Source organism: Solanum dulcamara, chromosome 7 (genome assembly GCF_947179165.1).
Source record: "Solanum dulcamara chromosome 7, daSolDulc1.2, whole genome shotgun sequence".
NCBI classification, from domain to species: domain Eukaryota; kingdom Viridiplantae; phylum Streptophyta; class Magnoliopsida; order Solanales; family Solanaceae; genus Solanum; species Solanum dulcamara.
The window spans coordinates 18,485,752-18,546,699 of NC_077243.1; the positions used below are offsets into that span (position 1 = coordinate 18,485,752).

The following is a 60,948-nucleotide window of genomic DNA, read 5'->3' on the forward strand; positions in this document are numbered from 1 at the left end:
GTGTATGCCGATTATTATCGAGCCAAACTCTTGCTCTGGAAGATGTCAAAATTCTCTCCTCATTATTGCAAAAGAATCTGTGAATACTGCAAAAATTTAAATGCTTTGATGCAGAACATACCTGTTGAACATTTTTAAGCAGAAGTTTCCCAAGACTGCCTACGAAACCTGTAATGAGCAGAAAGGAATATTTCATGTTCGCTTCTCTTGGATATGCAAAACAAACATTACACGCAAATATTCTACGACGACTTGTGGGCTTAGAACTCTATATAAGAGAAAATGATAGTCCTCTTATGTTTTGGGGCGGGTCCAATGTAATGGTACCTTAAATGTACTCCTAGGCAGTGTATGTCGTTTAAGTCTATCAAAAGTGAGCACTTTTGGTATACGTCAAATATTTAACAAAATCTGTTCATTAAATTTAACTGTGAAAAAAAAGAAGAAACGATTACCATGAACTCAAATTTGGAAGTGCCATTTTTGTAGTTTCTCCTATTTTTGGTCTATTTCAGAAGTTTGGTGCCGATTTTCCTGGTGCAGTTTCTGCTTCTTCTTTTTTCTATTTCTGGTGTTTGCTCTAGTTTTTGAGGGTGTTGTTTCTGGGATTTGACAAGACTTGGTGTTTCTGGTTAAATCTTTTCTTTTCACGGTTCCCATTAAATCTAACAGTCAGAGTTACTTAAATATTTGACGGATAGACCAAAGCTGCTTGGGAGTATATTTAACCGACCACTTTGAACCTGCCCCAAAACATAAGGGGCCATTTTTGCTATTTTCTCCTTTATGTAAAGACTGTCTGAAGTTAAACGTCATGGAGATGTGTATGTCACAAAGCTATGCAAAGTCAGTAAGGGGACAGCCTGGTTGTCTCAATAATGACCATTAGAGTTAGTGCGAGGGTTCAATTCCAACCCCCTCTCCTCCTCCAAATTAGTGGTCAAGCTCTTAACGATCTCCCTCCCTCTCCCACCCACCGAGGTAAAAATAAAACAAAGAGAAACTAAAGAGAAAAAGGAAACAAATCTACAAAGGAAATGCCTTTTGCTCATTATGCCATGAATTAGTATTAGTGAGAGCACTAGAGGCTTTCTTCTAGACATAAAGTAGCGAATTTACTGTACATACCATTCAAATTAACCAAACACCAGCTACTAAATAGAAAAAGGAAGAAAAGAGAATCTTACTAACCATTAAAAATACCCATATAACGGAAAAGATTGGTTGTGATAGTTCCAGGATGAAGTGAATTTGCAGTTATTTCGACTCCATCTTCCTGTTTGAAATAAATATCACTAAAAATTTAGAGTTCAATTGAATGGCATGGTACACTCGTCCAAAGCTGTGATAGAGCTACAGAAGTCAGAGACTGCAAACCAAGAACTTCTGAATGTGCAAAAAGGAATATCCAAATATACACCCAAGAAATATATGTGTTTGCTTCAAGGAATGGAGACATATCATGACTACACAAGAACCACTACGGCATCAGAATGAAAATCAGTATGTAAGATTCTTTTTTTCGAGAATCCACCTTTAAGCGTCTTGTAAGCTCATTCGCATGCAGTATGTTGGCCAGCTTTGATTGGCCATATGCACCGTAGCTGTTGTAGCTGCACATAAAATAACAAACAACATAGACACTGAAAAATCAGTTGTCCAGGGGGCAAAACTCCTTTTATCATGGATAGGTATCAGTTATACAGCTTGAAGTGAAAAGACAGCAATGAATCGTCAATCTTGAGCACAAAAAGCTTGTCATCTTTAATTAGTTCAAGAGTAGTAAGGAATAATTATCAAGCTTTAAGGAAACCAATAAGACAAGTGATCAGTTAAATGATGTGATCGCAAATTAGGGATAATCTAAGATGATTCATATTGATGTTTAAATACAGATAGAGTATCACCCAGTAGTCTCCAACAATAAATATTAACATATCGTGATAGAAATCTGAGGTGTTGGTCGAGAATTTAGGACACCATAATTAACAAGAGAGGTTGTCAACCAAGAACTTGTAATGAATTGCAAGCACTCATCTTTGGTTTATGATAACACTGGAAATCTATATTCAATACTCCCTCTGTTCACTTTTACTTGTACGGTATTCCAAAAATAGATTTTCACTTTTACTTGTCATTTTTAACATATCAAGAAAAGACAATTATTTTTTTGTGTTTTACCCTTTAACATTAAAATGTTAATTCCCCAAATCATTTTCCAAGACCTAAGACTATACATCAATTGGATATTGTGGTAAAATACTCATATTAATCATTGTTTCTCAAAGGGCGTACAAAGTCCAAAGTGGACAAGTAAAAGTGAATGAAGGGAGTATATTACACACTCTCATGGAACTATTAGACAGTAACTCTTAAGGGGCGTACAAAGTACGAAGTGAACAAGTAAAAGTGATTGAAGGGAGTATATTATATACTCTCATGGAATTATTAGACAGTAATTCCGAAAATTCCAGGCTGATCACTGAAGTCATCGAGCAAGTGATGGATTTGAGCAAGGTTTCTCTTACAATCAAGAAAATTTAGTTCGGCACCAAAATCTAACAAGATTACCTTTTGGGGTCATTAATTTTGTCAAACCGAATTCCTTCTCTATATGCAAATCGATGAGCCTCTGATGAAACATTCACAATCCGTCCTTCTCTCTTTGTTTTACGTGCTGTCTCCTTCATCTTCTCCAACAACAAATTTGTCAAAAGAAAATGACCTGCGAACACAAGAAAGAAGAAGAATTGAATAAGATATATTAACAGGAAGTATGAATGTCCCTCTTGAAAGTTTACTTTTGAAAATATTGCCCACCTATCATCTATCTACAACTTCCTACCAGTCTTATTAGATTTGTCAAGTGTGCGCTGTATTAATGAAGAGTAAGGATGACAAAGTATGGACAAAGGGGACATGAATTGTCCTCTAACCAGGTCTCAGATGGTCTTTTACATGTGCATTTTATAATTGAAGCTTAAGAGGAAAAGAGTATGGAAAATCAACTATTGGTCTCCTTTAATCGAGAACTGAATCTTCATTTCAGTAAAATTAGGAAGAGCAATAAATTTGGATTACATGCTTTATAAAATGAACTGTTGCTTGAATAAAAAAAAAGAAAAAAAAGAGAGAAAATAGCCAAATGCCCACCCAACCAATTACCAGATTCCTAACTACACAATTCAATTTCACGGGGGTCCTATCACCCCTGAACTATTTAAAACTGAAATTACTACACCCTATAAAAAGCCACAACCACATCTATGTTGACCGGTGAAACTCACGCATTTGACACGTGGATTTTTTTGAAAATGTATTTTTCTTTACCCTTTTCGTCCTATATTTTCACCTTTCCTTCAAACACCAAAAGTCTTTCACCAGTTTTTCCCTTTACTACAAACACCAAAACTCCACCAATCAACCCAGCACCACCCACTTCCTATCACCAACACTATCAAGTCCTAAACCTTTGACATTATGACATATCAGAAAATCTGAGTTTAGAAGAAGCCGATGGTGTGTTTCACATTATCATCAACGATGGTAGCAACGACAGTTATGAAGAGAAAAAGGCTGGCGAAAATTTTGAGTTTTATCTGTTTCATCCATCATTTGATTGGTACTCGGATCATTTTTGTGGATGTATTTGTCAAGTTGCTCAAATCGAGGCAATGTATACATAACAATGGATAATACTATCTAAAGCAGACATTGATCTTTCTATTTCATTCTCAAAATCACATTTGGGTTTCGTCGAAAACCCAAAATTCTTTCTGGTTATGGAATAAATCGCCAAATTGAGGCACCAAAAAATCAAGATAAGATCTTTCCAACCCAATCGGCCTTGTGGGTTGGCATGTAAAGTGATGATTGACAACTCCTATAACATCAATAAAGAATTCATTTTCAAAATTTTCTAATTCCATGCACAAATTAAAGAATCAAGAGGAATACTGAAATTCCATGGTGGTGATGGCTGTGATTTATGGGTGGTGAGTGGTGGTCGTATGAGCACACCACATAAATGTCCCTTTTATACATATGGCAAGCAATTTTATTAACGGGATTCAATATACAAAGAAGTATGAAACTTAGTCTATGTTGTAAGGAAGAAGAAAAAAAACAAATAAGAAAAAAATAATTAAACATACAAGTATTTCTGAAAAGAAATATTAAAAATAAAGTTTGACTATTTATTTTTTGAAATTGGTAACATAAAGTTTGACTATTTGTTTTTGGTGCTCACTCTCTCAAATAGAATGAAATACGCTCAGTTTTCCACGGAAGCACTCAGGGAGTTAATAATTTCAATTCTAAACAGTCCTGGGGTGATAGGATCCCATGAAGTTGAAGTGTATAGTTGGAAATCTGGTAATAGGTTGAGGGGCATTTGGCTATTTTCTCATAAAAAAGATGATGGAACTATTTCAGGCTCTCTTCTACTGCAAAAATCAACATTATATTCTGCGCAGAAACATACATTAACAAACAGTTCTTACCTAGATGATTTGTGGCAAATTGCAGCTCTATGTTGTCTTTTGAGAGCATAAAGGGAGTTGCCATGATTCCTGCATTATTACTTTCAAAGAAAAAGATGATATTAATAGACGTGCTTGGATATATATGAAGAGGGAAGAGATTCATGCAGAAGATCAAAGCTATTTGAAAGAGACATAGGGAGTAAAAATACAGTCTTCAGGTATGCGATTACAACTCTAATTCATCACTTACATTAAAAGGTTCAATGAGCGACCTGATGATTTAAAATCGGAAGCAAATTTCTTCACTGATGCCAATGAACTAAGATCTAACTCCATGGTATCAACTTTAGCAGCAGGGATTTCCTTAACTATTGCATCTTTAACATCTTTTCCAGCAGTCATATTCCGGACAGCCATGATGACATGAACTCCACGCAAAGCAAGAACACGGCTAGTTTCAGAACCAATACCACTTGATGCCCCTGCAAATAGATGTTCATGAGCAAACCAAATACTGCTAGATGCTTAACATTTCATGCCTCTAAATAAAGATAATGCACACACTTTACCTAAGAGATTTCAAGTATAAACTCAATTATATACACGTACTTACAGTAGTAGTGTCAATCCAGCTGTTTACCATAAACCACAAGCAGCCATAGTACGGAAAATGAAGAAGAGTTAACTTAAGAATGTATATCAAGGATCAATTAACCAATACAGGATTTTTTTTTTTTCTCAACAAGTGATCTACAAGGAGACTGAGAATGTCTTTATAGTATAATATACCAATAGCTTCAATTGCATATGATTATATCCGGCCTCTTCAATAGTCCAATCTATGCATTGATCGGATTTTGCATTAGCTGGGCCAAATAAGCATTGGTAACCAGGTCTTTGGCAGTAAATTGCCTGATAACTACATCAAGGAATTCAATATTTCATTATTTTTCAGTGTTCATCAGGAGATTCTGAATGAAATTGAATTACCAATTCTGTCTCCCTGTTACAAATTGAAGACTATCGAAACCCATAAAATAACTACTAAGATTCCAAATTGAAGCTGTACATAGTAGTTTTGAATGGATTTTTCATATAATTCCGATAGCTCCGTAAATACATGAGGTTGAAAAGGATTACCACCCCCTCTCTTCATACTTTTTTTTTATATGTAGTGCCTGGGAGTAACTCTGCCCACCGAGACTTAGTCAAATATGAGTAAATCAATTAGCGGTTTTTGTCTCCATTGGAAATTGAACTTAAGTCTCCTATCGTTGATGGCTAGGGCACACCCACACCCACACTCTACCTAGTGAAATTGAATACTGTCGAGCAATCAATTTTTCTTTAGGCTCTCTCTAGGCATGTCTAGGTAGGGCCAATTTCTTCCATTGATTAGGACAAAAATCATATGCAAGCAAAGCAGCCACAGATTTTCTACGTGAAATTGCTTGGTTCATACCCAGGGGCAGAGCTAGTGAGACTCTAGGAGTTCATCCGAACCCACTTAGGTGGAAAATTAGACCGTTTATATTTGTTAAATTATTAGTTATATATATCTATATAACCCTTCGATTTCTGTGTTTTTATTTTTCATATTTTAAAACCCTTCTATGAAAATCCTGACTCTGCTGCTGTTCATACCTAGCTTACTCGATAAACACGCCACCTTTTATTGTTTTAAGGAAAAAGAGGAATAGATACACCCATTGCATGTCACCACCAACAATAATTAAATACTAATCGATACCCAATTGAACAATTCTCTCTCTATATATATATATAGTAATTTTGAATTATGTGAAAAGGAGATCGAGTGGAACCTGTAACAATGGCGGTAAGACCAGAGCCATCAATTCCATGAGTAACTTCCTCAGCGGTGGAAGAAGACGAAAACCCAGATGGCCCTTTTCTCTTGAAAAGCCACATTTTTGTTTTATGGGTTTGTTTCTGCTTGTAGAAATATGAGGAGGATGCCAACAACAAGTTATTAATATTACTACTATTCTAAGCAAAAATTAAATGACATGCCTTTTTGCATGATCCATAACTTTCCAGAATTAATTATGATTAAGAATGTTGTATGAAACATGGAGTAGGAGAGACTGACTGGAGCCTATCTTGCCAAGTGGAACGACTAGCCTACACATTTATCCAATCTACACCCCCTTCATGTTTTCCAACTTAAAAACTAAGGGGTCGATTGAAAGTTGGATAAAAAAGAATTATTAGTTTTCGTATACCTTATATAACCTTTGGTGAATAAATAAGAAATAAGTTATTTATATATAAAATTATTACAATATCTAGTTAATAATTTAAAAAATTGCATAATTAATATATATATAAATTTTGAGAAAATCTATACATATGCGACATATATAAGATGTGGAATAACTAATATGTCACACATAAATAACTAATACATCCATAAAATAATACATTGATTCACTCATAATTAATTTCTACATTACTAATACTTTGATAACTCTAACTTAATACCAAACAACCTCTAGATTGTTTGGTAAGTGCTAGAGTAGTGCAGATATTAATATATGAATTAGCTATAAGAAAATTTATGCATTATTTAATGCAAATATTAGTTATTCCATCTTTTAATCTTCATTTTACATATATAATCTCTCCTAACTTATACATATTTTAGTTATATAGGTTTCTAAATTGCAAAATTAAATACCATATTAATTTTATATATAATTCTGATCAACTAGCAAACATAGTATTACTTTTATATATATTTATATATATGATCTAATACATGTATGATATTTCTCTTGACCAACTCCCAAACGACCCCTAACTATATCATTTTTCACATAGTAATATTATTATTTTATATTGCCACCTAATGAATTGAATAGCTTCTTTCAGTTAATAATAAGCAAAAGTATAGAATATAATCCATCTATAAAAATTATCGTGGAAAATTCTCTGTTTGAGGAAATAAAAAATCACGATTTATCTCTATAAGATTTGGATCAAATCTTTATTAAATCTTCAAGCAATTTTAAATTACAATTTTATAATTAAAGGAATTAACTCTTTAAGTGCCAGTTATTGTATTTGAATTTTAGTTTAAACTAAATAATACTATATATTTGAGTTTTAGTTTAACCAAAAAAATAATATATATATATATATATATAGACAAGTCTGAGCTCATTGCCAACAATAATAAGGGTCGTTTGGTTGCTGATTGGAGTTATGCATGTATTAGTTATACAGGTATTAGTAATGCAGGATTTAGTAATGAATGATTTAGTTATACAGGGTTTATTTATGCGGGATTAAGTTATGCAGGATTTAACAATTTCTTTGGGTGTTGGTAATGTTAGTAAACTGTATTGTAAAATATTAAAACAGTAACAATAATTTTTGAAATTAAAAGACGGAAACTGGACAGAAACTAATAAATAAGAACAGTGTCTGAAAAATTATATAAGAACAAAAGTCGAGCCCACTGAATGCACAGTATGTCCTTAAGGAAATTATTCCCCTCAACGTACTCGAAGTTTTGAAATCTTTCCTCCCAGGATAGAACGATTTACTCACCAGAATAACGGTACAACAAATTATGGTGACTGCGAACCACTCGAAGACAGTATACCACACGAGTTTTTAGGAAGTGCAGAAAAGAAGAAGAAGAAGAAGATTGTTTATCAGAAATTTTCGTAAGGAACAATTTTTAGGATCAACAGAAATATATAGCCTGTTTGCAACTTTTCAGAAAAGGTGTCTATTGGGAAAAGGTCACAACTTTAAGGTTTGCAACTTTTCAGAAAAAGTTACAACCTTTCAAAAAAGATCCATTGGAAAAAAATGGTAGGAAATTATTTTAAATTAATTTGGTCCAAAAAGATTATCAATCAATCAGATCATTTGACCAAATCCAACGACGACGGTGCGAGGGGAGACCCTCTTCTTGACCATTTAGCAACATGAAGTAGTGCTTCTACTTTTAAGTAGGAGACTTTTTCTTTCCACCACCTATGTGGGATAAATGCTTAGTTCATAAAGCAAGAGGGAACAACTCAATTTTTCCTCCACTTCTTTTCCCTCCATTTCTCATTCAACCTATCAATTAAACCCAACAATCCCCCACATGAATAGAGAATGGCTATAAGATAAAGGAATGCACGGATACGTGTGCTATATACAAGTGAAGATTAATTGCATCTGGATAAGTAGGTTTCCCTTTGAACTTTCCATAGTGAACTTATATAGGATATACTCGATCAATCGGTAGATGTGATATCTTTGAACCGTTGAACTTTGTTGTATAACTAGACAACATAAGTCACACAATTAACCCTCAACCATCTATGGTTCTCACGATTATGTTTGTTTTAGCCATGAACACCGCCTGATTTCTTGAATGCATAGAAAATGGGCCTTTACCGTTATTCTTCTTGAAGCGGCTTATACTTCACCTTCACATAGGTGATTTCTAAATGTGTATACTTATAGACATACTATCTAGTCATTTTCTGCCAGACTTAGATAATCATTAAAAAACTTTAATGCTTTATTAACTCATTAAAAAGTCTTAAGGTTTTATCCTTGTTTCTGAACATTGTCATCATCACGAGAATGGGTTGAGTTATTTGACAATGTTGAACCGCCATTCATAACTTTGTTTGATCTCTTTAAACCTAGTTCTTGGGATCTCCAGTCTACTAGGTAGAGTTACCACCATGATGACTTGTCCTTGGCCTTAACCCCATTCCCCTTGATGATCTTTCAACAACCTCTCTAGATAGGCCTTTTGTTAGTGGATCCAATACGCTATCTCTTGACTTTACGTAGTCAATAGTGATAACCCCACTAGAGAGTAGTTGTCTAACAATATTGTGTCGTCATCGAATGTGACGCAATTTTTCGTTATACATAACGCTCCCTGACCTACCTATTGCCACTTGACTATCACAATATATACATATAGGTGTCAAAGGTTTGGGCCAAAATGGAATATCTTTCAAGAAATTTTGAAGCCATTCAGCTTCTTCACCGGCCTTGTCTAAAACTATAAATTCAGATTCCATTGTAGAGCGGGCGATGCATGTCTGTTTTGATGATTTCCAAGATACTGCTCCTCCACCAACGGTAAAAACATATCCACTTATGGATTTAACTTTAGATGATCTAGTGATCCAGTTTGTATCACTATATCCCTCAATTACTTGGGATATTTATTATAATGCAAAGTATAATTTTAGGTGTGTTTCAAATACCCTAAGACTCGTTTCATTGCCATCCAATGAGTTTGATTGAGATTACTCGTGAATCGACTCAGCTTGCTAATAGCACATCCTATATCTGGTCATGTACAATTCATAATATACATCAAACTTTCCAAAACTCGTGCATATTCCAATTGTGAATCATTTTCACCTTCATTCTTTTGAAGTGCAAAACTTACATCAATTATAGCTTTTGCAATATTGAAATTTAAATACTTGAACTTATCAAGTATCTTTTCAATATAATGTGACTGTGATAATACTAGACTTTGTGGAGTTTTATGGATCCTAATTCCTAAGATCAAATCAACAATCCCTAAACCTTTCATGTCAAATTTGCTAGCAAGTATACGCTTCGTTGCATTCACATCGGCAATATCTCTACTCATTATCAACATGTCATCAACATATAAACAAACAATGACTTCATGATTTGGAGTAGTTTTAATGTAAACACATTTGTCACACTCATTAATCTTAAATCCATTTGCCAATATTATTTGGTCAAATTTCGCATGACATTGTTTAGGTGCTTGTTTAAGTCCATAAAGTGACTTAACAAGTTTGCACACTTTCCTTTCTTTACCAGGAACTACGAAACCCTCAGGTTTTTCCATGTAAATTTCTTCCTCCAATTCTCCATTTAAGAAAGCCGTCCTGACATCCATTTGATGGATTTCAAGATCATATACGGCTTCCAGTGCCACTAACACACGAATAGATGTTATCCTTGTTACCGGCGAATATGAGTCAAAGTAATCAAGGCCTTCTTTCTGTCTATATCCTTTGACCACAAGTTTTGCCTTATATTTGTCAATAGTGCCATAAACTTTCATTTTCCTTTTAAAAATCCATTTTGATCCTTAAGATTTATTTCCAAGAGAAAGATCAACCAACTCTCATGTATCAAAATTGATTGAATCTCACTATTGATTGTCTCTTTCCAAAATACTGAATCAGAAGAAGACATTGTTGCTTTAAATGTTTGAGGCTCATTTTCAAGCAAGAATGTCACAAAATCTGATCCAAAGAAAGTAGACATCCTTCGACGTTTGCTACGCCTTGGATCCTCTTCGGTTGGTTTACTTTCCTTTGGTTCTTCTTATGATCGTTTAGATCTTTCACTTGAGGACTCACATTCTGTTTTATATGGATAAATATTTTCAAAGAATTCAGCATTATCTGATTCAATTACTGTATTAATATGAATTTCGAGATTGTCCAATTTGTGAACCAAAAATCGACAAACTTTGTTGTTTGTAACATAGCCAATAAAAATACAATCCACGGTCTTTGGTCTAATTTTTACCCTTTTGGGAAAATGTCACGACCCAAGCCTAGGGCCTAGATGCGACACGGCGAATGAGACACCCGAAGGTACCTCACTCGAGTCTCTTAGCATTCATTAAGCATTTTATTAGTAATGATACATAATAATAAGCGGAAATAAGAACATTTATCCATTTATGTCCAAACATACCTCTACTAATAGACTTGGCGGGGGCTAAGACATGTCCCTAGCTCACCCTCAATATAAGTGTCACGAAATGCTTTAAATAAAGTCTTACTATTCTACATAACCAAAGCTTAGAATAAAAGGGATGTTGTTCCCAAAATATGGGAACTCACCACTAGCAAATCTTCAACTAATACGAGTTAGCCACGTGGAGGAGATCGAGGAGCGACGTCGGTTCCTACATGGTGATATCATGTAGGCAAAAGTATGCGTTAGTACTTTGAATGTACTAAGTATGTGAGTATGCTATGAAATGAAGAACATAAGAGGGACAAGAGAAATCAATATGCATGAGTGAATGCATATATTGAACATCATCATAGGAACCTTAAAATATTCATTTTTGTGTGGAAGTGACCATAACCGACATTTAAGACCATGCGAGCTATTACATGGAATACAACATAACCCCCTACGTTGGCATGGGGAGTCTACTTGCCGGGTAGAACTCCATTCAATTTACATTCATTTATTTAACATTTGGTGGTTACAAGGGCCTAGCCGACAAGGGCTCCTATGGTGGCACATAGTTAATGCAACATGAGACTTTACTTAAGGACCCCTTAGGTCGAGTCCCCATCTACATGCTACATTCGGTGCTAGGTCAAATCCCACGGAATAACATTTATATATATATATATATATATCATAATAACATAAGCATTGTATAACTTTAGACATCAAATCATTTCCGGTGGAATAGCTCATTAAACATTTCATTTGATTCAACTATGTGAGAATTATCCCTTCACGTTGAATCCCTTCTTTGGCTAAAAGCCCTTTCATCATCATTCAATCATTTCTCAAGACTCCCTTAATCATGGGCATTTGCTTCATAAACTTCCAATTCAACTCCATTTCACTTTACTTTAATCATGAGGAAAACTAGGTGGAATTTCTTCATAAAACCTTTAAATGTATTTTGAAGAATTATTGCAAGCAAGAGAATGATGAAATGCATCAATTTAAAACATCTCAAAATAATCCACCATTCATATTTAAAACCCTCCTTCAAGCCTTCATAGAGGCACATTAGCAAATCATTCAATTCATGCAATTGAGAGTCAAAATACATCAATATACGTAAATAAACTTAAAATACGCCATAATCTATGCATTTAAAGTCATCATATAAAAACCCATGAAGATTCACCCTTAAGATTTCAATATAAATTTTGAAAAGAACTTTTGGACTCCATGGGTGGAAGGACCCATGGATGGAAGCTCACATACCTTGAGGAGTCAACTCTTGAATGAAAAACTTGAAAAGGAATGGTGGCTTGATCTTCTTGGAGATGGAGGAAGAAGGCTTGAGAGCACTTGGGAGGTTAGGGCTTTTTGTTCTTAGAGTGTGAGTGAGAGTGAATGAGGAAAGGAGGCTTAGGAGTCTCTTACTAGGTGAATTTTCCTCTCAAAACGACCTCACTTTGGGTAACACACAAGGAAAGGCCGAAATGCCCCTTAAAAATCTGGAAAATGGGCTAAGACCCCGCTGGCGCTATAGTGGCTCGTCGCGCCACTGCAGCGCAAGCAAAAATGGGCTTAAAAATCCTGCAACCTAATAGTGGTGCGTCGCGCCAGAGACCAAACTTCTGAGGCTGTTTTCTGGCGCTATAGTGGCGCGTCGCGCCACTGGAGCGTCAGGCCTAAAAATCCTGCAATGGTCGCCCAGGCCTGAAATCCCTGCAGTACTAGTATGTAGTAAAATGGTCATAACTTTTGACTCCGAACTCCAAAAATTGTAATCTTGGTGGCGTTGGAAAGAAGACTCAAAGACCTTTAATTTGGTAGGTCGTGGTCTACACAGATCATTATATTTCAGGAGATATAGTTGTTTGAAGTTGACCCTTACACGAACTCATTCCGAAAACTTAGTCGATGGGAATTCTTTGGACTTGGCTTGGTGTTAGAGATCCCTTATGACCCCTAAACACATCCAACACACTTCAATTACTTAGAAATTGATCCTAACTCATATATGAAATTAGAAGTCGTCGGGTTCAAGCCTATACGCCTATGAAGGATGGTTCGGGTCTTGACATGGAAGTTTTCAAGGTGTTACAGAAAAGGAACTTGGATTTTTGCTAAACACCCCCACACTTTGAAATACTTCAAGTTGAGTTTTCTTCCTTTCCATAGTTCATATGGAATAGATTGTGTTTTGCTGTGGGATACCCTGTTGAGTACTCGATTAGCTGTAAGGATAGCTTCCCCCCCCAAAAGTTCTGCAGTACACCGGTACTTATTAATAAAGCATTCACATTTCTTTTAATATTCGGTTTTTCTTTTCTGCAATTTCATTTGATTGTGGTGTGTAAGGGGCAGTAGTTTGATGAATAATTCCATATTCTAAACATATCTCTGCAAAAGGAGATTCGTATTCTCCACCCCTATCACTTCTAATCATTTTTATCTTTTTGTTCAATTGATTTTCCACTTCGTTCTTGTATTACTTAAATGCATTAATTGCTTCATCCTTAATATTAAATAAATACACATAACAATATTGAGTGCAATCATCAATAAAAGTTATAAAGTATTTTTTCCCACCACGAGTTGGTGTTGATATCATATCATAAGTGTCTGTGTGAATCAATTCTAAAGGACTGGAATTCCTTTCAATAGATTTATAAGGATGCTTAGCATACTTAGATTCAACACATACTTGACATTTTAATTTATTGCAATCAAAGTTAGGCAATACATTTAAGTTAATCAATTTTCGCAAGGTTTTATGATTGACATGTCCTAAACGTGAATGTCATAAATTATTTGACTCAAGTAAGTAAGAAGAAGCTTGAACTTTATTATCTTCAACAACCATTACATTTAGTTTGAAAAGACCCTCAGTGAGATAGCCTTTTTCTAAATACATTTCATTCTTACTGACAACTACTTTGTCTAAAACTAGAACACACTTGAATCCATTTTTGATAAGAAGACCGACAGAAACCAAGTTTTTTCTCATTTCTGGTACATGATAAACTTTGTTCAGCATCACCACCTTATCGGATGTCTTTTTCAGAAATACTCTACCATATCCTTCAACCTTAGACGTGACAAAATTTTCCATATAGATAGTCGCATCAGGTGCGGCTGGGAAATAAGTAGCGAAGGCTTCTTAGATCGCACAAACATGCGACGTAGCTCCTGAATCAAGCCACCATTTTTTAGAATTTCCTACCAGGTTACATTCCGATAGCATTGCACACAGATCATTCATGCCTTTTTTATTTGCCACCATATTGGCTTGTCCCCTTCCCTTGTCCTTTTTCAGGAGACGACAATTTGGGGCTTTGTGGCTAGCTTTCTCACAATTATAACAATTGCCCTTGAATTTTTTCTTGTTCTGCTCCTTATTCTTTTCAAAAGGTTTCTTCCTTTTTTTATTCTTTGGAGCAACATCTTCAACGATGTTCGCTCCCATAATCGTTGAATTTCTACGCGACTTCTTTTCGACTGTTTTATTATCTTCCTCAATCTTGAGACAAATCATAAGATCTTCCAATTTCATTTCCTTGCGCTTGTGCTTTAGATAATTTTTAAAATTTCTCCACGAAGGAGACAACTTTTCTATCATTGCAGCCACTTGAAATGCCTTATTAACTACCATACCTTCAGCAATAAGGTCATGAAAAATAAGTTGTAGTTCTTGAACTTGGATTCCAACAGTTCTGCTATCTATCATTTTATAGTCTAGAAACTTGGCAACCACAATTTTTTTTAAGAATGTGTCTTCAGTCCTATACTTCTTCTCAAGTGCATCCCACATTTTTTTAGAAGTTTTCATAGCATTGTAAATATTGTATAAATCATCATCCAAACCAATTAGAATGTAGCCCTTGCATAGAAAATCCGCCTGTGTCCATGTCTCAGAAATCATAAATTTTTCATTGGCCGGCATATCAGCAGCAGGCACAAGAGGGTCTTCGTTGGTGAATTTCTGCATACCAAGAGTGGTAAGCCAAAAGAACACCTTTTGCTGTCATTCTTTGAAGTTGACTCCAGAAAATTTCCCTATTTTTTTTGCCGGTGGCACAGCAGTGTGGCTTGCTGCAGCAACAGTCGCAAAAGTACTTGCCATTTCTTTTCACTGTCAAAATAGACAAACTGTCTTAATACTTCAGAATATCAGACTTTTTACAACAACAACGATGGAGATTTTATATTCTTCAAATTGTTGTACAAATATGAACTTTAATATTCCAACGAAGTTTTTATACTCTTCAAGTCAGAATACCAAATTTCATACGGAGTAGAAAATCACACAGATTTTAGTCTCCAAAACAGAATACAGTTTAATCAGAAAAATAAAATAACAATAATTTCCTTAAGAATGTTAGTAAACTGTATAGTAAAATATTAAAACAGTAATAATAATTTCTGGAATTAAAAGACGAAAACTGGACAGAAACTAATAAATAAGAACAATGTCTGAAAAATTATATAAGAAAAAAAATCGGGCCCACTGAATGCACAGTATGTCCTTAAGGAAATTATTCCCCTCAATGTACCTGAGGTTTTGAAATCTTTCCTCCCAGGATAGAACGATTTACTCACCAGAATAACGGTATAGCAAATTATGGTGACTGCGAACCACTCGAAGGCAGTATATCACACGAGTTTTTAGGAAGTGCAGAAAAGAAGAAGAAGAAGATTGTTTATTAGAAATTTTCGTAAGGAACAATTCTTAGGATCAACAGAAATATATATTCTGTTTGCAACTTTTCAGAAAAGGTGCTTATTGGGAAAAGGTCGCAACTTTAAGGTTTGCAATTTTTTCTAAAAAGTTGCAACCTTTCAAAAAAAATCCGTTGAAAAAAATGGTAGGAAATGTTTTAAATTAATCCAGAAAAGAAAGAAATGGGTCGAGTCACGGGTCAGGATTTTTCAATTAATTAATTAATTAAAAATAATAATTAATTAAAAAATTAAAGGAAATTTGGTCAAAAAATATTATCAATCAGATCATTTTAATTAATTAAAAAATTAAAGGAAATTTGGTTCAAAAAGATTATCAATCAAATTATTTGACCAAATCCAAATCCAAATCCAAATCCGACGAATAGAGCAAGCGACGACGACGGCGCAAGGGGAGACCCTCTTCTTGACCCTTTAGCAACATGAATTCTTAAAAATAAATTATTTGTTGCGATTATATACTTGAATCAATAGTTTGGATGACAAAGTTTGACAAGGTCCAAATATTTGATTATTCGTCTCTCAACAGATTAACAAGAGGAAAAAACATGAGAAGGAGAAGAGCTTTAGTTTCTTTACGTTCGAAATTTAGTGGAAAAAAAGGAAAGAACTCCTGTTATTTGGAGTTCCCAGTGATGCCGAAGGAGACATTTCCCTTTGCTGTTTTTCCTGTTTCTCCCCTTTGCAGTTCAAAACGTCTTTATTTTAAAGCAAAGCTATGACTGAAATAAGATGAATGAGAAGAGTTTGTCAAGGTTATCAAAATATAGTTTAATTTGTGTAGTCACAAGCTTTCAGAAATGATAAGAATGCTATAAGAAAGGAATAATTAATAACAAACATGTAAAATTCGACGAGAGATTGAGAGTGAAAGGTAAAATTATCAATTTGTATTTTTATTTAGGTATTAGTTATTCATGTATAATTTATTCCATCTTCTACTCCGCATAAAATAATAATGGCTTGACTCATAACTTATTATACATATATTAGTTATGTGATTTTCTAATTTTCTAACCAAACATAGTATTAAGTGTGTTGAATTTTATACCTTATACAAAAATGCTATCAAACATGATAAAATTTATCTAATATTTTATATATGAATAACTCAAACCCTTATTCAATAACCAAACGGCCGCTAAGGGCTTGCGACAATAAGATTTGCTAAAGTAATGAAAAGATTTGAAAATTAAAATTAAAATTGAATTGAGATAATATGCTCTTTCTCCTCGATTGATGATGTGATTTAGTGCACTTTTTGTAAGTATGAACGAATACTCCAATGAATGTATTAGTGCATGTATTGATATTAGATACATGTATTTATGCAGGGGCATATGAAAGGGGTCAGCGAATTTTTTTTCGAGATCACATATAGTAATGTTATATATATATAAGAATTAATTTTGGACTTATAAATTTAAAATTTTAATGATTTTCAGTGATAAGAACCTAAATGTCAAACTCGATCAAATTTATATCTTAGATCGATCTTTTTGTAATAATGCACCCATCATCTCGAAATCCTGAATACGCCTCTATATTTATGATATCAAATATACGTATCTTGCACAAAAATAATAAATATTTAATATAAAATATACTAATGAAATTGATATCTGATATACAAAATGAAACTAATATTAAATATATTAGATGAAAATGATTTTGGATATAATTTTTTTTAAATTTTATATATATTATAAAATACAAATACATAAAAAAAGAAATGAGAGAGTGAGCGAGAAAAGAAACAACAGAGGAGAAAAACAAAGAAGAAAATAAAAAAATATTTCAAATACATATGAATCATATAAAGTAAAATAAAATAAAATAAAAATAAAATAGTAGGCCGAGGCTCTTCTCCTTCCTAAATTCAGCTGTGACCGCTCTACTACTGAGCTACTGAGGAACAACAAAGAGATTCGATCTCGTAGAGTTTAATTCTCGAATATATGTTAATATAATAGGCTAAGGCTTTTCTCATTCCTAAACCCAGCTACGACCGATCTACCACTAAGCTACTTAGGAACAACACGAGATTCCAATCTCATAAAATTTAATTTTCGAATACATGTGAATCATATAAAACAAAGTAAAACAAAAGAAAAATAAAATAAAATAAAAATAGTAGGCCGAGCTCTTCTCCTTCCTAAACCCAGCAGCCACCATTGTCGTTGAGAGACAGAGCCCTAATCGTGCAATCTGCTAAGCCCCTATTATCAGGTAAACAAACCCCAAACAATTACAGAGACTACTCTCCTTCTTATCGAGGAAGAAAAACAAAAAGACAAAAAAAAATAAAAACACAAAAAACCAAACGTCGAGCCAAAAGAAAAAAAGGAAAATAAAAATAAAAATCCCTTCTTCCCTTTTCTTGCTAATTTAAAACCCTACCTATTTCTCTGGGTTTTTTTAAATCCTCCAGCTTTTATCTCTGCTGCGGCGTAGGTGACTGCATTGTTTCTTGAGGTATCTTTTCATTTCTGTTTTCACCTTTTGATGTTCTGAATTTGATGACTTCTAAAAAGGATTTATTTACCTCTGTCTATGTTGTTTTACTCTCAAGATTGGTTCTTTATCGGTGGGTTGGTGTTTATTTCGTGTATAAATCGAGTTGGTTTAATTGGGTTTTCTTTTTTTAATTGGTGGGTGTTCATTTATACCACTTCTTGATTCTTGGTATTAACTTGTGTTATTAATTGGGTTTAAATGGAGAAATGTTGATGAGCTTATACACATACATGGGCTAGCAATTGAAGTGAAATTTTGTCACATTTCTGTTAAATTTCCTTTCTGGGGATCATTCTACTTTTAAATTTTCCCCATTTCTTTTGGGGAAGAGATGGGAGATGGTTGGCAGGTTTGGAACTTGATTGATTTTGGAATTTTCTGTTGGAATGAATACTAGGGGAGGCTGTTACAGGGTTTGTGATTTTGGAAATGATATGGAAATGAAGAGCTAAGTAAGGGAAACAAGCAAAGATAGAAGTAAAAACCCTTATAGGCAAAAAATGACCTATTAAGATTCATATGTTGTAAATAATTCGGTGGTTAAATGGATGACCATAACTCCTAGGTTAATTCCCTTCTTTATGAGTAGTAATGTTGTTGATAATGTGGTTAAATGGATGACCATAACTCCTAGGTTAATTTCTCCTTTATGGGTAGTAATGTCCTCATTCTCAAGGTTTAATGTCTTGTTTATGACACCCTTTGGTATTCCTCAATGTAATCCTATAAATAGAGGTATTGAGAATGATGTTGAATACACTTGAAAGAAAGAAAGTCATCTTATATTGTTCCTCTTGTCTTATATTCTTCTTCTTGTCTTCATCTTTATATTTTTTTTTGTTCTTGATTTCACAACACATTATCAACACAATTCTATTTTTTTTTCGAGTTTAATTTCAATTCCTCCCATCCACAAGATAAATAAAATTCCCCAATCTTCTACTAGATCCAAGATGAGTAACGGGGAGATGCGTCTTCTTTATAGTGTTACAACTCACACTGTTCTAAGAGAAAATAGATATTTTTCTAATTTGATTATGAAAAAACTTATGTTAATGCAATATCTGGGAGTGCAAAATTAATTGAGGGCTCTGGAAGAGCGGCCGTAATACTACCTAGGGGAACAATATTAATTATCCACAATGCATTGCATTGTATTGTAGTAAGTCTAAAAAAAACTTCTTAAATTTCAAGGTTATCCGCCAAATTGACTATCATGTTGAGACTGTCAATTAAGGAAATGTTGAATATCTTTATATTACTACAGTAAAAATAGGGAAGAAGTATGTGCATGAAAAATTACTCGCATTTTCTTCTTTGTTGTACCATATAAGTATTGGTATGGTTGGATCACATGCTATAGTAAACAAAGGATTTACTGATCTTAATGATTTTATTATTTGACATAATCGGTTGGGCCATCTTAGTTTTAATATGATGCGCAAAATCATTGAGAATTCACATGGGCATTCTTTGAAGAATCAGAAATTTTTTCAATCAAAGGCATTCTCTTGTGCTACTTGTTCTTAAGGAAAGTTGGTTATTAAACCATCAACAACTAAGGTTGGGATTGAATCCCCTACATTTCTAGAATGTATACAAGGTGATATATATGGGTCAATTTAAATATTATATGGTCTTGATAGATGCATCTACAAGATGGTCACATGTGTGCTTATTATCAACATGCAATATGACTTTTGCGAGGTTGTTGGCTCAAATAATAAGGTTAAAAGTACAATTTCCAAATTATGCAATAAAGACAATTCGTCTTGATAATGCTGGTGAGTTTACATAGCATGCCTTTAATGATTATTGTTTGTCTACTGGGATAACAATTGAACATCTAGCTATTCATGTTCACACTCGAAATGACCTGGCAGAATCATTGATTAAATGTCTCCAATTCATAGCTAGATCATTGCTAATGAGGACAAAGTTACCTGTTTCAACATGGGGCATGCTATTTTGCATGCAACAACACTTGTGGGCATAAGGCCAACTAGTTATCATGAATTCTCTCCATTACAATTGACTTATGGTTATGAGTCAAATATTTTCCTTCTAAGAATTTTTGGGTGCGGTATATGTTCCAATTGCTCCACCGCAATGCACAAAGATGAGTCTCCAAAGAAGGCTGGGGTGTATGTTGGGGTATGAATCTCCTTCTATTGTAAAATATTTAAAACCTATGATAGGAGATTTATTTACGACAAGATTTGCTAATTGTTATTTTGATGAATCGGTATACTTAACATTAGAGGGAGAACACAAGTAGTTGGGAAAAGAGAGATTGGAATTCATTATCCTTGTCTCATTTAGATCCTCGAAAAAATCAATGTGAGCAAGAGGTTAAAAAGATAATTTATTTGCAAAATATTGCAAATCAACTGCCAGATAACATTTACTAATCGTTCAAGGGTTACTAAATCTGATATTCCAGCTGCAAATGCTCTAATTCAAGTTGATGTTCCGATAAGACGAATTGTTAATGCAAATGAGTCTAGGCCACGTTAAAACATGAAAGGCCAATTGGTTTCAAAGATTAAAATTCTCGAAAAAGAAAAGAAACAAATGATCAAGATGATCATATTATGAAGGCAATTGCTAAAGAAGAGCCCCGAGACATAACAAATGATAAGACCATAGAGGTTCCAAATAATTGAAAATAATGAGAATGAAGAAATCTCAATAAATTATGTCTCGACGAGAAAAAGGTGGAATCGAAATAATATTTTGGTTGACAATACTTTTGCTGTTGAAATTATGCAACAAGATGAAGAATTTGAACCAAAATCTATCAATGAATGCAGACAGAGAAATGATTGGCCAAAATGGAAGGACACAGTTCAAGCGGAATTGGCTTCACTTGAAAAAACATGAAGTTTTTAGATCAATAGTTCAAACACTTGAAGGTGTCAAGCCAGTGGAGGGACAAGTGGGTTCTTGTGCGAAAACTAAATGAAAAAAGTGAAGTCGTAAGATATAAGGCACAACTTGTGGCACAAGGATTTTCGCAAAGGCCTGACATTGATTATGTGGAGACATATTCTCCTGTGGTGGATGCAATTACCTTCAGACATCTAATAAATCTGGCAGTTCATGAAAAACTTGAAATGCGCCTAATGGATATTGTCATAGCCTATTTATATGGCTCATTGGACCACAATATTTTTATAAAAATTCCTAAAGCATTCAAAGTGCCTGAAGCATATAAAAGTTTGCAAGAGACTTGCTCGATAAAGCTTCAGAAATCCTTATATGGGTTGAAATAATTAGGGCGGATGTGATACAATTGTCTTAGCCAATTTTTGCTAAAGGAAGGGTACAAAAATGACTCCATTTGTCCTTGTATTTTTATAAAAATGTCTGAATTTGAATTTTTTATAATAGCTGTGTATGTTGATGATTTGAACATTATTGACACTCCTAAAAAGCTTTCAAAAGCTGTTGAGTGTTTAATGAAACAATCTAAAATGAAAGATCTTGGTAAGACAAAATTTTGTATTCATATTTGAGCATTTGACAAATGGAATATTTGTCCATCAATCAACATACACTAAAAAAGTTTTAAAGCAATCTTACATGGATAAATCACATCCGTTGAGTACCCCAATGGTTGTGAGATCGCTTGACATACAGAAAGATTCATTTAGACCTCAAGAAAATGATCCCTCGGATTTTTGAGTTCTTGGCCTCTATTCACACTTAAACATCATATGCTTGTGTGGATAGCTGGAGAGCTTTTTGGTGGTGAAACTCGATATCTTAGTGCCATTGGGGAGCTAATGTATCTTGTCAATAATACTCGATCAGATATCTCTTTTGAAGTAAGTTTATTGGTAAGATTCAGCTCCTCCCCAACAAGTAGACATTGGAATGGGGTCAAACATATATTCAGATATCTTCGAGGAACCATTGACATGAGATTATTTTATTCTAATAAATTCAAGTCAGAAATGGTTGGTTATGCAGATGCAGAATATTTATCTGATCCACATAAAACTCGATTTTAGACAGGCTATTTATTTACATATGGAGGCACATCTATATCTTGGCGTTCAATGAAGCAAACTTTAGCTGCTACTTTGTCAAATCATGCAGAAATAATAGTCATACATGAAGCAAGTCGAGAGTGTGTTTGGTTGAGATCAATGACTCAACATATTCAAGAAATGTGTGGATATTCCGACTACATTGTATGGAGACAACGTTTCATGTATAGCTCAGCTGAAAGGAGGATTCATTAAAGGAGATATGACAAAACACATTTCACCAAAATTCTTTTTTCGCTCATGATCTTGAGAAGAAAGGTGAAATAGATATTCAATAAATTTGCTCAGTTGATAATTTAGCGGATCTGTTTACTAAAGCATTACCAACCTCAACATTTGAAAAGCTGGTATTCAAGATTGGAATGTGTCGTCTACGAGAAATTAAATGATGTTTGCATTAGGAGGAGTAAACTACGTGTTGCACTCTTTTTTTCTTGGCGTAGGTTTTATTCTAATGGATTTTCCTGACAAGAATTTTAACGAGGCAGCAAACACTGCATATTACAAGATATGTATACTCTTTTGTCCTTTAGGATTTTTTCCCACAAGATTTTAACAAGGCATATTATCTATCAATGGTCATCCAAGGGGGAGTGTTGTAAATAATTTAGTGTTTAAATGGATGACCATAACTCCTAGGTTAATTCCCTCCTTTATGGGTAATGTTGTTGATAATGTGGTTAAATGGATGACCATAACTCCTAGGTTAATTCCTCCTTTATGGGTAGTAATGTCCTCATTCTCAAGGTTTAATGTCATGTTTTTGACACCCTTAGGTATTCCTCAATGTAATCTTATAAATAGTGGTATTGAGAATGATGTTGAATACACTTGAAAGAAAGAAAGTTATCTTATATTGTTCCTCTTGTCTTATATTCTGTCTTGTCTGCATCTTTATATTGTTCTTTTGTTCTTGATTTCACAATATCATATGTTTTTTCTAAATTAGTGTTTATTAATTTATGTAATTTGAGTAACCTGCTGTGCTTTTTCTCTGAGAAGAATATACTACTGATGAAACCATCTCCTTGAAGGTGCATGTCTCGTTGGAATTCAGAGAGGCTTACTTATGAGAGTTTGCTGTCTGTTACTGATGCTTGTCTTCTGAAGGAATAAAGCCTCTGTCTTGTTCATTACATCGATTCTTTTAAGATTGAATCTTTATTTGTACCTTAGTTCTGAGAAGGCCCATAAACAGTTTTATCAGCTAATGTCTGGAGGTCCTATGGCTATTGTCAAACCAGAGGTATGAGATAACTTCTTAATGTTCAAATGACAGTTGAATGTATTTATCTAGTAAAAAAGGCTACTTGGGTATGATATATGTGAATTTAGGAGACTCTTTAACTTCTATTCCTTTTATCTTCATCCAATCCCATTCCCTTTTAAGGCTGTCTTATATCAGTTGCTCGGTCAGGTTGTGAGTTGCATTCACTTACACCTTGTTTGGATGAGTATTACCCTGTGTTGTATTGTATTGTTAGTTTAAATACAATATTTTGATTGTTACTTAAATTTTATTATATTATATTGTTTAAATCCATCGTTAGGTAAGAACGAAAAGTCCCATTTTGAGTAACGATCAATTTGGTGTGATCGCGTTGTTATCTTAATATTTTCTTCTCATTTTGTCTTTAGTTATTATTTAATAATCCTATTTTATCCTTCTCCCTACCTTTTCATAGTAGCGTTGCCCTTATCCTTCTTTTCTTGTAGGTTTATCATTCAAATTACTGATGTGTGACGTTATGTAACGACGGAGAATGATACAATCATTCCAAACGTTGTATGCATTAAAACAATACAATACGATACATTATGAAACAATACATAACAACCATCCAAATAGAGTTTTAAGGTGTTATGAGATGCCATGATTTGGGAACAGTAGTTGTTTTGTGTTAAGATAAACTGGCTATGCTATATACTTTAGTTGACTTATCTTAAATTTGAAGTTGGATACTGCATGGAGGAGTTAGGTGTTTCTTAGTTTATTGATGGCATGTTGCGTCACGACACAAAATACATCATATAGATCATAGCCCTGAAATGTTGTAAGCATTATATGAACCTGTTTGAGAACTGATAATGGCAGCTTTAGAACTGGTGGCATGATTATTGTTTCCACTATGTGTTATTATTCATCAGATTACAACTTGTGTGTTTGTTAGCATGAAGGGTAGAGATAAGTGGAACCATCCCTTTCTTCATTTATAGAAACTGTTAGTAATTCTTTTGGATGATGGCGATAATCCTTTCGTGCATGGGAATGTAGTGTGACACCCTGCATCACTGTCCAAGATGTGGGTATAGATTTTTATTGCATTTCCAGTGCTCTCCATATTTTATGTTCCAATCAGCTGACCTTTTCCAAGATCTGCTGCTAAATTTGCGCTGCGGTTAATTCTGTACAGATGAAGTCATACATCTGGCTCGAAACTGCTGATGGTTCAATCCAAGAAGTGGAGGAAGAGGTTGCCATGTTTTGCCCTGTGATATGCAGGGAATTACTTCAAAATGGCAAGGGATCTTCGAAAAATTGTGCAATATCACTTCCTGAACGAGTCAATCCTGCTAACTTAGAGTTAATTCTGGAGTTTTGTCGGTTCCATCAAGTTCCTGGCCGTTCTAATAAGGTCTCTTTCTTGCTTCTTTTTAAACAATGCATCCCGCCTCCCACATACAATGTAGGAAAATCAGGGCTCAGTAGACTATGTAATAGGATGTTCAATCATTTGGCTTCCACTAAGTGTAACAGTTGTCATTTATGTACCTAGGAGCGCAAGAAACATGATGAGAAGTTTGTCCGGTTAGATACCAAGACGTTATGTGATTTGGCTTCTGCTGCTGACAGCCTTCAGCTAAGGCCTGTGGTTGACCTTACGAGCCGTGCACTTGCTCGGGTGATTGAAGGCAAAACTCCCGAGGAAATACGTGAAACTTTCCATTTGCCTGATGATCTAACAGAGGTCTTTCTCAGTAGCAGAGAACTTTGATATCCTTCTACTACCATATTATGATTGTTCTTACATTGAAGTGGTATTTTCGTCAGGAAGAGAAGTTGGAGCCTTTGAGAAATATGACGGATGATCCACGTATCCGCCTTCTAAATCGACTCTATGCAAGAAAAAGGAAAGAATTATATGAGAGAAAGAAACTAAAGGTGCTTTGACATTTCTCTCATGTTGTAATCTCAAGTCATGTTTACTTATATTGATGTAATTATTGTGTGATTGTATATGCATCTCGCGTTCTGCATTATGGTTAACTGATTTTCATTTACATTTTCCAGAATGTAGATGTAGAAGAAGAGCCCCGCGTAGATGAAAGATCAGTTGATGATCTTTTGTCATTCATAAATAGTGGAGATCAAGGTATAGTAGTGGACTTCATAAACATTCTCATTTGTTGCGTAGAGTTGCACTAACTTCTACATGTTATATAAGTAAGATATTTTGAACTATTTACACGCTTTAATTTCCATATATTGCCAATGACTAGATGAAGTTGTACTGCAGCTTCTTGGCTTGCTATGTAACCTTGTTGTTGGACTTCTACCTCTAGTTACCTTCTTTTGGGGTGGATTCTTTTGACTACTTCATTGTTCTCTGGTTAAATATTTTTTTGATGGAAAGGTTAAGAGCACATTCTGGAATGACCTGCTTTGTTGAAGGAGTTGCGCATCATAGCTTCTATTTAGTTTGCCAAAACTATGATCTGGGCCATCCGTTCTTGTGCTTTCGATGAATTAATTGCATAAGGTTTTTTTTCCAATAAATAAGTATCTTTTGCTGCATAATCATCAATCTGTAGTCTGTATGGTTGCTGGACCTTATAATACTGTAATCTAGTTTTGTCTGAAGGACTTGACTTTGTCATTAGTACATGCACATGAGTAGGTTAGCTAATTAATCTATGTAGAGCTGTATACTTCTCGTGTCTACAAGCCCCTATCTGAAATGGAAGAGTTTTTTAGCCAACCTTTATTGTTTTGAGAACCCTGTTCTTGTTTTGCATTTGACAAGTTCCTTCTTTTAACTGTATCATGGCTCTCTTTTTTTGCAGACTCAAAGGGTGTAAGAGTAACAAAAAATAAAAAGAAATCTCGAGGGAGAAAAGAACAAGCTAGAAATTTGTCTTCAAATAATGAAGCTGGAAACTATAATAAGGTTGGTATCTCATGTACTTTAGGTTCTTTTCTGTTTCTTTCTATTATTTTATATGCTCGCATGCGTGTAAGTGAGGAGTGTGTTGCTTGTAGCTATCTTCTTTTTGTTTTGATATGATCCTTGCTGGTACTCAGGAATCTAATTGCCTTACATCTGGCTGCCTGAATGGTGACACCAGTGATGGGTCTTCTCCAAGTAGAAATTCCAAGCTGCAAAACTCGCCATCTGCAATGTTTTCATCTAAGCTCGACTTGGATGACTTTGATATTGATGATGAGTTAGATCCAGCAAGGAAGGAAGAAATTGACAGGTTTGTTTATCTTGTATTAGTGTTCTAGAGATATATTTTGTTATTCTGGCTATATGGCATGACTGCATTTCTGGTGATAAATTATTGAGTTATGTTTATATCTCTCTTTCTCTCTCTTTTGGTAGATTTTGGTAATGTTTATTTGAGTAAAGGGAAGACTAGTTCCCTACGGGTACTGTACCACACTTTCTATTTCTGCAGAGGTTGCATACCTATTCTAAGAAGTTCACTGGAAGTGTCTTTTTCCCTTCGTTTTTTTGATAAGTAACTATGTGTATCCCTTGTTCTCTGGTAAGCCCGAAGGATTGGATACTTCAGGACATACTGCATGGCTTAAAGGTTTACTTAGCCCTGTCATGCATATAACTGACCCCCCTCCACCAATAAAAGAAAAGAAAGACAGAAAAAAGGTTAGAGATAGAATCTTCCCAACATCCCATGCTTTTTGGGGAGCTTGACTTTTTCCCGTGTAATAGATCCCCTGGGAAAAACTTTAGATACTAAAACTGAATCTAATATCGCTCACACTTTTCACGATCTTTCTTTTGTCCATCCAATCCCATGAATTTTCTCTATTTCATTTGTTTGACCTGCTTCCTTTGTACAACCCTTACTGGCATTAACTTCTTACTTGGTTTTGTATTCTGCTAGTTTTTCCTAAACATTGCGCTAACTGCTAGTTTATCAACAGTATAATGCTTGCATTCTTCTACCTGGAATCTGCTTACCTATCATAGAATATATGGATTTATTTAATTGACGTGGAACTGTCTTATCATCCACGTGTTATGGTGCATGGATAAGAATTGATAAATCTTTATTATGTAGCAGTGGTCATTTCCTATATTTTGTCCTTGAAAAATGTAGAAGCGCTATGATTACTATCTATTGCAGAGAGATGTCCCCATATTTCTCTTAGCATGGGCTGCTATCGTCTGTATGGGGCAGGTTTTCTTTTAACTATTCCCATGGTAAGATATGTGATTTTTAACTTGTTTTGTATTTCTATATTGCACAGGGAGGTTGAGGATTTTGCTCGGAGACTAGACTCGGTCTGGCCAGAAAGGATACAACAGATTTTGTCATTGGGTCAGGATAGGAGACGGCTTAGACCAATTTCCATGAATGGAAATGGTTCCTTGAAGAGATGTACAGGTAAGATCTTCTTTTACTTTTCCTGAACCAAACATGTATTGATAACTTAGGGAAAGTGCAATATTCTTTTGGAAAGATCTTGCTGAAAAGAATTTTATCCGTAAGAATGTGGAGTATCAAGGAGACTCTCTCTATCATTCTAAATACCATAAGTACAAGAGCTTTTAGGCTATTTTGAAGAAGTTGAATTAAACTGTAGTGTCTTAATCATTAATGAATATGGTCGTACGTGGACCTGACCTGATTGCTTTCTGTTTTATCCGACACTCATCGTTAGAAGAGTAAAATAAATACCAGAAGTACAAGAATTTTTAAGCTATTTTGATAAACTTACAATTAAACTGTAGTCTTAATCGTAAAAGAAAATGGTTGTATGGAGACCTGACCTTATTGCTCTCTGTTTTATCCGACATGCATCATTAGAAGAGTAAATTTAAAGATGCAAATTGGAAATGATGTCTCAGTAGTGCCAGCAATGGTTCCAGATCTAATGTGGTACATATTGCTTTGTTTGCACTTCCCAAAGAATTAAAAGTATTCCTTTTAAGTCAAACTCTATCTCTTTTGTTTAACGTATCACATTTCTGATTTCCCACAGCAAGGTTTCCTCAGTTGAGTCAGGGTGATATTTAACCTAGTTTATTTCAAAATGTTGCTTTGGAAACAAGGCGAATAAATGAACTTATTGCCGCAGCTATCTTTTTCTAGTCAGAGTTGCAATGATTCTTTGAAGACATATTAGGGAAGTATTTTAGTCTGAATGCTTGTAGACCCCATGCATGATTTTTTCTTTTGATAACCATGGTGTCCGGGCCAACTCGCGCGCACCTTGACTAACTCCACGGTACCTCCCACCTCCCACCAGCCCCATGCATGATTTTTCTCATGACCTCGTCATTTCATTTATGAATCACCTGGCAGTGGCAGCTTACCTTTCTTGTTGAGTTGCTTCAAGAGATGGGAATGTGTATCAAGGGATGTACAGTTTTGTGGCTAGGTTTTGGTTGTGAATTACTATTACTATTGATTTGCTTTGCACTTCCTCCTGATGAAAAAAATAAAAACAGAAAGACTTCAACATGAGATGACTTGATAAAACAAATGTCTGTTTTGTGCTAGAAGCTTGTGTCTCATTGGGGAGTTTCTAATCTTTGCAGCAGGTGTGGACCGGGGATAGTGATTGAGATGGCGTTTTTTTTGTATTCAGCTCAACATGCCAGGTTGTCTGTCTCTGCTATTGCAATGATGACTGGTTATGGTTCGGTATTCATTTCATGTGAAGTCTCCTGTCAAGCTGCCAAAAGCAAGTTCGTGTCCCTGGATACACGCCAGGTGGTCAAAGTGTATTGAAATATCAGAATAGAAGGAAAGTTTCCGTTGTTTGTGATTATGGCATTGACAACTTGTGCATTTCGAAACACTGACATTAAGTTTCCAGTTTTGCACTAAATTCCAAATTTCTTTAAACCATGGTTTTGATTTTCTATCTTCTCTTATTTAGTCCAAATGTTTGTTGTAACCTCCCACCCTTTTTGTAGTTATTTTGTTTCATTTTTTAATTTAAATTTGTTTCTCTTTCCCCCCATAAGAGGAATGTATAATGACCATTCCCCCTTCCATGAAGTTGCTTCATTCCTAAAGGGATTTGAATTAATGTGTAATGAAGTCTACTTGACTGACACCAGTGTATATTATATATACAAAAATAGAAATCGCGCTTCTGTTTCTTTGTTGTAGAGAAATAATTAGTCTGAGCTTGTGGTTCTTTCTTCTTTTCTTTTCCGGGCTGTGTTAATAATAGCGTGTGTTAGCCACTTTTCAGTCCTGTAATTGAAGAATATCTTTTGCCATGGAGTTTCAACTTATACACGAGAAACTCCATAACAGTATCATCATAGTTGAAACACTCCAAGACAGTGGCCTTTTCATTTACAAGGGTTGAAAACGGTACTCTGAATTCAGACATACAATTTGGAGTTCAACTACTCTAATAATTACTGGGATTTTATGGTACATTGATTAATTTTCTTCACATTAGGTTTTCCAGGTTAGAGATAATAGAGTCATAGTGATCTTATCTTTACCTGAATGAAAAACAAACAAGGCAGTCTGTTAGCTAACTATGCTTGGGGAAATAGCTAAAAGTGAATATTCCAAAAGAGTAAGAACAAGGTGTCAAACTGACATACAACACTACTCTTCAAGATCTATATATAACTATAACTGACACCTAACTGAAAACTATCTTTGATTATAAAGAATATAAAACAAATTTAAAGCTGTCCGTCTATAAATAAAAATAAAAATACTACTAGTTCACGTGGAGTTTCATCAAATTTTTGTGTAACCTGTAACTGGTTTTCAATAGAACTGATCTTTTCATCTTGTTTTCGATATGCTTGTCCCTATCTGACCTTTTATCTTGATTTCCTCTCTTGAGCCGAGGGATTTTCGGAAACAACCGCCTTACCTTTCAAAGTGGGGGTTAGGTCTGCGTACACTCTACCCTCCCCAAACCCCACATAGTGGGATTATACTGGGTTTGTTGTTGTTGTATTCATGCTATTAAAAAGTCACTATTTATTTACATTGAAATTTTTCGTTGAAAAATGTACAACACTATTTTCTTTTGGTTGAATCAATAAGAAAAAAGAACAATGATATTTCCACGTGGGAAAATTAGGAAGTTTTTCAGCGAAAATATGTTTCTGTTATCCCATTTCATATGAAATTACTTTTGTGTGTGAAATAATAATTTTGCCCTTTATCTTAGCGTTTTCATGCTTATTATGTGCTGCGGGAATGGTTAGTGTGGTCCACGATGTGATCGGATGAGATTTTGGTGATTTTGAGCCTTTTGACTTGAGTTATATTGAGATAGTTGACTTTGATCAATATTACGAGATTCGAGCGTCAGATGATGATTCTGTCAGTTCCGTTGCGTCTGGAACGTCGAGTTTGGTCTAGTAGGGTGGTTGGTTAGAGACCTTAGGTTTCATTTTGGATGTTTAGGTGAGAAGTTGGAAATTTTGGTCATAATATTTTTTTTTTGAAAATCCAACGATTTCATTGAGTCGAAATGTCGATTTTAGTAGGATAGTATATCCGATTTATTTTTATCAGACTCCAAACGAATTTTGAGGATTCAATCGGAGACTTGGAGTTATAACATTTTCTGGTTTTTGGTGCAGATCTTCTTCTTCGCGATCGCGGCAATCAGGCATGCGTTCACGAAGAGTTACATTCATAGTGTTTCGCAATTGCGGCTTGATGGCTCGTGTTCGCGATGGGTCACCAGTGGTAAGCTTCGCGATTGTGGCATTCTGCCAGCGTTCACAATGCCCTTTTTCATGTGCTCTGAGATTATGGGAGTTAGTGACCGGCGAACGCGATGAGTAAAAATTGCATGAACAATGTGTAAGTCGGAATTTTGACCCTCGTTCCTCATTTCCTTCATATTTACTTGTTTGGGTGCTTGAGAAAAAGGATTTTTTGAGAACTTTCTTGGAAAATCTCGTTTGGGTAAGTTTCTCTATCAATTTTTATTCGCTTTCTTCAAATTTTATCTTCCAAAATATTTCAAAATCAAGATTTTAAGTATGGATTTTGGGGATTTTCATCCAAATTGAAAAATTGGTTTTTCTTTGATTTCGAACTCGTTTCTATCTTGATTTTAATTGATTTTTCAACCACGAACTTCTTTTTACTTGTATAGCTTGATTTTCAAATAAAATTTTAATTTTAACCTTCTTGATTTCAAAGATATTTTTGGACGATTTTAACTTTGATTCCTAACTTTAGCAATATGGGTATTGTTGGAGTCCTTTTGATGTATACTTTCTATTCTTGAAAGTTGAAAATTGTTTTGGAGTCGGTGTTTGAGGAGAAAGCTCCAGTAGAATTGTTCGAGTGAAGTTTTCGACCTTTGAGATAGATTTGGCTTATCTTTCTTCTAGACTGAGTTGAGTAATTAATCGTTCTTGTTAATTAGGTTATGGAATGGGATCGTACATGAGTTTGTGGAGTTGTAAATTTGTGAACTATGTTATTTCACCTGTGTCGGGGACGTATGTGATATCGTTATTCAATTTGAGAGCAAGTGATTTATGAGATTGCCCGTGAGAGGGGTTTTAAGTTGATTATCCTTATGTGTTGATGTGAAATGCCCGAGAGAGGAGCTTGAGATGAGTTTTATCACTTCTTATCATGAAATAAATGTTTTTCAAAAAGATAAATACATTTTTCAAATGACTTTTTCCACTACTTTTGCCATGCGATTACATACATCATGATTTAAAAAGATTTTAGAATTTGAGCCTATATATCTATTGAGTTGATTTTGCCTCTGTTTTTTACATGTTGTGATGCATTCATCCTATCATTGTCCATGGGAAGTTGAGAATTATGGAAATACTATTTTTGAGAAAGAAAATGAGACACCTTATATATCCTTAACCATGATCGAAGTGGCAAGTTGATGAGATATTGAGATCATGAAATTTGGTAGCTGGACTGCAAGTCCCCCATGGGTCCTTGTCTTGGGAGCTAGAGGCTTGACAAGGTGTATACGGTAGGTTGTGCAACAACCTTGATTCCACCACATTATTATTTCATCATTTCATTGCATTGCATTGGTCATCTCTGTTATTGTGAATCTTGACTTCCAATATAAATAGTTGTGTGTAGCTTTGCTTATTTACTTTACTCGCGCTGTTCTTATATAAATTGATGGCACCAACGCCGGAATGAAACTTTTCTCTATGCAAGTGAAAGTGTTTCATAGTTTATTTTCATAAGTTTGGGTTGAGTTATCTATCTTATACTGAGTCGGTCAAACATACTTAGTACATGTGGATTGTATTCACTCTCTACTTCTATATCCTTTTAGTGCAGTCCTAGTCAGGGCATTTTCCGTGGTGGCTGAGCAAATCTAACGGATTATGTTCATTCAGAGTCATGGTCAGATCTTGCTTTCCGGATCGTCATTTGACTCTTATCTATCTATTTCAGTCATTATTTTTTATTTCAAAGGCTTGTGATGCATTTTGAAATTCTAAGTTGTAGCAGATGCTCTTTATGCTTATAATGCCAGGTTTTGAGAACTTCTTTGTCGAATCTCATTTATCTTTCGTTTATGACCTGGCTTCACTCTAGGAGTCTCGTATGTGATTTGATCTTTTTTCCGCTATATTTAAAGTATCATTGAGTTGGAAAGTTAGGCTTACACATCAGGTGGGGTTTGAGGTGTGTGCTATCATGACCTCTATTTTTGAATCGTTACAATTTCCCACTATGCATTTTTTCAGTAGATTGAAAAATCATATTTTATAATATAAAATTTTCGTTGATTCGAGATGAAAAAAATCTATATTTCTAATAGTATCAATATTTAAATAGTGCAATCTTGGAATATTTCACCAACGCCACAATCCCCTCATATTTTTTTTATTCAAACTCAATTCATATTATCATCATATCAAGCTATTTCAAAACAAACTATAATAATTTTCTATTAATAATCATATAAGTTGAACTAAATTAATAATTTTATATTAATAACAATATAAGTTGTAATATTTTTTTTTAATTCAATCTTGATTATTAGTTAGAGGACATAAGTAAGTTAAAAATATAATTAAGAGGCATATTTAATAAAATAGGTGAATAAAGAGTCTGTTTAGATCTTTTACGATAATAAGAAAACATTTCTAACCTTTTAATCATTAGCGATATAAACTAATACACTTATTAATATATTTGGAAATTTACTTTAATTTCTTTGAGAAGCTCACGGTCGCCTAAAGACAAAAGCCTTACCTAGTAAACAAAGCACATTGATTCAGATGTCATTTGATACGAGGATAAAAGAAAAATGATATCGAGATAAAATATAAAATTATTTTATTTTATATTTTATTAAAGGTTAATTTAATGCTTATAATTTTCTATTTTTTTAATTTTGTTGATATTTATTAACTTACTTAATTTGATTATAGGATTATTTGATTTAATGTTATTTTGTTATTATCTGTTATTTTTTTTATATTTTTATTATGTTTTTTTTAGTTTATCATATTATAAGTTGATAGCTTATCAAAAATAATTTTTTTTGTCTTACTTCAAAATTAAAAATAAAATCTGCATACATACTATCTTTCTCATATTTCACTTTGTAAAAATATACAGAATATATTGTTGTTGGTAGATTTTATTTAAAATATTAAGTAATTAAATTTGAAATTGCTTTTCCTATCATTTATAACTAATCTTAAAATATTTTAATTTCAATATTTGTATAAATAACATGATAAATAATTTTGAGATTAATTAATACCCTTAAGTAAACACCGGAAAAAAAAATAACCTTATATTTTATTTATAAATTATTTCTTCTATCCCATTTTATGCGATACTTTTTTTTCATGCATTTCAAAAGAATATTACTTTATTGTAATTATAAATAATTTAATTTTAAAATTTTCTTTTTACTCTCAATCACATAAATATTTAAAAATTATTTTAAATCACAAATTTTTTTAAAAAAATTCATAAATATCATATCAAGTCAAAATATATCATATAAAACAAAAAAAATATTTTTTAAATTATTATCTCTTATTCCTCGTATTTTTGCTACGTCGGCTCTTTTCAGCCACGTATTTTATCCAACACCTCCAACTGCCACGCGTACTTCTGATCTCCTCCCCTGACCATCTCTTACTATTATACTCTTCTCCTCACAGTCACAGTAGTTCAAAAATTAACAAAAATCACCATAAAAAAAACCAACAAAATTTCTTAAAGAAAAAATGTCAGGTGGGGTTGGTCCATCTAGTGACATTCTTAAAGATGATAACTTTTCACCTGAAGACGTGAAGAATTCCCAGAAAAAACCACAACAGCAAGAAAACAGAGGATTCTTCACTTTCCGACAGCTCAACATCCTCGCCCTCATAATCATCTTCTCTTCTAGTGGCATGGTGAGTCTTGAAGATTTTGCTTTCGTCCTATTCTCCCTAATTTACATCTACTTCATCTCCAAAATTGCCTTTCCTCTAATTTCTCCTAAAACAGAGCTTTCCCCTGTTTTCGGAGAGAAAAACAGAGCATTAAATATTTACGTCTCAATTGGAGCTCTGATAGGATTATTCCTCCCAGTACTTTATATTTTCGAAGGAATTTATGAGGGAGATAAAGAAGGTATCAAAGCAGCAGCCCCGCATGTTTTCTTGCTGGCTAGCCAAGTTTTCATGGAAGGAGTGACGTTTACCGATAAATTTTCGCTGCCTGTAAGAGTTTTTGTTCCAGTTTTTTACAATTCGAGGAGGATTTTTACGATTATGGAGTGGTTGAAGAGTGAAATATCTAAAGTAGATGAAGAATATGGAGGGAATTTGAGAAGGGTGTATATGGGTAGAGCTTTAGCTTCTGCGAATATGGTGTTTTGGTGTTTTAATTTGTTTGGTTTCTTGTTGCCTGTGTATCTTCCTAAGGCCTTTAAGATATACTACTGTGGCCGCAAATTAAAAGATTGATTAATGTATAATTATTTTCTTTTGGCCTTTTGTTTTCATCTTGCAAAGAATTCAAGTAGTTTTAGTATGTATATTAATGGTGACATATAAATGGATTTGCATTTCTCTTTGAGAATCTATCTGTGCATTATTTAATTTGATCGAGAAAGAAAGGATATGCATAATACAATTACTGCAAATATTGTTGTTTTGGATATTGGAAATTTCAATTTACAGTTCTTTAACAAGAGGGAGAAAGATTCTAATTATTAATGTTGAACTTAATAAATTTTGTGTTAAAAGAACAAGTGGTTCAGGTGGTTGCACACTTGAATTGGCCACCGGTGCAAGTGGTTGTCCACCTGAATTGATTTTCTTCTTTACGTGGGGCCTACTATAAGTTATCCATTTGTTCTTTTATTTTATAGCTATAAATTGGTCATTTTGCAATGAAACGAAAAATCTAGAAACACACAGATACGGTAATTTTCTCTCTTTCTCTCTCTCACTATTTTTATTTCTAATTAATTTACAAAGTTAGTTTATTTTATAACACGTTATTAGTACGAAGTTTTAATTTTTTTCTTCAGAAAATTAACTTCTATATCAGGTATATCTACTGAAAAAATTTAATTTTAATTCTCTTTGTTATTTTTAAATTAATTTTCATCATGTCAAACTTTTTAAAATTGATATTTCTAGCAAAAATTATTTATAATGGGTACTTGATGCTGAAATTCACCTTACCGCTAAGGGTGTTGGTGATGCTATAATCGAAGAAAATAAAATATCTAGTTAGGGATAAAGCGAAGGTTATGATTTTTCTTCTTTATCATCTAAGATGAAAGCCTGAAGGTTGAATACTTGACAGTGAAAGATTCACTTAAATTGTAGAAAGATTTAAAAGGGTGGTATGACCACCTCAAGGCAACGGTATTGCCAAGAACTCGTTATGAACGGATGCATTTATGATTTCAAGATTTTAAAATTGTAATTGAGTATAATTTTTTTGTATTTAGAATAATTTTTCAATTAAAATTATGTGGAGAAACTATAAATGATGAAGACATGTTGGAAAAGACACTAACTACTTTTCATATCTCTAATATGATATTACAACAGCAATATCGTGAAAAATGTTTTCAAAAATACTCTGAATTGATTTCATGCCTTCTGGTGACTGAGCAATATAATGCTCTTTTAATGAAAAATCATGAAGTCCGTCCCACTGAAACTGTTCTGTTATTAGAAAAAAATGTGGTAGAAGTACATGACCAGTCTAAAAGAAGACAAAATAAAAATCAAGACCACAATAATGTGCGTGGATATGACAATAGCAGAAGACGATATAATAATCGTTGTAGTGTTGGTCAACATAAAAGGGAGAACAATATGAGTTCCCAAAGTGGCACTTCAAGAAGTAACTGTCATCGTTATGGCATGAAAGGCCACTGAAAAAATGAATGTCGAACGCTTGAGCATTTTGTAAGGCTTTATCAAAATTCCTTCAAAAGAAAGACAAATAGAGGTAGTGCCTCTTCTTCTAATGCTCGGATAGAGTCACACTTGACATTTGAAAATAATATTGAGGCAAGACCTTCACATAATGATAATATTGAATCAAATCTGACTTTGAAGGATGATGTAATGACCTTGAAGCACATGGCTAGTCTGAAAGAAGACAAAATAAAAATAAAGATCACAATAATGTGCGTGGACGTGGCAATGGCAGAAGACGATATAATAATCATCGTAGTGATGGTCAACATAAAAGGTAGAACAATATGAGTTCTCAAAGTGGCCCTTCAAAAAGTAACTGTCATCGTTGTGGCATGAAAGACCATTGAAAAAATGAATGTCGGACGCCTGAGCATTTTATAAGACTTTATCAAAATTTCTTCGAAAAAAGGCAAATAGAGGTGGTGCATTTTCTTCTAATGCTCGCATAGAGTCACACTTGACATTTGAAAATAATATTGAGGCAAGACCTTCGCATAATGATAATATTGAATCAAATCTGACTTTGAAGGATGGCGATTTTAATGACCTCAATGATATTACTCATTTGGTGGTTGAAGATTTTTTTAGGGATTATAATTGATGTTTAATTTCGTTATATGATTTTCAATATGTTGTCGTTCTTATGTACTTTTGATTATCATGATTTTTCATTTAAAAGAAAAAAAGAAAAAAAGACTTATGTTTTTCTAGCAATATTAGTACTTATTTTATCTCTTATAATGTGTTTTTATTTTATGAAGATAAATAAATTTCTCAGTCTTCAATTGGAATCAAGATGAGTAATGGAGATATGTGTCTTTTGGATAGTGCCACAACTCATACAATATTAAAAGAAAAAAAATATTTCTGTAATTTGATTATAAAAAAGACATATGTCAATACAATATCCGATAATACAAAATTGATTGAAGGCTCTGAAAGAGCGGCCTTATTACTATCTGAAAGAACAATATTGATAATTGATAATACATTGTATTGTAGTAAGTCTCAAAGAAACTTGTTAAGTTTCAAGGTTATTCACCAAAATGGCTATCATATTGAGACTGCAAATGAAGGAAATGTTGAATACCTTTATATTACTACAATGAATGCGGAGAAGAAAATTATGCACGAAAAATTACCTACACTTTCTTCTGGATTGTACCATACAAATATTGGTACTGTTGAATCACATGTCATAGTAAATAAAAGATTTACTGATTCTAATGATTTTATCATTTTTATGACCGGTTGAGCCATTCCGATTATAATATGATGCGTAGAATTATTGAGAATTCACATGGACACACTTAGAAGAATCAGAAAATTCTTCAATCTAAGTAATTCTCTTGTGTTGTCTGTTCCAAAAAAAATGATTATTAAACCATCAGCAACTAAGGTTGGGATTGAATCCCCTACGTTTCTGGAACGTATACAAGGTGATATATGTGGGTAATTCACCCTTCATGTGGATCATTTAAATATTATATGGTTTTGATAGATGCATCTACAAGATGGTCACATGTGTGCTTATTATCAACTCGTAACATGGCTTTTGCGAGATTGTTAGCTCAAATTATAAGGTTAAGAGCATAATTTCCAGATTATGTAATAAAGACAATTCGTCTTGATAATGATGGTGAATTTAAATCTCAATCTTTTAATGATTATTGTATGTCGATTGAAATAAAAGTTGAGCACCCGGTCGCTCATGTTTATACTCAAAATGGTCTAACAGAATCATTGATTAAACTCCTCTAATTGATAGCTAGACCATTGTTAATGAGGAAAAAACTTTCTCTTTCGATATGTTGGCATGCTATTTTGCATGCAGCAGCACTTGTACGCATAAGGCCAATAATTTTTCATGAATTTTTCCCATTACAGTTGGCTTTTGAAAGGAAGCCAAATATATCCCAGCTTAGAATATTTGGGTGTGCGTTATATGTTCAATTTTGTTCCACCGCATCGCACAAAGATGGGTCCCCAAAGAAGATTGGGAATAAATATTGGGTATGAATCTCTTTCTATTATAAAATATTTGGAACCTATGGCTGAAGATTTATTTACGGCAAGATTCGCTGATTGTCATTTTGATGAATTAGTATACCCAACATTAGAGGGAGAACATAAGCAATTGGAAAATGAGATAGATTGAAATTCATTGTCACTATTTTATTTAAATTCTTGAACAAATCAATGTGAGCAAGAAGTTCAAATGATGATTTATTTGTAGAATATTGGAAATTAATTGCCGGATGCAATTACTAACCTTCCACGGGTTACTAAATCGCATATCTCAGCTGCTAATGCTCAAGTTCGAGTTGATGTCCCGATAGGACAACTTGTTCAAGCAAATGAGTCTAGTCCATGCTTAAAACGTGGAAGAGCAATTGATTCCAAAGATTAAAATTCTCGGAAAAAAAAAGGAATAAATGATCAAGATAATCATAATTTGGGGGCAATTGCTCAAGAAAAGCCCAGAGACACAACAAATGGTGATACCACCGAGGAGGTCAAAGTACCTGAACATAATGAGAATGAAGAAATCTCAATAAGTTATGTCTCGACAGGAAAATGGTGGAACCGAATGATATTATGGTCGATAATATTTTTGCTTATAATGTTGCCATTGAAATAATACAACAAGATAAGGATCTTGAACTAAAATCTGTCGATGAATGTAGACAGAGAAATGATTGGCCAAAATGGAAGGATGAAATTCAAGCAGAGTTAACTTCACTTGAAAAATGTGAAATTTTTGGATCAATAATTCGAACACCTGAAGGTGTCAAGCAGTAGGGTACAAATGGATTTTTGTGCGCAAACGAAATGAAAAAGGTGAAGTCGTAAGATATAAAGCACAACTTGTAGATTAAGATTTTTCGCAAAGGCCTGACATTGATTATATAGAAACATATTCCCTTGTGGTGGATGCAATTACCTTCAGGTATCTAATGAATTTGGCAGTTCATGAAAAGCTTGAAATGCACCTAATGGACGTGGTCACTACCTATTTATATGGCTCATTGGACCATGATATTTTTATGAAAATTCTTGAAGGGTTTAAATTGCCTGAAGCATACAAGGATTTTCGAGAAACTTGCTCAATAAAACTTCAGAAATCCTTATACGGCTTGAAACAATTAGGACACATGTGGTATAATCGTCTTAGCAAATATTTGCTAAAAGAAGGATATAAAAATAATTCGATTTGCCCTTGTGTCTTTATGAAAAGGTCTGGATCTGAATTTGTCATAATAGCAGTATATGTTGATGATTTGAATATTATTGGAACTCCGGAAGAACTTTCAAAGGCAGTAAAATATCTGAAAAGGGAGTTTGAAATGAAAGACCTCGAAAAGACAAAAAATTGTCTTGGTCTACAAATTGAACATTTTACAAACATATACTGAAAATATTTTAAAAAGATTTTATATGGATAAAGCACATCCATTCAGTACCCCAATGGTTGTGGGATCTCTTGATATTAATACATATCCATTTCGACCTCATGAAAATGATGAAGAGCTTATCGGTGCTGAAATACCATATTTTAGTGCAATTGGTACATTAATGTATCTTGCCAACAATTTTAGATCAGATATAACTTTATCTGTAAGCTTGTTATCAAGATTTGGTTATTCTCCAACACAAAGACACTGGAATAAAATTAAACATATATTCAGATACCTCTGAAGGACCATTGATATGAGATGTTTTACTCAAATAAATTCACGTCACAATTGATTGGTTACACAGATGCGGGGTATTTGTCTGATCCCCATCGATCGCAGATAAGCTATTTATTTACATGTGGTAGTACAGCTATATCATGGCATTCAACAAAGCAAACTATGATTGCCATTTCCTCAAATCATGCAGAAATAATAGTCATCATAAAGCAAGTCGAGAATGCGTTTGGTTAAGATCAATAACTCAACACATTCAAAAAATATGTGGCCTTTCTTTGAAAAGAGACGTTCCAACAATATTGTATGAACATAATATTGCATGTATAGCTCAACTGAAGGGAGGATACATCAAAGGAGACAGAACAAAACATATTTCACCAAAATTCTTTTTTAGTCATGATCTTCAAAAGAAAGGTGAAATAGATGTCCAAAAAGTTCGTTCAAGTGACAATTTAGCAGATATGTTTACCAAGGCATTATCGACTTCAACCTTTGAGAAAATGAGATATAAAATTGGAATGCGTCGTCTCCAAAATATCAAATGAAGTTTTCATCAGGGGGAGTAAAATACACGTTGTACTCTTTTTTTCTTAACCAAGGTTTTGTCCCACTGAATTTTTCCTGGTAAGGTTTTTAATGAGGTAGTACTCAAAGAGTATTACCAGAAGTTGTGTACTCTTTTTCCTTCATTAGGCTTTTTCCCACTGAATTTTTTCTAGTAAGATTTTAACGAGGCACAACATCTATGGGTGTTCACGATAATTATGTATATTATTTATTGTAAAGTTTTTAATAAGACACATTTCACATGGACATCCAAGGGCGAGTGTTAAAAAATAAGTGGTACAATTGGTTGTCCACTTGAATTTGTCATAGGTGCAAGTGGTTGTCCACTTGAATTGTTTTTCTTCTTTACGTGGGGCCCACTGCAAGTTGCCCATTTGTTCTCTTATCATATGGCTATAAATTGGTCATTTTGCAATGAAATGAAAAATATAAAAACACACAAATACAGCAATTTCCTCTCTTTCTCTCTTTATCTCACTATCTCTCTTTCTAATTAATTTGCAAAGTTAGTTTATTTTATAACATTTTGAAATTATTTTTATATTATTGTTTGATTTACATATTCACTGTTGCTTTGGTCCAGCAATTTTCTACTTTCCGAAGATGAGGATAAAGATCTGAATAACCACTATTCTTATACTCACATATGAGATTAGACTGGATAGGTTATTGTCTTCTAGTAATGACATTAATCAGTTAAAAAATGATCGATCTGAATAGCTTCCCAAAGAAATATTGTAAGTCGTGATGAATTATATCACATATGTTGGCATGAACCTTCTATATTTGTTTTCTTAGAGGAAAGAATAAAATCAGCATCCAGTACAGCATAAGAAAGAATGCCAGTATCCAATGGGACCCTGGTAATTCAAGTGTAGAAGTGCTACCTTTTAGCAAAGTCTATTCCGCGATGCAAATCCAGATTAATCTAGTCAGTAGAAGCCTGGAAATGCAGGCGTAGAAGGAAGAGCTTCCTTTTAGCAGGCCCATTGGACGCAACTCCAGATAAATCGAGACAATAAACTTCAAATACCGAATGCTTAAACAAAAGAAAAGAAAGAAGGCTATAAATGAAGGGAAGAGTTCATTTGCATGTGTATTATTCTAAAAGGACCACAAGCACCACTGTCCAACTCGACTGAACATCAAATCCGAAACCAGACAAAACTTACGGCCAGTCAACCATAGCAAATAAGCACCGAAAATACTGGAGAGCTCAGAAAAGAAAGACAAGCAGTTGGTCTGTGAAAGTTGGGACCATTTTTATCAATTGTTTCTATATTCATATATTGTTCAAACTAACATCAGAATTCAGCGAGCTGCCATAGCAGAAAATAATGAGCAATCAGACTCAAAAAATTTTAAACCCAACTTATTACAGAATCTGTAAGCTGCAAAAAGAAGGCTACCCTAGCCAAAATGCGGTAACAACTCCAAGAAGGGGACAGGATATAAGCTACTCTAGAAAACCTTACTTCAACTGTAACTGTGACAGAAGACCACAGGTAAAACGGAACCTCTGCTGGACTGACTAAAAACTGCACAATCAGGTATAATCAGGAAATACTTGTATCCTAAATTATGGTTTTTGCTTTGGAATGTACCTAGTCTTAATAGACTTATCAGGCTTCTGCCTGAACTTGAGCTTAGAATTGCCATAGGACGATAAATTAGAAACTCCAGTATTTGTCTGCTGGTTATCAGCTTTGACAAGAATGCCATGCTCCTGATCATCTGATGTTGGGGCTGCTTCTGAACTGCCGTTTTGCGCATCAGTATGTCCTGAAACCTTGGTGTCATTGGAAAGGACTAATGTAACATGATCTCCGGAGATAGCCTCCTTCCATCCTACATTCAGTTTCAGTCAAGTCAGATGAAAATGAAGTGGAAAATAAGTCAGTAGAAATTTAGAGAGAAGCATGGATAACAGCATAGGGACATACTCTGAGAGAGAAAAGCTTTTGCAGAAATACTGCAAAACCCCAGACCTTGATGAACATTACCATCTGAAACCTGACATGTGTAATTCTTACTTTTGCCAATAGGGTTGTCCATAGAGCACGACCGCAAACAATTTTCAGTGGATGGAGCTTGATTATCCAACTTTCCAGTGGTCACAGCCTCTTCAGGATGTTGTCCACTTCCATGCCTGCTCACAGGCCTCCAAAGTTTCACAGCTGCCCCATTTAACCCACCCTGAAGAGCATCTTGCTTTGCTGGATTCACTACAAGATTACACTTTTGAGGCATGGCTGGTTCTGTGCTGTCGAAGTTCTCTCTTTCTACGGCAGGACCATTACCCAGTTCGGGAGTGCTGAAATTTTTCATTGGAACAGAAATAGAACCAATCATCACTTCACAGTTACTCTGATTTTGATCTATTGCCTCCTCCTGCAGCTCCGGTCTAAAGCGCTCACCATTTAGCACTCTAATTTTTTTTGTCCAAATCTTACTGCCATTAACAGGGGTACCACGGTCTTTAAAAACTCCATGCTTCTGTACTGGATCAAGTTTCTGTACTTGATGATTCTGGTTGTTATGGGAACCATTTCGCCCCATTCTTTGTGATTTTGGCACTTGCCACTGGGTATGGGGGAAATGCCGTCGACTATGTGCAGGTACTGATGGGAGCTCAACATCCTGAATTTCAACCAAATCCAGATGCTGATTAGAGTGATTAGGTTGGGCTTCAATGTCCATATCTTCATTGTTAGAGAATTGTACAAGTTCAAGGCAGGAGGAGGTATCATCAGATACTTCGGGCGTACTTGAGTTAGAATCAGATACTGCAGTTGAAAGGATGGAAGATTCAGCCATTGGAACCTCCAAATCTCCCCTTTCCCAATTTGATTGCTCCCTTTCTCTCTGTTCCTTCTGTCTAAGCTTTTTCAGTTTTTTCCTTTCCAGCAACTCAGCTTGCCTACCAACAAACAAGAAGAATGATGGTGAAAACGAGTTTCTGTAACTGCACAAGTGGATATATAACCATGTATTTTTTTAATAACCGCGAAATCCATAAGGGCTAGGGACGAACAGTTCGGGAACTGGGTGAATAATGGGAACCAACAGTCTCTAGATCAAAGCCCCAGAGGCAAATCGTGTAATTTTATTTTTAAGTGATAACAAATCTTTATTTGAAGTAGGACAGGATTTGTTACGCGTGTCAAATATTTTTCCCTTTTGACTTACGAGTCCCACTTCATTCCCTTGAGGAAACTGCTCAAAAGCTATTGGATTCTCCTCTTTATTCATTCCCAGACATATCAAATCAGTTGGCTAAGAACAATAAGAAAACAAGTGTACCTCATTTAGTGAAATAAGAGCAAAGTTTTCTCCACATAAACAGGATTGTAAATGCAAAAAAATGGCGTTTTCAAAACATGTGAAAATGGTTTATTTTATCTCCTTTGCATTGCTGGGATTGACAACCAAATGAAAAAGTAAAACTGCTTGCTACTCAAAAAGCAATATGCTATTCTGCTTCAAGAAAGGAGGGAATAAACTCCAAGAGCACAACTTCACAACATATAAATCTTTTTCTCAAAATAGTCAAACACCGAGTATGCAGATGTTCCCCTAACACTTCATTCCATACAATAAAAATAACTGCTTTATCAATTACAGACTAGCCACCTGGAACATCATAAAATAAATAATCAACCAAGAGCCATAATTCTTAGTACAATAAAGGGGGGAAAGGGAAAATCTGAAATGCCCCTCTATTAATTACTGACTGTTTACTAAGAACATCAGAAAAATGATGATCAGCCGCGAAAGCCATCATCACTAGTGGGACACATGAAAAGGCAATATCAGAGAACAAAAGCTACGGTAAAATGTGCTCACTTTTTTTTAGCAGCTTCCTCCTCCTCAAATAGCAAATTCTGGCATCTCAAAGCTTCAGCATCTTTGTCTGCAAACCATGCTTTTACCTGAGCATAACAAGACACAAGTCACTGTGGATGTTGGTTTGAAGGACAGGGGTCAATCTGATACGAAGAAAGGAAAAGCTAAACAGAGAATGTTTTGCAACTAACAGCATTTTCAAAAAATGTATCAAGAACAGAACCTAAAATATTCATTTCAATGCAATGTGCTGGCGTTGATTCACATAGACATGTACAGATAGTCAACACACAAAGCTGGCTAGTTCTCAAGAAATAGACAAAAAAGAATAAAGAGGTGAGGTAGAAAGACCTACCAGTTTCTGTTCAAACAGGAAGCTAGTGCAAGCTACCAAGTTTTTCAGCTCAGGACCTTTTCTGGAAGCATCCCCATCAAAAACATATTTTTGAACAGACTCAGCTGTACCAGCACATAAAAATGTTCTTTCGCTAGCATCATCAAGGATGCTAAATAATTCCTGAGAGGTAAGCTTGGCAGGTATAGCTTGGATGAGGTCCTGCAAATTGACTATGAGCATCATTGGCTCTTTTTGCTCAAAGGGTATCGATAGCACTTGACAGGGAGTGGAAATATATTACTTACCAACAAAGCTAAGCCAGCCTTATAATAATCTTGGGGAAGAGTCCAGACCGCCGGTTTTCGCATAGATGTTGCCAGGTCCTGAACAAGTGAAGATCCAGAAAGATCCTGAAAGACGGTAACAACCACAAAATGATCCTTTTAAGTCTGAAGATCAGCAAAATGGCACATTAGAATTTTCTCCTATACAACATTTCAACAGTATCACTTTTTACCACCAGGCTTGTCATAAACAAGCTAGAGATAGCATGGATAGACATTTATATGAAATAAAGAGGTAGTCTGAATAAAACGCAGATCCTTAAATCTCTGCAGTTAGCAATTATTTGTGTGGTGATTATCAGCGCCCATTACATGTCGCCACCTCCCTAACATAAGAATTAAGCAGATATTTTTCTTATAGAAAAAAGGTAGAACATGTAGAATACAAATATGTTATTGTCAACTTCACATATATAGGTCAAGTGATGTAAGAAGCACCTAGCACATCAGCAATAATCATACTACAATCACTGCAAGCAATATGATGATCTTCACTTTATATTTATGTGTCAAATTTTCATGTTAAAGAACTACTTCAAATCCCCAGACCCCACTCTGTGGGAATACACTGGGTATGTTGTTTTTGTAAAGAACTGCTTCAAATTCCAGGGAAATAAATACCTAAACAGAGGGAAAGTGAATCTGTAATTACCTTTATTGAAACATCATGCAATGATACAACTTCCTTAATCTCATCCACTGAGAGCTGCATGTGAATTACACAAACATAAATTACCCCTATGGAACAATGGATACAGAAAAACACCCTATGAGAAAATTTAGGGAGGTGAGATGGGGGAGTACCTTATCCCAAAATGCTCCCAGCAGATCCCTATATTTGCGAGACTCCTGCAAAATTGAAAATATAACAAGATGCACATGGCAGCACATCCACACCCAAATTATTGACAAGTAAACACATCTGCACTAAGTTTTATAATAAGAAATAGCAAAGGTCACCAGAATGGAAATTAAATTGGAAATGGTTATTTACATATGCAAACAGGAAACCATTTTTTCCCTTTTTTGGAAGTATAAAGCTATATAAAGAAAAAAACATCTAGATATACCTTATCAAAGTTTAAGGCTCGACGATGTAGACGCATATGCCTTCGATAATTTATAGGGGAATAAAATTCCCGTGAACATTTTTCACACTTCTGATATTTCGGTGGTGTTAGCATAGGCCAACCACCAGCATTATCTGCACAAAGAGCCACATAAGTCGATCAATTCTCATGGTTTCAACCGGAGCTCCATATGTAAACAATTCTGAGTCCTTTTGATGTTACTAATTAAGTTGATAGGTTCTACATCTAAAAGAAAAGTATGGCCCAACTCATGACATTCTCTATCACCACAAGGTTTTCAAACCAATTGAAATATTGGTGACTTCCCTGACCCACTTCTCTAGTATGCACAAGAACCTAGAGAATGCTGTATGCTATGAATGCAGCCCTTTTGTTTATGTCACTTTGGTACCTTGCGGCTCTAATCCCTGAAGCAGTTGAACCCACTGGACAGGACCATCCCCTGTTCTTGAGAAAGAAAAAAGAGGCTCCTTGCCTATGGCTTGCCTAATTAAGGTATCAAAGGAATCATTTCCCTCGTCTGCTTTCATTGCAGTTGGAGTAGCACCTATGCTGAGCTTTGCAACCGGCATCGATTCTCAATTAATGGTTCATAAAATCAAACTGCAGCAGAAGTTATCAATTAGTTATTGACATTCCAAATTAACATCATCTGCAGCCAAGACAGATATATCTCTATATGCAGGTGGTATGAGTGGTGCTTGTGTAGAATATCTTCATCATGGCAGACAACAACCGCAAAAGATGTGTTTTTTACAGCAGAAATGAAAAAGAGGCAAGAAAAAGTGAATATAACTTGTATTCGTAGACGTAACCTGGAAGAGACACTACTCATAAATCGAATTATGGACATCACAGAATGCCATTGAGTTACAAAAAAATTGCAGCAATAAATGGACTGTAATGAATATTAAAGAAATTACTTGCATGACTAGGAACTGCCCAATGTTAAAACATATTGACCTAAAAAGCCTAATATATAGCAAATCAAAAACAACTGGAGACTAAAAGAGCAAATGAAATGAAATACTTCTATTGATACCTATCCCAGTTATTCTACCAATTTTCACTCAGATGCATAAATTATTTTCTGCAGGTAGCTGAGATCAACATAAAGTAGAAGAAACTCTAGTACTCATTGATCGGAAGGTTCCTGGATGGGAAGTGGGAACTAGGCTTAATGTTTATTTCACTAATCAAAAAAAGGTTCATTTCTCCAGTTTTAAGAAAAAGTCCTAGGTTTGCCTCTAATCCAGAGATGCATACATCCTTCGAAGCTTTTCTGGTTAGCCACGGATAGCTATTTGGGAAAACCAAAACCTACATGGAAGCAGAAACAAGCCCTGGTAACTACTTTTACAAATTCTACAGTGTTCCTTGTTAACTTTATGATATTTAAGCACAGACTGTTCATTTCACAAATTAATTCTCGAGCACTAAATGAGCAGATGATCCCAAGTGTGCATATATTACTTTGTAGTATTTAATTATCTAGCAAGCTTAGTTCCACCATCAACAACTACAACCCGTTTTCATAATTTCTTCCAAGTTCCAAGCATTTAAGATGCAATTGACTCTGTGAAACCTCTAGTAAACTTGTGTGTTTTCCAACCGAAACAATTCGTGCAAGAAAGATGGTTTCTCCAGCATTCATTCAGAAAAACTTCTCTTTCTCCTTCTTTTTTCTAATGCACCTAGAAGAAGAGTTTCAGAAAAGCAAACACATCCTGTCAATGGATGAATATCTAGAGATATAATTGCTTAGAAGGCAATGAAGTCCTAAAGAAAGACCAGATAAGAAAAGATATCTTGCAAATAAGGCTATCAACTAATAAAAAAATAAGACTACCAATTTTCCACCTTCTGTTGTACTGATCATGAGCAAGAGTCTGTTTTTTTTCAAGATCCCAGAAAAATCCAATAGTCTATTAAATATCCCAGAAAAAGCCCAGTGTAGTTGGCTTTTATTGGTACAACTAGATTTCCTTAAAATCTCAACAAGAAAAAGGTTTATTGATTTATGGTGAAGTATACACCAGTCCCTTGAAGATCCCGATCCTGTATACTTACCAAATAGGTCGACAAAAGTAGAAGAGAAACTAAGAGAAAGAGGTAAACTTTGTATTATCACATAATCAGTAATTCAGTCTAGCTGACCAGCTCCAAAAAAACAGCACCTGTCATTATCTTTTGTTTATAGAGAACACAGTTTTTTCCCTAATAACTTCCTAAAATATCCCAACCAAATCTCAAATGTATTTTAAAGCATTCGAGTCTATCCGTTCCAGTTCAATAAAAGATTCCATATGATCGGACCAAACAGATAAAATGTTACTGAAACCTGTGGTTAAAAGTTAAAACTTAAAACTAATGTAGCTTACCTAATCTTATTTCTAACAAGAGAGCCTACTTCACATTTTTCTTCTTAAGTAAAATGTTCTTTCCTAAATATTATGTTTAGGAACCATACCAACAGTATGGATTGTTAAAACATAATGTTTCAAAACTTGTTACTGCATCTAAAAGTATCATTCCCATTAGAAGGTCTGCATTCTCCTTCAATTATGATTTCAACAATGACACATAAGGCAGATCATAGTATTTAACTCGGAACACTGTGCTCAAATATTGGATTCAACTGCATTTAGAATAAGAATGTTAATTAAAGGTGCTTCCCATTACATCGCCAATGTAGAATGAGAACCACAGTTACTGATTGGCACATTGGCATTTATCGCATCAAAAATTGAATTTACTTCAGTAGTCAAATCTCCATAGCAATTATAATATAACACTTATTACACAGCAGAATACACTGCTTACTAATGCATAAACTGCTTCCTATTGCACTTTTGCATCAGTATACATCAAAACTCGTTGCTATAAAATTCTCATAAAACTTCTACACAGTAAAGCAACTCCAAATGAGTACAACAACTCTATGATAAGAATTTTTAGATACAGCAACAACTAGAAGTACACTAATATCAGATCAGAGTAGAACTAACTTGATTAAACGGAAACAAAACGTGCGTCTAATTAGGGTTCAGGTGACGTGATCTGTGATCAGCACGTGCCGGTACAAAATACATACAAAAACGAGAATAGTAAGAGTTCACCATACATACATACCAGCAGTGCGGCAAGGGATCACCGGCGGCCGGAGGGATTGAAAATCGCCGGCGAAAGAGAAAAGTATGTTGATATGTAAGAATGTTTGTATAGCTGGGGCCCTTTATATATGGGGGCAGAGAAGGAGTCGGCGAAATCTGCAGAGGGACCAAAGGGAGGGAGACAGAGAAGTAGGGAAAGTGCGAGAAAATATATATATATATATAACCTTTTGGACATCTATGGAAAATAAATACATATTATTTATACATAGAGAGATTAACAAAATCTATTTTAGAATTCATTAATAGTGTACTAGTTTTCGAGGCCGTTTGTATTGACTTATAAATTGTTTTCAGCTTTTTTTTTAGTGTTTGACTGTTCAACTTAAAGTCATTGTGTGCTTAAAATAAGCCTCAATAAATAGTTGAGTTTATTTGGATGAACTTATTTTAAACAGTTTATAAGTTGAAAACAGCTTATAAGTCAAAAAAAAAGTTGGTCTGCACCTATTTTTAAAAAAAAAAACTTATAAGCAATTTTCAACTTATAAGTTGTTTAAAAATAAATCAATCCAAACAGACTATTAGTAGGAGCATTGTGTTATTATCGAGAAAATAACGCATTAGGTGTTGTAAAATTAAAAAGTGGATGTCATTTGCTTTTCCTCCTTTTTCTTCCCATTTTTTCGTCTCCTTTCCTCCACCAAAAATTGTTCCCTTCACTTGTTAAATCTTTCAATTCGTAGTGGCTATTTATGCAATTAAAAACACGTAAGAATTCTCTCAACTCTCTCTTACTATTTTTTTCTCCTTTATTCTTAATTAACAAGGTAACAAAATGGTAAGAATTTTATTTTCTTAAAATGTAGAATATCTTTAAACTTGAATTTGTTGCTCTTGATATATCTGGAAAAGGCTACTCATCATGAGCACTAGATGCCGAAATACACCTAGAATCAATGGGTCTGGCAGACACCATCAAAGATGACAATATGACATCTAGTCAAGACCGTGCCAAAGCCATGATATTTCTCCGTCATCATCTTGACGAAGGGTTAAAATTACAGTACCTCACATTAAAAGACCCCATTAAACTGTGGAAGAATCTAAAAAAAAGATATGACCACCTGAAGTTGGTCATCCTTCGACAGGCAAGTCATGATTGGCTCAATTTGAGATTGATGGATTTTAAAAATATAATTGAATATAATTCTGTCTTATTTAGAATTATAGCATAGTTAAATTTATGCGGAGAAGAAATTATTGAGCACGACAAACTTGAAAAAACATACTCCACATTTCCACTAACGAATATGCTCCTGCAGCAGCAATATCATGAAAAGAGTTTTAAAAAATATTCTGAATTACTTTTTCACCTTTTTATTGTTGAACGCCACAACGAACTATTAATGAAAAATCACGATAGTCAGTCCATTAGTTCTTTGCCACTTCATGAAGTGAATCAGACAAACTATAATCAATGAGAGAGAGGTCAGGCCCCAATCGTTGTCATGGTCATGGTCGAAATAAAAATTATAGTCATGATGCTCGACTAACACCGAGAAATGATCAGCAATATAAAAAGAAAAGTGAAAACCTAGAAGCTATACCAAAAAAAATTCAGAAAGTATATGTCATAGATGTGGAGGTATGAGGCACTAATCAAGGACCTGTCAGTCATCAAAACGTCTGGTTCAGCTATATCAGGCATCCTTGAAGAGGGCAGAAAATAATTCAGAGACAAACTTTATTTCTGAAGATAATATTGAGCCTATGCATCTGAATGTAATTGATTTCTTTAATTTTTTGGAAGAAAACATGAATATTGATAAGCCTAATAATATTTAAATAATTTAATTTGTCTGTACTAAATAATATGTTTGTATTTTTCTAATCCATGTAAATAAATAAAATTTGTATAATGAGCCATGTTTTAATTATAATATTTACTTTATTTTTTTTTGAAGAAAAATATGGATATGCCTTAAATTTTATTTGGATCAATGATCAATCACAAGGATATTTGTGTAATTGATAGTGGAACGACTCATGCCATTTTTAAAGACGAGAAATATTTTTCTAACTTGCTTAGAAGAAAAACAAATGTTACTACAATTTCTGGTAATTCAAAAATGATTGAAGGTTCCGGAAGATCTACTATATTTTTGTCTAAGGGGACAAAGATTGTTATAGAAGATGCAATGTTCTCTTCTAAATCCTCAAAAAACTTGTTAAGTTTTAAAGATATCCACAAAAATGGATATCGTGTTGAGACACTAAATGAAATGAATATTGACTACCTTGGTATAACCAAGAGTGTCTCAAGTCAGAAATATACTTTGGAAAAATTATCAACTTTGTCGTCTAGTCTATTTTATGCAAAAATTAGCGCAATTGAAGGACATTTGATCATAAATTAGAAGTTTACTGATCTAAATACATTTGTCTATAGCATGATCGAATAGGTCATCCTGAATCAATAATGATGAGACGAATTCTTGAAAATTCAACTGGACATCCGTTAAAGAACCTGAAGATTCTTACAAATGATCAATTTTCATTTGCTGCTTGTTATCAAGATAAATTAATTGCCAGACCATCAACCCTGAAGGTTGGCATCGAATCTCCTGGCTTTTTAGAGCGTATACATGGACATAACCTATTCATCCACCTAGTGGATTGTTTAGATATTTTATGGTCCTAATAGATGCATTATCTAGATGGTCTCTTGTGTGCCTCTTATCATCTCACAATCTGGCGTTTGCAAAGTTGTTGGCACAAATAATAAGATTAAGAGCATAATTCTCAAATTATCCAATTAAGGCTATTCGCCTTGATCACGCTAGAGAATTTATATTCTAAGCTTTTGATGATTATTGTTTATCAATTGGGATAAAAATTGAACATCTTGTTGCTCATGTTCATACTCAAAATGGTCTTGCAAAGTCATTTATTAAGCGCCTACAATTGATGTCAAGACCTGGACTAATGAAAACAAAATTACCAATTACTGTTTGGGGTCATGATGTCTTACATGCAGCAACACTTATATGTCTCAGATTGATAAATTATAATAAATACTCTCCGTCACAATTAGTATTTGGTCATGAGCCAAATATAGCCAATTTACAAATTTTTGATTGTGTGGTATACGTGCCTGTAGCACCACCACAACGTACAAAGATGGAACCTCAACGAAGGTTGGACATATATGTTGGGTTTGACTCACCCTTCATAATTCGCTACCTTGAACCGTTGACAAGAGACTTATTTACTATTCGATTTGCAGATTGTCGGTGTGATGAAACAACTTTCCCATATTTAGGAGGAGAGAAAAAGGAACCCGAAAGAGAAATTGCATGGAAAGATTCATCACTATCTCATTTTGATCCACTACCCGCACATGTGAGCAGGAGGTCCAGAAGATCATCCACTTACAGAAAATAGCAAATCAAATATCAAATGCATTTACTGATTTGAAATGGATAACTAAGTCACATATCTCTGCAGTGAATATGCCTATCCGGATTGATGTTCCAAAAGGACTATCTACTTGTATCATAGCTTCAGAATCCCAAACACACCTGAAGCGTGGTAGACCATTGGGTTCAAAGGATAAATATACTAAAAAGAGAAGCGTGAGAAATAATAAAGATGATACTACAAAAGAACCTCCTAAAGAAGGTCAAGATTTAAGTAATCCTGATATTCCTTAAGAAATCAGTGAACCCGAGACTCAAGTGAATGAAGAACTTTTATTAAGTTCTACCGGTGATGAGATAAATTTAAATCGATTGAAAATCATGATTGATAATATTTTTGCATATAATGTTGCACTTAACCTCATGCACGATAGTGAAAGTCTTGAGCCTAAATCCATCGAAGAATATCGACTTAGATGTGATTGGTCAGAATGGCAAATAGAAATTCAATCAGAATTAAACTCAATTGCTAAACGTGAGGTTTTTGGACCTGTAGTCCAAATCCCTGAAGGTGTAAAACTAGTTGGCTATAAATGGGTTTTTTTTGCAAAAATGAAATGAGAGAAATGAAATTGTAAGATACAAGGCACACCTTGTTGCACAAGGATTCTCTCAAAGACCCGGGGTCAACTATTAAGAAACATATTCACTTGTTATTGATGGAATAACTTTTCAATATATCATCAGTCTAGCTGTACATAAAATTCTTGAAATACATCTAATGGATGTGGTTACAGCTTATCTTTATGGTTCACTTGATAATGAAATTTACATGAAAATTCCAGAAGAATTAAAATTGCCTGAAGTATGTACTAAGTCTCGGGAGATGTACTCAATCAAATTGCAAAGATTATTATATGGTCTGAAACAATCAGGACGTATATGGTATAATCGTCTTAATGAGTACTTGATAAATAAAAGTTATATAAATGATGTCATTTGTCCATGTGTTTTTATTAAGAAAACGGAATTAGAATTTGTTATACTTGCCATTTATGTTGATGAAATAAATTTCATTGGAACCCCTGAAGAGGTCCAAAAGGCAATTGAATATCTAAAGAAAGAATTTTAGATGAAAGACCTTGGAAAGACAAAACTTTGTCTGGGTCTGCAAATTGAATATTTAGCAGACGGGGTCTTTGTCCACTAATCTTCCTACACTAAAAAAATCTTAAAATAATTTTACATGGACAAAGCACATCCATTAAGTATTACAATGATTGTTCGATCACTTGAAGTGGATAAAGTTCCATTTCGACCTCCAAAAGAGAATAAAGAACTTCTTGGTCCTGAAGTACCATATCTCAGTGTTATTGGTGTACTTATGTATCTTGATAAAGCAACTAGACCTGATATAACATTTTCTGTTAATTTGCTGGCAAAGTATAGTTCATCTCCAACGCGGAGACATTAGCTATTTCTTTAAATATTGCTATTTCTTTAAATTATGCTGAAATAATAGCAACTCATGAAGCAAGTAGAGAATGTGTGTGGTTGAGATCGATGATACAGTTTATCAAAGAAAGATGCAGCCTGAAAAATGATGTCAAAGTACCCACAGTTATATTCGAAGACAATGTCGCGTGCATAGCTCAATTGAAAGGTGGCTTCATAAAAGGAGACAGAACGAAACATATTTCACCAAAATTATTCTTCACTAATGATCTCTAGAAAAATGATGATATTAATGTACAACAAGTTCGTTCGAGTGATAATCTTACAGATTTATTCACAAAGGTATTACTAACATCAACTTTTGAGAAAGCTAAGATATAAAATTGAAAAGCGTCATATCCAAACTGTCAAATGAAGTTTTCATCAGGGGGAGTAAAATACGCGCTGTACTCTTTTTTCTTTAACCAAGGTTTTGTACCACTAGATTTTTCTGGTAAGGTTTTTGATGAGGCATCAATCAAGGCGTATTACCAAATGTGTGTACTCTTTTTTCTACTAGATTTTTCCTAGTAAGATTTTAACGAGGCACAACATCTATGGGTGTTCAGAATAACTATATATATTTGTTCTTTCACTAGAATTTTTATTTTTTCTTATGGAATCTAAGGGGGGGGGAGTTGTAAAATTAGGAAGTGGATGTCCTTTTCTATCATTGTGTTTTTCCTTCTTTTTCTTCCCATATTTCCGTCTCCTTTTTCCTCCACCCAAAATTATCTCCCCCACTTGCTAAATCTTTCAATTAGCAGTGGCTATAAATAACCACTACAGTTATGCAATTAAAAACACAAAAGAATTCTCTCAACTCTCTCTTACTATTTCTTTCTCCTTTATTCTTAATTTGCTAAAGTTAATTTGTTTTGTAACATTAGGGTAATAATCTTGATTTTAGGACTCTTATAGGCTGCTTGGATTGACTTTTGAGTTTTGACTTAGTCGAAAGCAATTTCAACTTATAAGTACTTTTAAAATTTATCTAAACACTTTAAAAATACTTGAAATTTATTTTGACTTAAAAACTTAAAATAAGTTAATTCAAATAGATAGTTACATTTTATTTTAATAAAAAAAATCCTCTTTTCTTCTAATCAATCCATAATTTTCCCTATAAAAAACGTATAGTACTGCATTTGTATTTATTTTTATTTTTAGCAATAATAAAATGTCAAAAGAAAATTAATTAATCAATGGTAGAGGAAACCCAACTAAATAAGATTACACTTGTGATATTGTGATTTGGATTTTAACACCTTGGGAGTTGGGAGTACTTTGGTTCAGATATAAGTTTTCCAGAATTAATAATCTAGATTGTTATATTTATTTACGTAGGAATTAAAAATGTATGAATTATTTCTTGTTTAATACAAATTAATATACAATGTATAATTTAAAATATTTTTCTTATTTTTACTTTATGAAAAATATATTTGTCACGATCCAAGCCTAGGGCCTAGACGTGACACGGCGAATGAGACACTCAGAGGTACCTCACTCAAGCCTCTTAGCATTCATTAAGCATTTCATTGGTAACGATAAACAATAATAAGCGAAAATAAAAATATTTTTTTCATTTGTGTCCAAACATACCTCTACTAATAGACTTGACGGGGGCTAAGACATGTCCCTAGCTCACCCTCAAAATAAGTATCAAGAAATGCCTTAATAAAAGTCTTACTATTCTACATAACATAAGCTTAGTATAAAAAGGATGTTGTTCCCAAAACATGGGAACTCACCATAAGAAATCTTCAAACTAACTTGAGCTAGCAACGTGGAGGGGGTCGAGGAGTGACATCGGTTCCTACATGGTGATATCATATAGGCAAAAAATATGTGTTAGTACTTTGAATGTATAAAGTATGTGAGTATGCTATGAAATGAAGAACACAAGAGAGACATGAGAAATCAATATGCATAAGTGAATAAATGCATTAGACATCATCATATGAAACCTTAAAATATTTATTTTTGTAGGGAAGTGTAACATCCCCTAAAAACGTTGTATACGATGTTTCAATTTTTGCCTAAACATGATACAGCCTCTGTATTTTGGTCATAACTTTTCATAGGAATATCCAAATTGAGTGATTCAAATTTCTGAGTAACCACAAGATCATTACCTACAACTTTTATGAAGACCATATTTTACGATTCGAAGGTTAAGTAGGTCAAATAAATTAATCTTTGTAAGGTAGGATGCTGTGATGGAAATGAGTGTTTATAGAAGAAAAATCATATCTCACTGTAGGTTTATCCAAATTGGTTGATTCTTGAACTTTATGAAACTAGACTTCCATATCTACAATTTTTATGAAGACACCAAATCCTAATAAGGAATTTATCTTATTCAAACGTAGCTCCCAAAAAGAGTATTCTGTCAAAGATAACTCATTTCACCTACCATAGAAAGATCTAGATACATTTGACATCACTCATTACATAAATTGTCCTCCATTTAACATCATCCATGACATCAATATATTCCACTAAATTTTCAGATTTTTATTTATAATTATTTTATTTATTGTTAGGTCCTCTTTCCCACCTATAAATATCCACCTTATTTCCTCATTTTATTCATCAAGCTTTCTCAAGCAAATCTTCTCTCTATACACTTCTTTACACATTCTCAAATATAGTTTTAGTTCTTAGTAGTGAAGAAATACTATTCCGGTGATTCATATATTCCGGATAGTACACAAAACGTTCCGGCAAGGAGAGAAGCTAGGACTCAAGAGTGGTCATTAAGTCTTCCGGTACCAACTAAAGCTTCGGTTTTCAGGTTTGTAAGGTTTCAATGAGAGTATTTCTTCCACTTTCATGTCTAAATTATTTTGATTATATGATAAATTATGTTTATTTTCTTTAAGCTTTACTCTAAGTTATGTGGGTGTTTATCCATGGGTTCTTCCACCCATGTAGTCTAAAAACTCTTTCAATTAAATATCTTGATTTCAAGTAATATTTTCTTATGGTAATTCTTATTTTTACTTAATAGTATGAATCATGGTTAAACTAATGATTATTGGTCTATTTTGATGCAACATAATTATATATGTATGAATTGATGGTTTACAAGTAATTCCTCTATTTATCTATTTAAAGGTTTTTGAAATTCATGGTGGGTTGTTTAAAAGCATAATTTTTAATTAATGGATTTCAAAGTATTTATGTATATTTATTTACATACATATTTGCAAGTTGAAGTGTTTTGAACCCACCTAGTTTTACTATATTTTTAATAAAGTTTGACTTGAAAGCTTTGACTCCAAATAAATGTTTATGAAAGCAATATCTATGATCAAAAAGGGAGTCTTATGAAATGAAAGAATGATGAAATGATATGAATGATGGATTCTTTATACAATAAGGACAATTCTTGCATATTTGAATTATCAAATATTTTAATGAGCTATTCTACCGAATATGATGTTTGAATTCTCAAGTTATATGCTATGAATATTTTGAAGTATTAAACTATTCCGTGGGATTGACTTAGCACCGAATGAGGCATTGAGGTGGGATTCGGTAAGGAAATCCTAGTAGTAACCTCTTGTCTCATTAACTATGTGCCAACATAAGAGCCCTTGTAGGCTTAGGCTAATGGATCCATAAATAGCCCTTAAAGTTAAAGTTAAAGAAATGAATGAAGTTGACGGAGTTCTACCTGGCAAGTAGTCTCCCCGGCCAACGTAGGAGGTTATGTTGGATTCCATGTAATAGATCGCATGGTCTTAAATGTCGGTTATGGTTAATTTCCCACAAAATGAATGTTTTAAAGGATATATATATATGATTTATTATGCATACATTAAATTATGTTCCATATTACATAAATGTTTTAATGTTTCCTCAATGTTCATGCATCCTTACATACTTAGTACATTCAAAGTACTAACGCATACTCTTTTGCCTACATGATATCACCATATAGGGATCAGTGCTCCTCCTCATTCTCCTCCACGTGGCTAGTTGATATTTCATTGAAGACTACTTTTGGTGAGTTCCCATGTTCCGGGAACAATACTCCTTTATCTTTCTAGCTTATGATATGTTAAGATATTTTACTATGGAATTTATTCTATTATGATTGAGGGTGAGCTAGGGACTTGTGTTAGCCCTGTTAAATCTAATAGTTAGGTATTGTTTGACATATATAAGTTGAAGATTTACTATTATGATTTCCGCTTGTTTATTTATCATCATTACCTATGAAAGGCTAAAAGAATGCTAAGAGGCTTGATTGAGGTACTTTCGGGTTCCTCATTCACCATGTCACATCTAGGCCCTAGGCTTGGGTCGTGACAGGAAGTGACCATAACCGATATATAAGACCATGTGAGCTATTGCATGGAATCCAACATAAGCCCCTACGTTGGTACGGGGAGACTACTTGCCAGGTAGAACTCCATTCAGATTACATTCATTTATTTAACATTTGGTGGCTACAAAGGCCTAGCCGACAAGGGCTCCTATGGTGGCATATAGTTAATGCAACATGAAACTTTACTTAAGGACCCTATAGGTCAAGTCCCCATCTACATGCTACATTCGGTGCTAGGTCAAATTTTACGGAATAACTTTTAAATATCATAATAACATAAGCATTGTATAACTTTAGACATCAAATCATCATCGATGGAATAGCTCATTAAAACCTTTGGTTTATAATATCATCATGACTACCATGCCCTATTTACTGTTCTACTAATGAACCTTGATTTATAAGAAAATTAGGTCTACAATCAGTGATAGTATTCCGGGTACCATACTAATCGAACCTTCTATTTTGAAAAGATATTCAAAAGCATTGACGGCCTATAGGGAGGTCAAACATGTCATATCATAACGTTAAACATTTCATTTGATTCAATGTGAGAATTTGTTACGCCCTTCACTTTTAAACTTGGAATATCTTCTAAGTTCCTTAGACATTATCATGAGAGCCGGATAAGCTATGGCACTATCAAACGATTCTAAGGAAGGGAGGGATGTTATATCCCGCACTTTTGAGCATTCGGAAAGAAAAAAAATTGATTTGGAAGGAATGACGTTGTGATTTATTTTGTTTATTCTAGTTTGTACCGGGGTGATGTTCATGGAAAAATTGATGTGGGAATACGGAGGAATGCCGAGGGAAAAATTGGAATTTTGAAGAGTAGTTTGTGAGTTGCAAAAAAAGACAAGACTTGTATCTTTTGGGCTTAAATAATAAGTGCAATAAGTAGTTTGGGCTCTCATAATAATAATAGTATATTGAGGCCCAACAAAAGAAAAGGCCCAAGTCTTGTAAATATAGCCCATTAGTTAAGTAGCCTTTATATATATATATATATATATATATATATATATATATATATATATATATATGCTGATGACTTTTAAGTCATATTTATCCATTAAGTCCTCTTTATCAACAAGAAGCTACAAGAAAAATCTAGAGAAAAGAAAGGGGAGAAACTTGAAGCTAGAGAGAGAGGGAGCTCGGATTTGGGAGAAACAAAGGTGAGTCTCCAATTTTGTTCCGTGAATTAATTATCTAGGGTGAGACACGATGTTATGAAGGTGTTATTAATGAAAATTTATAGTTAGGAGCAGCCCAAAACGTTACCAAACAGTCCCGAAGTTTCAGCTGCGCTAAGGAGGTTTCCGAGGTGCAATTTTAGCTAGTTTTGGCCAATTTCGGGTAAGGTAAGGGTTCTCCTTTAAATTTGGACTTTATGGGGTTGTTTTGAAGTGTATTAGGTACCTTTTATACTACTGAAAGTATAAAAAAATCGTGTATATGCTCAGCGAAAGAAGCAATCTAAATTGAAGTCGTCGTAGTTAAATTGTAGTC

At 34.1% G+C, this 60,948-nt stretch overlaps 4 protein-coding genes across 7 annotated transcripts in view; 2 read left to right on the forward strand and 2 right to left on the reverse strand.

Moving 5' to 3' along the window:
• Window positions 1-6,605, reverse strand: part of LOC129895858 (short-chain dehydrogenase TIC 32, chloroplastic-like) — a 7,231-nt gene extending 626 nt beyond the window's left edge. Inside the window, exons 1-7 of the mRNA XM_055971631.1 lie at window positions 6,308-6,605; window positions 4,735-4,966; window positions 4,503-4,582; window positions 2,572-2,725; window positions 1,535-1,613; window positions 1,192-1,276; window positions 122-168 (exon numbers count right to left, since the gene is read on the reverse strand). Coding sequence (XP_055827606.1) covers window positions 122-168; window positions 1,192-1,276; window positions 1,535-1,613; window positions 2,572-2,725; window positions 4,503-4,582; window positions 4,735-4,966; window positions 6,308-6,413 — 783 coding nt within the window. The 5' untranslated portion in view covers window positions 6,414-6,605. The remainder of the gene's footprint in view (window positions 1-121; window positions 169-1,191; window positions 1,277-1,534; window positions 1,614-2,571; window positions 2,726-4,502; window positions 4,583-4,734; window positions 4,967-6,307) is intronic.
• An 11,418-nt stretch (window positions 6,606-18,023) lies between these two features.
• LOC129894935 (SKP1-like protein 21) lies at window positions 18,024-29,880 on the forward strand. Of its 2 annotated transcripts, none has more exons than XM_055970529.1 (10): window positions 18,024-18,437; window positions 23,569-23,780; window positions 24,949-25,170; window positions 25,312-25,503; window positions 25,587-25,697; window positions 25,827-25,908; window positions 26,600-26,703; window positions 26,838-27,013; window positions 28,032-28,168; window positions 29,329-29,880. In XM_055970529.1, exons 2-10 carry the CDS (start codon window positions 23,745-23,747, stop codon window positions 29,343-29,345), a joined length of 1,077 nt encoding a protein of 358 aa, XP_055826504.1. In that variant the 5' UTR covers window positions 18,024-18,437; window positions 23,569-23,744; the 3' UTR covers window positions 29,346-29,880. The 2 variants fall into 2 exon arrangements, with proteins under 2 accessions (XP_055826504.1, XP_055826503.1); XM_055970528.1 differs by having other exon boundaries at window positions 18,025-18,437; window positions 29,326-29,880.
• Window positions 29,881-34,849: 4,969 nt separating this feature from the next.
• LOC129895175 (uncharacterized) lies at window positions 34,850-35,737 on the forward strand. The gene has a single exon (XM_055970853.1). It carries the CDS (start codon window positions 34,978-34,980, stop codon window positions 35,701-35,703), a length of 726 nt encoding a protein of 241 aa, XP_055826828.1. The 5' UTR covers window positions 34,850-34,977; the 3' UTR covers window positions 35,704-35,737.
• A 6,940-nt stretch (window positions 35,738-42,677) lies between these two features.
• On the reverse strand, window positions 42,678-50,371 carry LOC129895681 (uncharacterized). Of its 3 annotated transcripts, none has more exons than XM_055971419.1 (10): window positions 50,195-50,371; window positions 47,454-47,665; window positions 47,042-47,175; window positions 46,776-46,820; window positions 46,624-46,677; window positions 45,933-46,037; window positions 45,646-45,846; window positions 45,291-45,376; window positions 43,388-44,364; window positions 42,678-43,292 (listed from the first exon to the last, which is right to left on the reverse strand). In XM_055971419.1, exons 2-10 carry the CDS (start codon window positions 47,632-47,634, stop codon window positions 43,024-43,026), a joined length of 2,052 nt encoding a protein of 683 aa, XP_055827394.1. In that variant the 5' UTR covers window positions 47,635-47,665; window positions 50,195-50,371; the 3' UTR covers window positions 42,678-43,023. The 3 variants fall into 3 exon arrangements, with proteins under 3 accessions (XP_055827394.1, XP_055827395.1, XP_055827396.1); XM_055971420.1 differs by having other exon boundaries at window positions 50,191-50,371; XM_055971421.1 differs by lacking the exon at window positions 50,195-50,371 and adding an exon at window positions 48,536-48,586.
• Between the last annotated feature and the right edge of the window lie 10,577 nt (window positions 50,372-60,948).

Bases quoted from the DNA above. Each gene is read 5' to 3' on its own strand.
- LOC129894935 (XM_055970528.1), top strand. From the start codon at position 23,745: ATGTCTGGAGGTCCTATGGCTATTGTCAAACCAGAG. The intron at 25,504-25,586 runs GTCTTTCTCAGT...TATTTTCGTCAG, and splicing joins TGCCTGATGATCTAACAGAG to GAAGAGAAGTTGGAGCCTTT. The intron at 25,909-26,599 runs GTATAGTAGTGG...CTTTTTTTGCAG, and splicing joins CATAAATAGTGGAGATCAAG to ACTCAAAGGGTGTAAGAGTA.
- LOC129895175 (XM_055970853.1), top strand. From the start codon at position 34,978: ATGTCAGGTGGGGTTGGTCCATCTAGTGACATTCTTAAAGATGATAAC.
- LOC129895681 (XM_055971419.1), bottom strand. From the start codon at position 47,634: ATGCCGGTTGCAAAGCTCAGCATAGGTGCTACTCCAACTGCAATGAAA. The intron at 46,678-46,775 runs GTACTCCCCCAT...ATTCACATGCAG, and splicing joins TGGGAGCATTTTGGGATAAG to CTCTCAGTGGATGAGATTAA. The intron at 45,847-45,932 runs GTAAGTAATATA...GTCAATTTGCAG, and splicing joins AGGCTGGCTTAGCTTTGTTG to GACCTCATCCAAGCTATACC.